A 68164-nucleotide genomic window follows, 5' to 3' on the forward strand; every position below is an offset into this window, starting at 1 on the left:
AATAGATGCTGCTCCTCCATTTTCCTCCGTAAAGGCTCTTGCAATTTACATGACCACCCAATAGTTTCCCAATGATCCTCATCAATACTTTCTGTTATCAATTAATATTTTTTTTACCAACCAGATGTTCAAATAATGGTATCTGTTTTTTTATTGTTGTTCAAGTACAGTTGTCTCCATTTTCCCGCCACCACTTTGTCTCGCTGCACCCACCCCACCTCCCACCCTCAGTCCTTCCCAGTATCTCATTTTTAAAACGTATTTTATTTATTTATTTTTAGGGAGGGGAAGGGAAGGAGAGGGAGAAAAACATCAATGTGTGGTTGCCTCTCATGCGCCCCCTACTGGTGACCTGGCCTGCAACCTGGCATGTGCCCTGACTGGGAAACAAATTGGCGACCCTTTGCTTTGCAGCTAGAGCTCAGTCCACCAAGCCACACCAGCCGGGGCTCATTTTTATTTTACATTTCCTCTGATTGTAGAAGGGAGTGAGGATTTTTTACTGCAACCCAGGCATGTGCCCTGACTGGGAACTGAACTCGCCACCCTTTGCTCCACGGGCCCGTGTTCAATCCGCTGAGCTACACCAGCCAGGGCTATACATATTTTTTTTTGAGATCTATACATATTAACATGGGAATATCTTCAAGGACTATAAGGTGATATATGCTTAAAGACTAAGCAAGTTACTGAAAGATATTACAGAATGATTCCAGATGGGCCAAAAAAGAAAAAAAAACCCACTTCTCCATATGTATGTGGGTTTCCACTCAGACTTTTACTATGTCTCCACGTGTTGTGTGCCAATATATGTTTACAAATGCATAGAAAATGTTTGAAGGATACACACCAAACTACTAACAGTGACTTCATCTGAAGAATAAATTTAAAGCTTCACGGCCTGGCTGGTGTGGCTCTGTGGATTGAGCACTGACCTTCAAATTAAATGGTGGCTGGTTCAATTCCCATTAAGGACACATGCCTGGGTTGTGGGCCCGGTCCCTAATAGGGGGTGCATGAGAGGCAACCACATATTGATGTATCTCTCCCTTCCTTCCTCTAATAAATAAAATCTTTCTTTGAAAAATGTAAGGCTTCAACTACTTTGTTTTCCACTGTATTCACTTCGTTAAGTTTTTGTTTTGTAAAGATGAAAGAAGCTCTCACACCAGAAAGTTGAATATTTAAGTGCCACACTGATGCAGACGATACTCAAATCTATCTTCCGTGCTTTTTCTCATGAATTCCATTTCTGCATTTATAATTTACTGCCTGCTAGCATTTTCACTTGTGTTTTGCCATCATCTCAAACTTGTATCTAAAATAAAATTATCAGGATATCCAAATAGTATTAGTTCTAGTTCATTTTCCAATTTCTATTAAAAGCATTAAGCTTTTTTTTTTTTTTTTTGGTGAGCGTTTTTGACATTTGTTTCATTGCTTTCATTTATTTATTATTTTTTAAAGATTTTATTTATTTATCTTTAGAGAGGAAGGGAAGGAGAGGAGAGAAATATCAACGTATGGTTGCCTCTCGTGAGTCCCCTGCTGGGAACTGGCCTGCAACCCAGGCATGTGCCCTGACTGGGAATCGAACCACAATTGTCTGGTTTGCAGGCCCGTGCTCAATCCACTGAGCTACACCAGCCAGGGCTGCTTTCATTTATTTTTTAAAATTTAATCTTTATTATATTTTTTCCCATTACCAATTAGTCCCCTAGCATTAGCCTTCTATCCATCACTTAAGGTTGAAGCCTTGAAGTCCTCATCTCATACCTTCCCCTATCACCAAAAAAAAGAAGTCTAAGGTATTTTTCTTCCTGTTAAATATCTTATATGTCTCTTTCCTATCTATTGTTTGCCACCCTAATTCAGACCTCTCGCTCAACAAATATTTATTGAGTATGTATTGTGTGTGTGCTGGTCAGTTTTAGGTATGGAAAATTGTGTGGAAAGACTTGTGGAATCAAGATTTGAAACTGGGAAGCTTGATGTTACAGCTTTGTCCTCCTAACTGTTCACACTATATTGCTTCTTATGTAAGGAAATCTCAGTTGATATGGGCTATGGAGAAATCAAACAGGGTGATGTGATAGGAACTGGGATAGTAGGTGCTGGCTTGGAGAACATGGTCAAAAAAGGCCTCTCTGAGAGGTGATTTTTGTGTGTGTGAAAGAACTGTTTCTCACTGTGGATTTTGCTAATTGCATATGCATAGGACAGTTCTGTATTTCCTGCAAATTGGCAACTGGATCTAGAGACAAGATCAAACTTGGCTTCCATCCCTTTAGTATGCCTATAGGACAGATGTAATGTTTGATGTCTCTCTTTTTGTCATCTTAGAGGCTGTTAATGCAGGGGTGTCACTCTGATTTTCACCAAGGGCCACATCAGCCTTGCAGTTGCCTTCAAAGGGCTGCATGTAATTTTAGGACTGTGTAAGTGTAACTACCCCTTAAATGTTAAGGAGTTGAAATTACATTTGGCCCTTTGAAGGAAACCATGAGGTTGATGCAGCTCCTGGTGAAAATGAGTTTGACACCACTGTGTTAATGTTTACCATCTACCATCTGTTTATCAAGGGTTGCAGAATGGTGACATTCTAATTTTACTATTATTTTTCTTCATTGGAATAGGTTTGTGAAAAGACATGTCTCTCGTCGTACTCTTTTGTTACCTAGTTCATCTAGGAAAGGCAGGATAAATGCTTGATTCTTTCCCTTTATTTTTACGTCTTAAAGATTTGATTTATTTACTATTAGAGAGGAAAGAGAGGAAGAGAAATATCAGTGTGTGAGAGAGATATATATATCCATTGGTTCACCTCACGTGCCCCCAACTGGGGACCTGACCCAAAACCCAGGCATGTGCCCTGATTGGGAATTGAACCGGCAACCTTACAGTTCACAAGTCGGCACCCAGTCCACTGAGTCACACCAGCCAGGGCTGATTCTCTCCCTTTATTGTGGAATTTTGAAGGTAATGAATTAGTTTTCTATCATGAGTGATGATATTTGAGCTGAGACAGGAATGACAAAAAGGAGCCAGATATTCAAAGACCTAGAGAAAGACTATCTCCAGGCAGTGGAATCGGATGGGACAGAGGCACTAAGGAAGGAGTGGGCTGCTTAAACCCAAAGAACACAGAACAGTAACATGGCCACATTACTTTTCATTCCTACCTGTGGAATTACCGCATTTTGCCTGGTATAATGCACTTCCATGTATAATACGCACTCACGATTTTGGCCCAAACTTTCAGAGAAAAAAAATCTTTCGTTTTAATTTTTTCATTCCATTTTCTATCTACTTATATTTAGAAACAAAACCAATGATCGTATTCCAGGGTATTATTTTGCATATGGATATTGTTATTGCTTTCTAGAGTTACACTGTTAACACATAAGCATAAAGAGAAAAACATTTATATAGATACGAACTTAGTATTACCCATGTATAATGCGCATCCTTATTTTTCCCTGAAAAATTTGGGCAGAACACTACACATTATACAGGGCAAAATATGGTATCCTGTTATAGACTGACCATGTCCCCCTAAAATTCTTATGTTGAAATCCTACCCCCAGGGTGATGGGATTAGGAGATGAGGCCTTCGGGAGGTAATTAGAACTGGATGAGGTCATGAATGGGATGGGTGCCCTTCTGGGCGTCAGGACAGAGCTCGCTTTCTCTGCTCTCCACCGGGCAGAGGGCGCCCTGATCTTGGACTTTCAGCCACCGGAACTGTAAGACATACATTTCTGTGTTTATAAACCACCCAGGCTATGGTACTTGGTTACGGCAGCCTGAATGAAGACATATCTCTTCAATCAGGGATGTCAAACTTATTTTCACTGGGGGCCACATCAGCCTCGTGGGTGCCTTCCAAGGGCTGAATGTAATTTCAACTCCTTAACAGTTAAGTAGTAGTTACATTTACACAGCCCTAAAATTATTTTGGCCCTTCAAAGACAACTTTGAGGATGATGTGGCCCCCTGGTGAAAATGAGTTTGACAGCCCTGTCTTAAATCCATCACTCTCCTCCACTCTTTCTGTCAGAGCAACTTAGTCTGGGGAGTTATACTGCACCCAAGCAGCTCTTACAACCTACAGAGTTAACTCCTTACTCACCAGAAGCTCACAACTCTGTATATGATTCTTTTGTAAAAAAAAAAAAAAAAACCCACAACTTTTTTTGAAGATTTTATTTATTTTTAGAAAGGGGAAGAGAGGGAGAGAAATGTCATTGTGTGGTTGCTTCTCATGTGTCCCCTACGAGGGACCTGGCCTGCAACCCAGGCATGTGCCCTGACTGGGAATCGAACCGGCGACCCTTTGATTCACAGGCCAGCGCTCAGTCCACCGAGCCACACCAGCCAGGGCCCTGTGTGTGATTCTTTTTTTGCTGGGAATGCATCTATAATTTTATAACAAGTGTCATTGGAAAATAAGATTCATTTATTAGAGGGAAGTGTGGTCGCCACCGAAGAGCACAGGCTTTGTGGTCAGACCTGAATTTGACTCCAACCTCTGACACTTAAGAGCTATTTGACCTACGGAAAATTATGTATCTTCCCTGAGCTTTAGATTCCTCATCTATCAAAAAAATGATAATGGCCCTGTCTGGTGTAGCTCAGTGGATTAAGAGCCAGCCTGTGAACCAAAGGGTCGCCTGTTTGATTCCCAGCGAGGGCCCACGCCTGGGTTGCAGGCCGGGTCCCTGGTGGGGGTTGTGCAAGAGTCAACCACACATTGATGTTTGTCTCCCTCTCTTTCCCCTTTCTAAAAATTAATAAATAACACCTTAAAATTATTTTAAAAGATAATAATGCTTTTAAAAACACTGTCATGAGTCCTGGCCAGTGTGGTTCAATTGGTGGGAGCGTTGTTCTATGAACTGAAAGGTTATGGGTTCAATTACCAGCAAGGGCACATGTTTGGGTTGCAGGTTTAGTCCCCAGTCTGGGTGTATGTGAGAGGCAACTGATCAATGTTTCTCACATCGATGTTTCTCTCCCACTCTCTTCCTCCCTTCCCACTATCTAAAATCAATAAGCATGTCCTCAAGTGAGGATAAAAAAGTACACTGTCATGAGATTTCATGAGAAGATATATATATATATATCAGGGAGAATAGAGAAACAATATATCTTTATCACAGTGCTTAAATTATAGTAAAAGCCCAACAAAGAGTAGTTTATATGTAATTTTTAAATGACGTTTACACCATGCCTCTAGCAGAAACTCCAGTTTCAGTGATGAATTCCACCTGCTTAAAACCTCAGTCATTGCTAAGGGCCATCCTGGAGCCATTTGAGAACATCCCAAACCTGAGGGCCCCACTGGGATCATAGAAGAGGAACTTGACACCATGCCCCTGTGGCCTAGCACAGTCCCTCTGACAAGCCTGATGGGAAACCAGCAAGGCCCTCGGTTGATCAATGAGATCTCACACCGATGTAACACTTTCCCAAACAACTTCTGTGTCTCTGATCACATCATCTCCAACCTCAGTGGGGTTTCTAGGTATTTTACCTTTCACTGCATCCAGACCAGTAATTATCTCCCAGGTACACCAGACTCAGTGCTACTGTCTCTGGGACCCCTGCCTGCACTGTCCTCTTTCCTTCTTCCCGCTCCCCAAGTCCCAGCACACTGCTAGAAGGAGAACCAGGCAGACCAGTGTGAATTCACACCGTCCAGTTTCAACATGGCCCTTGCCGCAGCTCAGCAACCCTTCTATTTGTCTCATACATCCCTGGCACTCTCCCTACAGGGGCTGTTCCAAGACCTTCCTCTTTCTCCTCAAACTACAAATTTCAATCTCCTCTCCTTCCGCAGACTTCATATTAGATACTCTCATCAGAATAACTGTCCCTCTTGCAACATATCAATAATAGCTTTCTCACTTCCAGGCCTGTCCTCGAGCCATGCAGTTCCTTTCCTGGGAAAGCGATCAATGATCTCTTATGTATCCTTTCAGAGAGGTTTTATGACTCTAACAAGAAAAAAATATGAAAATATGGAAAAGAGGGAACTTGTGCTGGGTATTCAAGATAAGTAGGCTTTGGATAGGTGGAGGGAAAGGGGATGATAGCCCAAGCAGAGAAAACATCCTGGGCAAAAGCACAGAGGTGGAAATGAGTAAGATATATTTAGAAAACAGGGTATAGCAAATAGAGTAATCCCCGGAGAAATACTCCCAGCTGCTGCCTGAAGTGCTACCTCTCCTTTTCTAGTTCTGACTTCAGCCTGATCATTCCTCCCCTGCCTGCCCTGCTCCACATACCAGCAGACTGGAAATCTGACACTACATGGCCCCTCACCCTCCTATCTTGCCTAGACTTCTGTTACTATTTATTGAGCTTTGACCCCCAACCATCTGTTTCAGTTCTGATAAAAGAGGTCCTAGCTCCTTCCTGAGTCACTCTCCGAGCCAGAAACCTTCCCTTTCTTGGGTCACATGGACAATTTGCTCACGTCACTGAAAACAGGACAAGAAATTTTTAAAAAGATGCATTGTACAGATGTTATTGATTTTACCAATATGTATGACAGAGGTCAAGGAAACAAGTAAACTATATAACGGAGATGTAATCAGCAAAAGCCAGACTGTGAAACTCTACTGAAAAATGATCCAATTCTCTCAACCAAAACTTCCAAGGAAAAGAAGAAATGAAGAAAAACCCTTAGTTTAAAAGTGACATATAATATGTATCCACCTATCACAATGCGTGGACTTTATTTGGAGACTGATTCAAACCAAAAAACCCCACAAAAACCAAAAACAAACAACATTTATGAAACTACTGGAAGCTGAAATACTTAGTATTTGATGAAATTAAGGGATTATTGCTTGTTAATTTTATATGTGCTAATAGTATTACGATTGTGACTTTTTAAAAAAGGATCCTTACCTTTTAAAGATACATCATGAAATATTTAGGTATGGAATGATATCATGTCTGAGATTTGCTCCAAACTACATGGGAGGGAGGACACGGAGGGAACAAGAATGCCCAAGCGTTGGTACTAGTTGAAGCGGAGTGGTATATGAGGATTCATTATATTATCTATCGTCTACTTTCGTACATGTTTGAAATTCTCCGTAAAAAAAAGTTTTAAGCCCTGGCTGGTGTAGCTCAGTGGATTGAGCTCAGGCTGTGAACCAAAGGGTCGGCAGTTTGATTCCCAGTCAGGGCACATGCCTGGGTTGCAGGCCTGGTCCCCAGTGCAGGCCATGTGAGAGGCAACCACACACTGATGTTTCTCTCCCTCTTTTTCTCCCTCCCTTCTCCTCTCTTTAAATAAATAAATAAAATCTTTAAAAAAAAAGTTTTAAGATGTTATTGAATTGCCAAGCATCTGCTGAAAGTGTGTGTGTGTTATTCTGAAAGAGTGGAATAGGAGGAGCTGGAATTTGAGAAGAGGAAGGTCTGGAACAGCCCCTGTGGGGAGAGTGCCAGGGATGTATGAGACAAATAGAAGGGTTGCTGAGCTGCGGCAAGGGCCATGTTGAAACTGGACGGTGTGAATTCACACTGGTCTGCCTGGTTCTCCTATTAAGAGACACAGAAGTTGTTTGGGAAAGTGTTACATTGGTGTGAGATCTCATTGATCAACCAAGGGCCTTGCTGGTTTCCCATCAGGCTTGTCAGAGGGACTGTGCTAGGCCACAGGGGCACAGTGTCAAGTTCCTCTTCTATGATCCCAGTGGGGCCCTCAGGTTTGGGATGTTCTCAAATGGCTCCAAGATGGCCCTTAGCAATGACTGAGGTTTTAAGCAGTAGTCTTGTGACCTCAAGCAAGCCATTTCCTTTTTCAAGCCTTGGTTTCCTCATTTATAAAAATCTGGGGGAAATGGCCCTGGCTGGTGTGGCTCAGTGGATTGAGCACCCACCTATGAATCAAAGGGTCGCTGGTTTGATTTCCAGTCAGGACACATGCCTGGGTTGCAGGCCAGGTCCCTAGTAGGGGGCACGTGAGAAGTAACCACACGTAGATATTTCTCTCCCTCTCTTCTCCTCTAAAAATAAAACCTAAAAAAATGGGACAAGTGTAATAGCATAATCAATAAAATATACTTAAAAAAAAAGAATAGCAAAATCTGACTGGCAAGAAAATGCTATTTTCTTACTGAAACACTAAAAATTGGATACTGGAGATGTGTCCCTCCTAAGAATAAAACACCCCAACTTTCCAAATAGTCTGTGGAGAAAGCTTTTGATGAAGAGAAAGGAGTGCTAGTACTAATAGCAAACACTTATATTGTACTTGCTATATGCCAGATGCTGTTCCAAATACGTGTTAGCTATTAGTACTATAATACTCAGTTCAGGGCTTCAAAGGAAAGATATGTCCTAGAGAGAAAAATGTGGGAGCCATTGGCATGTGGGTGATATTTCAAATCATGGGCATAGATGACAGTGTACAGAAGAGTTACATATAAGATAGAAAGCCTAGGAGCTGAGTCCTCAAGAACTTCATCACTGAATGGCCAGGTAGAAAAGGAGGAGCCTGGAAAGGAGACCAAAAGGAATGGCCAGAGATGGACAACCGAGAGGACAACCAAGGGGAGTGTTGGGTCACAGAAGCCAGTGTGTTTCAAGGAAGACACCATCCCGGGTGGCAGGTTTTTCTTGAGAGATCAAGCAAGGTGAGGACTAAAATTAAGTATCCATTGGATTCAGTGACTTGGTGGCCCATGGTGACTTGATAACCACAGATTGAGAGGGTTGGAAGACAGACTGCAATGTGTCGTGAAGGGATTAGGAGGAGGAAAATGGAAAAAGTAGTTATTTCAAGTTTAGTTATAAAGGAGAAAAGAGAGTTAAGTAGTAGGTAGAGAGGGAAATGGTGTTTGTAAGATTGGAGAGACCTGAACCAATTTAAATGCCAGTGAAAATACCCAACAAGAGGGAAAGGTTGAATATACAGGAAAGAGAAAAGATAACTAACAGTGCTAAGGTTTCTGGGAAGATGGGAGGGGATAGGATACAGAGCACCATAGGGAGAAATGAGAAGTATAAAAGGAGACAGGGACAGGATCTGTACTAATGTGAACAAATATAAAGATTTCATAGTGGGAAGTGGGGGATTAAATTAGATAATACAGCCCTGGCTGGTGTAGCTCAGTGGATTGAGTGCGGGGCTGTGAACCACACGATCACAGGTCGATTCCCAGTCAGGGCACATGCCTGGGTTGCAGGCCAGTTCCCGGCAGGGGACTCACAAGAGGCAACCACATATTGATGTTTCTCTCCTTCCCTTCCTCTCTAAAGATAAATAAAGAAAATGTAAAAAAAAAATAGATAATACGTGCAAAGCACTTAGCATGGTATTAGACAGGTGAGTTCGTATCAGAAATGGTAGCTATGGTTGTTGTTATCAATGTTATACGCCTGCTTGAAAATTTCTTATATTTTAAGGCTTTGAGTTATGTAAAATGAGCTAGTATACTGCTTTATCAATGCTATAAATTTGAAATTTCATATATGAAGTTTATATGCAACAAGCGTTACTTTGAACTTTCTGATTCCTCACCTCCATCCTCTCCTGAATTTCTGGGTAGCTGCTGGTCCCCTGATTTTGACAAGAAGATAGAAAAAAGTTGTACATTAAGATCAGTGCACTTTATGCCCCAGCCTGGGACTGCACCCGCAACCCTGGCATGTGCCCTGACTGGAATTCGAGCCAATGACCTTTCAGTTTGCAGGATGATGCCAAACCAACTAAGCCATGTGGGCCAGAAGTATGGTCAATTGATTTTCAACTATAGTGCCAAGACAATTCACTGGGGACAGAGGAGTTGTCCAAAAATGGTGCTGGGACAACTGGATATCAATATGCATAAATGTAAAGTTGGACCCTCTCCTTCGGACCACATACAAAAGTGAACTTCAGATGGGTCAAAGACCTAAATGTAAGAGCTAAAACTATAAAAGTCTTAGAAGAAAAAAAATAGGAGCAAATCTTCATGACCTTGGGTTAGGCAATGGTTTCTTGGATATGACATTAAAGTATAAGAAACCAAAGGAAAATTAGAGTCGCTGGACTTCCTGAAACACCATCAAGGAAGTAGAATAACAACACGCACGATGTGAGAAAATACGTATAAATCACATATCTGGCAAGAGACTCGTCTCCAAAATATATTTTAAAAACTCTTACAACTCAGTAAAAAGACAAATAACCCAATTAGCAAATGGGCAAAGGGTATGACATTTTTCCAAATTAAGAGACAAATTGCCAATAGGTAAATGTAAAGATGCTCAACATCATTACCCATCAGGGTAATGCAAATTAAAACCACAATGAGATTCTACTGTGCACTGACTAAGATGGATATAATAAAATAAAACAAATAACTGTTATGGAGGATGTGGAGAAATTGGAACCCTCTTCCACAGCTGGTGGGAATGTAGACTGGTGCAGTCTCTTTGGACACAGTTTGGCAGTTGCTCAAAAGGTTAGAGTTGCCATTTGACTCAGAAGTTATACTCCTAGGTATATACCCAAGAGAAATGAAAACATAGGTCCACATAAAAATGTCTATTGTACGTGGATGTTCAGAGCAGCATTACTCATGACAGCCAAAACGTGGGAAAAACCCAATGTCCTTCATCTGATGAATGGATAAACAAAATGTAGTATATCACACAGTGGGATATTATTTGTTCACAAAAAGGAGTGAAGTCCTGATACATGGTAAACAGGGTTGAACTTTGAAAATATTATTCTAAGAGGCCAGTCAAGAAAGAACAAATAGTATATGAGTGCATTCATATGAAATAGCCACGAGAGGTAAATCCATGGAGGCAGAAAGTAGATTAGTGAATTCCCAGGGCTATGAGTTTGAAGGGAAATTAGGAGCAACTGCTAACAGGTACAGGGTTTCTTTTGGAGTGATGAAAATGTTCTAAAATGGACTGTGGTCACACAGCTCTGAGTATGCTTAAACACACACACACACACACACACTGAATTTTACACTTTAAATGGGTGTTGTTCGGTATATGAACTGTATCTCAATAAAGCTGCAAAAAAAAAACTACTTCTTCCATGGAGCCTTCCCTTTCTACTTACAGTCCACATTAATCTCAATTCTCTCAGTTCCTACAGCTCTTAAAAACTGGACTGACTGCACCATCTAGCACTCAGTTTAACTACCTGATAATGTTTATTATCATTTCCTGTAACTTAGCCATGACTTGTCGGCCAGACTGTAATTTTCCTGAGAGGAATGAATAAGTCTTCTGTTTCTTAAATATCTCTAAACCACCTAACCCATAACTGGGTACATAGTAAGTACTCAGGAAATACCCAGTGGCTGTGAAGACTAGATCAAATGTTCATGTGTTTGTTTCTGCATGTGTGTGCCCAACACACACAGAAGTTGGGGGGAATGAATACAATTTTACATGGTGAGGTGAGAGAACGACACTATGTGAAACTGTAGAATACAAGATTTATTTAAGGGAAAAAACAGCATGGTTTGGATACTTTTGTTCTCCCCTCCTTCAACCTCCTGCTGCTCAATACCACATGGTCAACCATACCCTGGTCTCTGAGACCCTAAAGAGAGTCATTGAGGTCCTGTCCTGACACTTGACTGTCTGGTGTCCCTATTCCCCCATCGCTTCCTCCTCATCCTCCTCCTCTGTCCAGCTCAGATCATCTGAATCCTCAGATTCTTCCTCATCCATCTCTAACCCAACCCCTGCCTTGGCTTTCTCAGCTAGCGAGTCAGGGTGCTCCAGCTGGGCCCAGGATCCTGGGTCAGCCTTCACCAGGGAGATTTCAACCCGAGATGGCATCAAGGAGACAGAGCTCTGCTCCACGTTTATGACCTGAGGAAGAGGGAAAGGTAGAGGAACGGAGAAAAAAAAAAGAGAAAATGAGGAAATCAAAGGGATCGAGGTCAGGGTGGGATGGTGATAAATGACAGGGAGAAAAATCCAAATGTAAGGTGGGGAAAAAGATGGAGCAATAAGACAACATAGTAAAGGAGAGAGAGAAAGAAGAAAGGAAGGAAATGGAGAAAGAAAAGGGAGAGGAGAGGGAGAAAAAGAGGGAGGGAGAAGGTGAGAGAGAATTTCAAAGCAAATGAAGAGAAAACCTCCACTTTTTCCCACAGCAGCTCCTTTCCTGAAGACACCCTCTCTTCATTGCAGTCTGGCCCTTCTTTGCACCCCACCTGCCCCCCTCCTGTGGCCCCTTATCTTTACTTACCCCCCAGAGCTTCATCTGGGCTTGAAATACACGGTTACCATCAAAGACAATGTGGACATGAAGCTGAGAGAAAAGAATGACAGGGGTAGTGACGATGCCGGAAGGTCAAAATGAGTCATTATGACAACAAACCAGGCCACAGGCATGATCTACACATCCACAGGTCAGTCAGATAACCATGGCCTAACAGCTCTACCTTCCCGTCAGGGGACTGTGGAGCCCACATGTTAACCATACACAGCCACTCTGCCTGTAAGATTGTAATATCACCCAATTCACTAGCCTCCTCTCTGGCGTCAGACATTCCTCACCTCAGTTTGACTGGCCTTCACCCAGTTGAATGCAGGAAGTGGAATCTGGCCATACACAGTCACCACTACTAAGGAATCTGTCTGGTGCCAGTCGTGACGGCAAGATGCTGGTAGCTAAAGAGAAGATGTGAAATGCTGGTAAAAAATTAACTCTTAACCCAAGAGTTCTCACGGTTTGTGTGGAAAAGAGTCAGGGCCTTAGAAATATTAACACCACCTTATATTGCAAGGCTTCTAGGCTGCTGAGGGATAAGGAGCAGTATCTTATCTGCTCCATACAAAAGGGAGAAGATAGCGCGGCTATGAGGTACAGGGAGGAAAAATAATTTCTGCAATTGGATTCTAATCAAGAGTTCAGGAAAGTTGGAGCTTACCTGCTTTCCCCAGTCATGCCTACCAACTCTGCACCCTGGCTGTGCCAGGAATGCCCCAAAATCCAGGGTCTGGATGCCACAACAGCTCCAAGACTTCATCCTGAGATAGGAAGATAATTCACCTGAATCCCTTTCCCATCCCACAAGCCTTCACTCCTATCTTATGGTCAACATTGGGAGAAACCTTTCTGGCAGCCCACCCAGTACTCTCCCTCACCCCTCGTGGAATCGAGGTGCTCCTGGGTGGTAGGTACATGGAGTAGCATCACTCTCAGGGCCTTGGTAAACCTAAGATCAAAGAGAATAGAAAAACAATCAGGTCATTCTAAAGTGTACCCCACACGCCCTGGCTGGTATGTTTCAGTGGATTGAGCACCGGCCTGCGAACCAAAAGGTTGCCAGTTCGATTCCCGGTCGGGGCACATGCCTGGGTTGCGAGCCAGGTCCCCAGTAGGGGGTGTGTGAGAGGCAAACACACACTGATGTTTCTCTCCCTCTCTTTACCTCTCTAAAAATCAATAAAATCTTTTAAAACAGTATACCCCACACAACCTCATATATATCCCTGGTCATCCCTCAGCCACATGCTTGAGCCCCCACCAACTCTCACTCACGGCATCACATCCTGGGTTCTGGCAGCTGGAACCAGTCCGGATCAGACTACTGTCAATTCCTAGGCCAGGGAAACAGAGTCAGGAACCTATCCATTCCCTCCACCCAATTGCCACTTTCACTAAATTCCAGTCTCTGAGGCCTGTCCTACTAAGAACCCAGTTACCTGCTCCAGATTCATGGTCTAATTCCTTCTGTTCCAATGCCATTTCCAGGGCTTGGGATATATTTAGTGGAAGCAGCTTTGGAGGCGACTCTGACCTAAGGATAAGGGGGAGTGATTCAGTTCCGACTCATTAACCATGATTGACAGCTCCAACATTCCCCAGTACTAATGGAGTCAAAGAAGTCTGGTGAAAGTGGGGTTAGGGTTGGAGAGGTCGGGTAGCAGCCCCATTGCCAATTTTCCTCTGTGGCATCCCAAATCCCTGACCCTGAGGAAATCCCCAGGACTTTTCTTGCCCATCTACTCAGTTGCTTTAAATCTATTTCTCTGTAGAGCTGCACCATTTCCTCTTCCTCTAATTAACTGTGGACCTAATGAGGCTTTCTCTTCTGTTGTGCACACTATTTCCACAAAATTAACTAACTCTTCTCTGCAGCCTCTTGGCTGCCAATATTGCTACATCCTTTTCTTGATGTAAAGCTATTTTAGCCCTGGCCAGGTAGCTCAGTTGGTTGGAGCATCATTCCTAGAGGCTAAGGTTGCTGGTTCAATCCCCCGTCAAGGCACATACCAGAATCAACCAATGAACGCATCAATGGGTGGAACAACAAATCAATGTTTCTCTCTCTACCCCGTCCTGTCTCTCTCTAATCAATTTTTTAAATTAAAAAAAAACATTTTATTTATCTTTAGAGGGTAAGGGAAGGAGAAAGGGAGAGAAATATCAATGTATGGTTGCCTCTCGTGAGTCCCCGTGCTGGGAACTGGGCTGCAACCCAGGCATGTGCCCTGACTGGGAATTGAACTGTGATCCTTTGGTCAGCAGGCCCGCGCTCAATCCACTGAGCTACACCAGCCAGGTCTAATCAATTTTTTAAAAAACTATTTTAACCCTGGCTGGTGTAGTCCAATGGATTGAATGCTGGCCTGCAAACCAAAGAGTCGGTGGTTTGATTCCGTCAGGGCACATGCCTGGGTTGCGGGCCAAGTCCCCAGTAGCACGCACATGAGAAGCAACAGCACAATGATGTTTCTCTCCCTCTCTTTTCCCCTCCTTTCCCCTCTCTCTAAAAACAGAAATAAAATAAACTATTATAAAGCTCTTTTCCATAAAGAGAAGAATCAAGTCCTTCCCATCAGTCCCCCCTTGCATTGTAACTAAGTATGTGTTCATGAGGGGCCATGTGCTCTGTTAAAATAGCTATCCCATCACCCCAAACCGCCCCACAGCAAAGGACACTATTATTTCCGGACAGATTTCCCCCATGACATGAAATATACACCAAGTCCTGCCACCTGGTCCTCCTCACGTCTCCCTAGCTCCTAAACCCCAGTGACCCATTTGTAGTCAGTCCTAGAAAGCTCCATGAATGTAGCAAAAACCCTGGAACTTCCTCTTTACTTGGGTCTCTCTCGGAGCAAAGCCTCTGCTGATTTTGGAATCGCAGTCAGCGTTTGCTCCTGAAGTGAACTGCTTGCGCCAGGGCCCTCAGGTTGAGGGGCTTCAGGGAGCTTCTCAGCACAGTGTGGTCCAACAGTACAGCCCTAGTACACAGGATAAGGAGAGGAGGATTAGAGATAGAATCCTTCTATTAGGGGCAGAATCTTAAGGAAGAATTTACCTTGATGTTTAAGAACTCAGAGAAATCTACAGTTCGCTTCCGGCAGCAGGACCAACCCTGATAATGAGACCCAGCTCAGCTTAGATTCCTGGGTGCATTTCCTTTGGGAATGGCTCTTGCTATGCCCCCCTCACCTACACCTCACCTTAAGTGCATCGTGGAAGATTGGGATCCCAGTGTGATGGCAACAGGAATCTGTGGATACCAGTTTAAGGATCAAGGAAGGAAATGATACCAAATGTCACCTCTTACCTCTTCCCCAGGTTTACATGCTATGGGTTTTCCATATAATGTAAAAAAAACAACAATCAGTATAGATCAAAGACTACCCAGACCAGTTAAACTAGTGCAGGTATGCTAAATGTTTCTACTCCTTTAACAGACTGCCCACAGATGACCACTCCCCAGCACCCACAGAGGCCCCTGGCAAAACCAAGATTACTCACCAGGGAAGTTGGTACTGGGGTCAAAGTGCTGCCCACAGCCTTTGTTATGGCACAACAGAGACATGGAGGCGTTGATAAATTACTGAAAGGGTATTTCAAGGAGTCTGGCTGCCGAGTGGGGAACACCTCTTAGTCTGGAAGCTTTTAGCTGCCTGGAAGGGCCAGCTGTGTCTATCTTTAGTTCAGGAGGCGTACACCTCCTAACATGGGCAAGGGAACTTCAACTGGTCTTCCCAACCAATAGGAAAAAGCTCAGGAGCATTTTAGCTCTGAGGCTCAAGGAAAGGATCAGGCAGAGTAGGGCTTGGAACTTGGGTGAGGTCAGCGAACCACTGAGACCGTTTTAGATTTACCATGCCAATTCCAACCCTCTGACATACCAGCAGCTGCTCAGGAACAAATAGCAATTGAGACCCCTCCCAGCTCCATGAGGGCACCCCAGCCACCGGGCCCATTTTCTTCCTTTCAAACAGCTTCCCCCCCATCCGTATAACTTCTGTGTGCCACCGATAGCACCAATCTTTGTCACCCACTTCACCTACAGTATGCACCCAACCCCTGCCATGTTTGCCTAGATGGATACTTTATAAAACCTACTGCTCATCTCCTGAGACAGAACTCCCCTCCCTCCCTTCCCCTTCAAAAATAGCACAGAAGATTAAAAGGCTTAAAATGTATTTTAATAAGTTGATGCTGCATTACTGCTCCATTTTCCAGAAAAACTCCAGAGGTATCAGGGACAAATCAAACATGGTACACCAATTAAAAAAATGCACAGCATAACTACCTAAGATAGGCAAGGCTAAGAGCTACTGTCGAACATTCAGCATACAGCAACCCTGTTCCCAAGATTGTACTAGGCCTATCAAGAAAAGCTGTTATCGGCACATCAGACACAAAACCGCCATTCCTGGGTCGTCCCTACCCAAGAAGAATAAGGAGGCAAGTTAACACAAGATTTTTAAAAAGATATACTAAAATGAAAATGTCTAAGAGAAAATGTCTTCCTTAGGACACGAAGGGATAATATATGGGATATAACAGAACCGTATGTATGTTATCTGTGACCTCTGCGGACATTTGCCTGAATTCCCACCTGGGAGTGAATGGAGTGAGGAGGCTAAATTCATTGGGGGATGTTGGTGGGTTTTGTGGTATATGTGGCAGTGTCTCTGGGGTTGGGGAATTTAAGAATGAGAAAGCAAATACAACAGGATAAACAAAGAATGGAATGATCAAGATTAATGGGGGCTCTAACTGGATCCACATTGTCATTGTTCCCTCCCTCCCAGGCCCTCAATAATCGCATGAGGCTTCAGGAATGCACCACACAGATATGATTAAATGATATACCATACAGAATTCATTTGTTAAATATTGCCCTTCCCTTGCCCTCTGCCTCCAGCATACTCTCTAGATAGAGTAGTACAGGCAGGGAAGACCTAACTATTGGGAGGAATCCCTAACACTTCCAGGGTAGAATTCCGGCTAGTCCAAAAAGGGTCCTTCTTTTAAGGGTTTTGGGGAACTAGACAATGCAATTTTATTAGTAACGGCGACGTTTGTTTGGAGCAAATTCAGCTCCAGGAGCTGCACGGTTGAATGCAGGAGGGGTTCCACCAATTGCCCCTATTCCTTCCATTGTAGCAGCTTGGCCGAAGCGTTCGGTAGTTGGTGGGGTCTTAAAGGGAAAAAGAGTAACATTATGATATAACCTATGTCCTAAGCTTCCCACCCATGTGCAGCCCCTCCCTTGGAGGCCATCTCCACCCAATTTTTCAAGGCTCCTGATGCTGGGGGTGCCTAAGCCTGTTTAAAACTCTGTGGATAGATGTCCCTAAAAGAAAGGTTGCCTGGATTACAGACCCACCTACCCACCCACCCCACCTTTAACTTTCTAGCTCTATTCTTATTGGCTAAGCAGTAACCACACACTAAATTCCTAGGATGGGTAAGTTCTACCTACATTTTTTGTCCTGAACTAGGTACATGGACAAGGGCAGGCAACCACTATTCAAGCAACCTGAAACATACCCTGTTTTAACGTTTTTGACATGAGACCTAAAACTACCTCAGAATTATATGAACCATAAAGCCTTTTGCATTCACACCTATTTTATGCGATAATGCCTAGCCCTCACTGCCTTCTAGACAAGAACCTGTTCATCCTGGGAAGCAACAGAACAGTAAGATGGGCCTATCAGAGGCCTCTGCTTACTCTTAATGAAGTACAGTTTGAGATTGGGTTTGCTCAAGATTCAAAAATAAAGATCTTGAGGTTACATTTAATAGACAACGGTGGTTCTAAACACTGTTATCTACAGCAAAATTATGGCAGGCTCAGGGACTGTGGAGGCAAAGTCTTTTCTTCTCCTATCACCATTTAGAGTTACTCTAAGGCCCCGCATTTTATTACCAATCCCAAGGTTCCATCTGGCATCATAGTGGCAGGTCCTGGAGGAGCTGGGGTACCAGCCGGCACAGGAGCAGGGGGCATGGCGCCTCTGTTATTTATGCCCATAGCACCTAAAGCAGAGTAGCATGATCAGTATAGCAGACAGATATCATCAGTCTCTTTCTGTTCTAAAGGAAACAATTCAAGATCTTTGGGCTAAGACATATTACCCCCCCCAATGATGCTCCCAGAAATGTGAACTACTTAAATCTGGCCTATATGAGATAAGCTATATAGTTCATCAGATATGAGACAAAAATGGAAATCAGAGCCATTAACCTCCTGATTCCTTACCTCCCATAGCCATCTGGCCCATCCGTATCTCCTGCTCTCTCTAAAAAACAAAGAAACACGCTTTGTGTCTAAGACGGCACTCTACCTTGCATTCTACCACAATCCACTGAGGACCACACACTAGGGGAAGTAGACAAGAGTGATAACACACCCCAAGTGCACTGAGACCAAGCTGAGGAACACCAACAGTTCCTCCCAAGTTATGCAGTGAATTTCAATTCAAGACCAGCTAATAGGACACAAGTCAGAGCCTCCTCTTAGGTACAGGAGAGTTGAAAGGGGAAAGATGGCTGTTTTTTTCTACAATTCTAACGACAGCAGGGGACCCATCAAGGTTGCTACAGAACTGGATATATCCCGCCCTGCAGTCACTAAGTCTGAAATGCATACACTGGGCCCCATTCTGAATTCCCTATGGGGCGAAAAGATCTCTCCTTCAAACCTTACCTTTCTTTCCTGCGAATCCTTTCTAAAAGGAATTGCACAGACTGGAAAAATTTATCATAACCTGGTGTATTGTACAGCCCTAGTGGCAGATGATTCCTAGTGGCTTTGTCATATCATGACTGGCCTGGTACAGCACGGGCACAAAGAAGATATACCGCATCAGGGAAGGTTCCCTTGAATCCTTCCTGCTGCCTCCGCATCATTTCTTCCTGCTGCCTCCGCATCTCTTCTTCACGGCGCCTGCGCTCCTCTTCCTGCCTACACAAAGAATCGCCAAGGTATTTAAGCAGAGGTATTCCAGAACTTGAGCAGATAATAGGGGACTCAGCCAAAGGGATCAACAGCCCAGTGAAAATTATCATAGTTCTCTAACAAACTCAATGTTCCATGTGCCCAGCCCTAAAGCAGCCCAGATATGTCCCTTGGGGGAAAAAACTTGTCCTTTCCCAAAGGAGCCTCATGAGACCAGCATTCAGCTTCAGCTGCTTTCTCTTTGGGGTAGCCCTGAATAATTCCCAGAACAACAGGCAGCTGAAATATCTCCCTTCCAAAGGGAAAACTTCAGAAATGGCCAGAAATGTTTGCCAATATATTTACAAATGCGTGAAGTAGCATGGTGGTAGGAAGCATTAGTGAGACATTACCTTTTAGAGTTGTTGGAGAAAAGGGGGTGAGAAGGGTTACCTGAGCTCCAGTTGCTTTCGTTTTTGCACTTCTTGGTTGTGCAGCTCTTCCATCCTCCGAAGTTCTTCTTGACGCCTCATCAGATCTAGAAAAACAACATACCAATTGAGAGTACTCTTCATTCTCCTCATATGGGCCCAAAAATTTTCCATAATTAAAGATCTAGGAAGCAAAGGGGATATATAATCCCTGAGTGGCCATCCGAGGTATCCAGATTCCAAAAATAAAGCCAAACCTATTATTTCCTTTCTCCACAGAATCCAGTATTCTCTGCCACATCTCCAAGCTCATTTGCCTACCAAGATCAACAAAATATTTCAGAGAATAAAAGTAGAGGTTTAGGCCTTTCTCTACTGATTGATACAAAGAAACTCCGGAAATAAATTTATTTTGGTTCTTTTTCTAGTTTTAAGACTTATAGGCCTATACTCACCCTGCCTCATTAGCATGACCTGGTGCTCATGGCGAGCAGCCTCCATCTCCATCTCCAGTTTCTCACGAGCTTCCTTAATGTTGCGGTCCACTTGGTCCTGCTGCTGTTTCTCCATTTCAATAAGTGCCTTCCAGCGCATGGCATACTCATACTCAAAGGAGCCAGGCTGTGCAAATCTAGGTGGCTGCTCCCGCTCCCTAAAGACAAGGTTCCTGGGTTACTAAAACTCTGTCCAAGATTCTAACTATGCAAGGCATCTCTCCTGAGGGCCAAGATAATGACTGCCAGTGAAGGCTTATAGCAAAGGCCTGCTTCTTTAACACATTCTTTTACAAGCTTCCTTAAGAACAGATAAACACCTAACAGGGAATCTGTCAGGACTACATACTTGTGAAATTGCTGGTTCTTTATAACCAGCTTCTCTGGAAGTCCCTCTTCATCATCTAACTGGTCCATGGGCTCCACAGTCACAGGCCGAGGAAATCTGGGAGAAAACAAGATCGAATTATACCCTACACTAGGCTCCCTTTCTACATCTGCCACCGATACAATGAACTAGTTTTAGAGGTGAGGACTAGACAATTAACTTTTTGAAGGGATTTTATACCTAGTCCCAAGTAACCAATTTCTTTTAATAGCATTATGTGGAACCTGGGGTTGATAGGATCAAGTCAAGCTTCAGATCTGTGAATGCAGCCTTAAAAAAGATGTTCGAAGTAGGTAGATACAGTACTTAAGTGCAGCCTAAATATCTGGGTATCTGCAGAACTCCTGACAACTTGGAGTAAATACCAAGATGTTGCATGCACAAAACTACTTTCAGAATTATAAAACTTCAAAGGGATGATTTAATACTGATTACATGATGACCTGCTGAAGGACTGAAAAAGTTTACTTCTTAATCCTCACACTACTTGCGTTAATTTAAGATTGCACCGAAAACCCTACTAGAAAGCTGAATTAGTAGCAACAGTCTTTAAATGAACAAAGGAATAGGGTTCCTAAAGGCCAACTCCCCAGACCACACACACACACACAAAAGTGACTATCTAAGGTCTATTTCTGAAAATGACCCCTCACTCACGTAGTTAGCAGAAAGGAACCTTCACTGCATCTGTCCAGAGCTTTCCGAGCAGCTGGCTTCCCTGAGAATTCAACAATGCCTTTTCCAGAGGGCCTTCCTCGATCATCCACAATGACTACGGCCCTCTCCACCTGGCCGAACACAGAAAAGGCTTCCTCCAGCAGTTCGTTGGACACATACTGAGGAAGGTTTCTAACTGTAAGGGATGCACTATGGCAGGCAAAGCGCACACGCAGCTGCTTTCCACGGAGTGGCATGTTGTCCAGCTCCACTTTAGCAATCTCTGCCAGAGTTCTTGTTTCCTAGAAAGCAGAGGAAGTAAGAATAATTCAGTTTGAAAGAACAAATGCACAGGTGTCAAGAGTCTAAAGTAACACTGCTCAATACGAAATGCCTCAAAATAACAGGAGTTTGGCTACAAGTGTAATAACAAACATGGATCGAACTGGGAGAATGGAACTGTATGTTCCAGTTAACTCTTTGGTTAGCGTAAGTGCTCTGATGGCCTTGCAATAATCCAACTGGAAATCCTAAAAGTTAGGAACACTTACATGGCCATCAGTACCACAGGGTATTCTCCCAAGTGGTAACAGATCATGTGGACAATGACCAGCCTAAAACCTACCCTTACAATACAGTAGCTAGAATATTTAAATTTCAGCTAGCTATATACAAGTTACCAGAATCACTTATTTCCTCCAAGAGGCCTCTTTAGAACCACAGATCTTGATGGGACCCCCTTCACATCACTGAAGAGGAATCTGAGCCCCAGAGAACATGACTTGCCTATAGAGTCTTGAGTGGTAAATCTGGAAGGAATACTAGTTCTGACCACATCATGTTCCTCACTTAGAGAGACAAATAACGCCTAGAAAGGTGGCCCCCATACGCCCTACATATTTCCTAAATCAAATTATATTTTTTAAAAATAGGTCTATACTTAAAATAATTAAGACAATAAATTTTATAATATATGTATTTTAGCATAATTAAATTAAAAAATAAAGAAAACTGTCCCCTCATGGTTTTAAAGAGTCTTAAATGAGACAATACATATAGTAGAAGGGCTCTGGAAATAAATTATATAAGCTTTGACTATTACTAAAATAAAAACTTTTTCCCATTTTTCCTGGGAAAAAACCTCTAACATACTAAAGTATTTCTGAAGAGTAATAAATAGGAGAAGAGTATATATAAAACAAGATGAACTGTGAGTTGTTAATTCCTGATGCTGAGTGGTATGTGCAGATTCAATATACTATTCTACTTCTGTATGTTTAAAACTTCCTAATTAAAAAAGTTCCAAAGGGCCTACTTTAGCCCTAGTGTCTTAGGCAAATAAACCTATGTTATTCTTAAAACAAAATAAAAACCTATGAGGTTTTAAGAGACAATCTGAGAATTATTTACTGTCTAATTTTCCATACCCATCATTCCCCAGCTTTGCTCTATAAACCTAGTTGCTTACCAAGCGGATAAAGCCAAAGCCCTTATCCTTATGAATGAAGACTTCGCCTGCCTTCCCATATTTCTCAAATAGTTTCCTCATTTCCTCCTCAGTGATGTCAGGAGGAAGATTGCCCACAAAGAGCCGGCTACGCTGGGTGAAGGTCTTCTCTCCTGGTTTCCTAAAATTCTTCAGGTCAATAGTCAAACCTTCATCTGAGAGAAGACACATAGTCAATCAAAGATTGAGAGAAAGAGATTTACAGTCATTCTCAAAGAGCTACAACTACTGCTAGATTAGGAGACCTGGTTGCTATAGGAAAATGAAACACTATTTCCCATTGCAATCTACCCACTAACCACTTATCCTTAAACTGCACCTTAAGACTGTGAAAGCAGTATCAAGACATCTGGGGGGATGTCTCAAAAGCTCTACTGTGGGCCAGGACCCAACCTGGACTAAGTCATAGACAGACAATACAGGAGCTACTGGCCAAAGAGAAAACTATGCAAGTCAAGGAATTCATGTGAGAAGGGACAGATTTTTAAATGTAAAACATAACTGCTCCATTTCCCTATCTCACCAATCTTTATAACCTTATAGTTCCCATTTTCATACTTGGGGATAACAGAACGTAGAGAAATAAGTTAGAAAAGAGTATTCTTTGTAGAAATCAAGAGGGTCCAAAGTAGGTTCTAGTCTTAGAGGCATACCACAGGTGTTCAAAGTTTGCTGAACAACTGGGAACATACCTTTAAAGACTTTTCACCAATTAAAAATGGGCTGGCACAGGCCCTAGGCTCAAAGTGTAATAATTACTCAGTACTAGACTACTTCCCCATTAAGACTTAAAGACTTCTTCTATATGTTCCCTAACTACCAGTCATCTGATTACCTCAAAGAAACTAAGCTGAGGTAAAACACGCAGACATCTGTTTAGCAGTAAAATGTGTAAACACAGCAAAGCAACCTAAACTCAATTGCTATCCTATAACATGTCTGTTCCTTGGTTTCAGAGAATCAGCCCTTTTTCTATCTTAAGAAGTATTAAGAGGTAAACAGAGAAAAGAAAAAAAAAGCCAATTTAAAAAATAATCCCAAAAGACTAACCTAAAATCCAAGAACCCATTCCCAAGAGGGAACCTATCTCTACCCCGTTACTTAGCATGCACTCACTCTGGCTGCTGGCTTGTTGCCCATTTGCAGGTATTGGTGGTGGCGGTTGCTGCTGCTGTTGCTGTTGCTGCTGCTGTTGCTGCTGCTGCTGGTGGTGCTGCTGGTGGTGATGCTGATGATGCTTCCTTGGAGCATGGTTTTGCTTCTCCAAGTTAAAGGTTTTATTGCTCTGCATTTTTAAACCCTAAAAATAAAATATGAACTGTCAAATACATTCAGTGCTAGGAATGCAATCAGTCACCTTTACTACCCTGGCTTTTGCCAGACCCAAACAATTGGTTATTTTAAATAGTGTGGCAAAGGAGTACATTCAAAAATATAATATAAAAAACAACCAGGCATTAGCAGTTATGTGGCACATAGAAACTAGACAAGTACCAGACAAGAAGAGCTTGTACTAGGAATGACTTGTGGTATCTGCTCGTTCAATAATTTTACACATAATAGGGAACTACCTTCCTAAAAGAATCTACCCCCTAAAAATTGACCCTCTCATAATATTAATGCATATTAAAAAATATGACAATGGAAACAGATTCTGGTTGTCACAATGGCAAAAATTAGTAAGCCTTGTTCTTCTCTGGCACCTTACACAGTCCTAGCCTACACTAGATACTATGGAATGAGCAGCAGGAAAAGTATATATGGGCTGTAGAGTTAGACAGACTTAGGTTCCAAGCATGGTCCTAATACCAGTCCTGTACTACTTAGTAATAAATTATGTCTGCATCAGTTTCTTAAACTATTATAAAGAGTATAATAAATACCTACCTCTCGAAATGGCTATATCTACAAATAAATATGTGAAAACAGTAGTTCAACCACTCAGTAAATACTATTGCTAATCACAATAGAAAGATAAATGGTTACCAAAGCAATAAGAGCAACAAATAAGAAAATGAATATACAAACATAAAATATTAAATTCTGTCATTTAAAAATCAAAATAAGGTTAAAAAATAAATGAAGTCTCTGGCTGGTGTAGCTCAGTGGATTGAGCGCGGGCCTGAGAACCACACGATCATGGTTCAATTCCCAGTCAGGGCACATGCCTAGGTCGCAGGCTAGTTCCCAGCAGGGGACTCACGAGACAACCATACATTGATATTTCTCTCCTTCTCTCCTTCCCTTCCTCTCTAAATAAATAAAATCTTAAAAAAATATTTATATGTCAAATTATCACACACACACAAAAGAAAAGTCTTGGTGCAATTCAGACTGAATTCAAAAGTTGATTGTTTTAAACTGCAAGTTTTCTAACTGATCAGTTTAACAAACTGAGGACAGACTTCGGCATCCAAAGACAGTTTTTTAGTAAATGAAATAAAAGGGAAAAGTCAATTCTAAATCTTTACCCCTGAATACAAGACCCTGTAGTCAGAATCCAGCCAAAGAAAAGATACAGAAAATGATGTTTTTTTGTGAATACTGTGTTAACATGATTTCTTTAAAATAGTACAACTTATATTCCATAGATGCAATTATGAAATACTCTTTCCAAAAATTGTTTCATAACACAACAGGTAACAAGTGCTATCAAAATTAAGATGTTCATGTTCTTTAACTCAGATATTCCTAGAAATTTACCCTAAAAATGTAACTTTAAAATTTTAAGTCAAGGACACTTGGACAAATCCAAGGAGGGGGGCTGGGGGAGAGTGGTGGGGAGGAATAGGTTGACAACTGTACTTGAACAACAACAAAAAAAGCCCTGGCTGGTGTGACTCAGTGGATTGAGCGTGTGGGCTTGGGAACCAAAGGGTCATTGGTTCCATTCCCAGTCAGGGCACATGCTTGAGAGGCAACCACACATTGATATTTCTCTTCCTTTTTGTCTCCCTCTCCCTCTAAGAAAATTAAATAAATAATGAAATCTAAAAAAGAAAGTGTATTTTTAGACATTAGGGTAGAACTGTAATCTGTTCTTCAAAGGTATTTCTCAAAGTTATTTGCACAGTAAATTCTAAATGTTTATTCTATTTCTGGGTCTTAAGCGACATAGTATTGCAAAGTCGTAGACAATTTATTCCAGCATTTGAATTGTCAATACATAAACGGACTTAAATAAATTGAGTTAAAAAAAACCCCACATACATGAAATATCCACTCAATGGCCTTTATGGTAACAAAACAATAAAAATGACTTACATACCCAAAAAGTGGGGAAGAGTTTTTAATAAATTATGGTATAGCTATACAATGGAATGTTACACAGCATTAAAAAATTTAAAGACCATGCAAACATGAAAAAATATTGATGCTTTAAGAGGGAAAAGGTTTTTTTTTTTAAATGTATGAATGTAGACAAGTAACAAAAGGTAGGCGAAAATGACAAATGTCCTGCTTGTAGGTTTTTTTTTTTTACACTAACTTTTGTTACTAATTCATTCAACAAATAAATATTCACTGAGTGCCTATTTTGCTAAGGCAGTATTCTAGGTGCTTAGCGTACATCAATGAACAAAGCAAAGATTCTTACCTTCCGGGATCTTACCCTCTAGTGAGAGACAAAACAATATACATAATAATTCAATTACTTTAAGAGGTGTTACCGGAAGATAAAGAAAAACAGGGTGGTGGGCAAAGTGGATAGGGAGTGAGAGATAGAAGACAGTAATTTTAAATAGGAGCTGTAAGGTAAGCCCCACTGGAAAGTTGACATTTAAACCCAGACTTGGTCATTTATGTTACTTCATCAATTTTATGTTTCCCATTAATAAGCACTTATGACAAAATACTTACTTCTTTGTTATCTACAGACCTAGTACTAAAAAAGTCATTGTTAACATTCTGGTGTATACCCTTCCAGTCACTGATCTTTATGTATTTGTAAGTACTCAAAATAGGGTAGTATAAGAACTATTTTATAAATTTATATGACTATTACATAATACTTTTATAATTTCTTTTCTATTTTATGACAAATGACTGACAGTTTTCATGTCTCTAATCTTCTACATTGTTAATGGACTTGGTATTCAGCTGCCAACCAAGCTACTGCTGTGTTGGACACCTGAGTTGCTTCTAATTTCTCACCATTATAAACAATGCTCATGGCTAAACCTTGGGGCACACCCCTGAGCAAATATTCCTCTCGTGATTTCCATTTTTGCTTCTTTACCTTCCAAAACATACATTATCAGTTCAATGACTGTGATCATAATGCACCATTGTATATTCAGCTTTTCTTAATTTCTACAATGTCAACATAATTATAATTTTTAACAGCTACATAAAGCTCAATGGATTTACTAAACTATTGAACTACTCTCTACTATGAGACATTTAGGTTGTTTTCAACGTTTTCTTATCATAATGCTGCAGTAAATATCTTTGTGGTTGTAGCTTTCTGCTTAATTATTTCCTTAGGATAAAAACAGAGTAACTGAATCTGTGACTATTGCCACATAGTGAGTGCAACGTCGTTTTCTTAAACAGCTGTTTAAGAACTTTAACAACTTTAAATGCCATGAATAACAGTTTTACAGAAAATGGAATACCTTTTTAAAAACAGAAAATCATGATTTAAAAATAAAATACACACAAAAAATAATAACATGCAAAATTCAAGGTGTACGGCAGCAACAGTTGGAGGCAGGCTAACGTGGGCATTAGAATCAGATCTTTTCCTATTTCGGTCCCGGCTACTAAACACCTCTCCTTTCCCTAATGCCAAAGTGACCTATAACAGAAACTTGAATTATCTTCACAGTCAGTTTTTCAACTAGGTCTTCTTATCTCTGGCTAGAATCCAAGGAGCCTCTTACATCTTACCCACACCTCATCATTTCATTTCAAAAAGGCCATTTTAGGGGTGGGTTGGGTGGAGGGTAGCAAAAGGGAAAAAACTGGAAGTAATAGAACAAACAATAAAAAAAAAAAAAAAGAAAAGCCCTGGCTGGTGTAGCTCAGTGGATTGAGCATGGGCCTGTGAAGCAAAGGGTTGCTGGTTCGATTCCCAGTCAGGACACATGCCTGGGTTGCAGGCAAGGTCCCCATTAGGGGACACATGAGAGGCAACCACACATTGATGTTTCTCTCCCACTCTTTCTCCTTCCCTTCCTCTCTAAAAATAAATATATAAAATATTTTTAAAAACAAGAAGAAAAGAAAGGCCATTTTACAACTTCTTAGTAGGAATGACCTTCCTCTTTGAAAACAGAAGTGCTAGGATATTCTAAACCATTTAAGATTACTTCAAGGCAGGTTAGTTTTGAACTTAGAAAATACAGCCTGGTAGTTAAGAGGCTATGATAAATATCATAATATATGTTATTTATCAGCCATTATGTCAGGCACTGAGCTAAGTCTGAATTCTCACTTAGTACTCACAACTACTATACTTCTGAATAAGAAAAATGATGCCCATCCAAGGTCACACAGTATGATGGAGTAGAGAATGGAGAATCTCCTTCTCACCACTATACCACAAGCTTTGTAATCAAACTCACCTCAATTTCAGAGTCCAACGAACTTACTAGCCATGTCACCTACCTTCTGAGCCTCAGATTCCTCACCTGTAAGGTGGGGGTTAACAGTATCTAACTCACAGGGCTGGTTATTTTAAGGACTAAATGAGATCACGTACATAGCAGGGACTTGTTGGCTGCCACTGCCCTTATCTTTACACATGGTGGGTGCGTAAGTTAGACAAATGTCATCAATTACATTCTTCCCCCACTCTTCTGAATTCTAGCAAAAATCACTTGTATTACCAAATCCCTGACCTTGTGTTTTTAAGGTATTTCCATAATGTTAATCTTTATAATCCCTCCTTCAGTTTGTCCTTTCCCAGACACTCAATAGTGAACACTAAGCCATGTTGTATGAGATCACCTGCTTCTGATGATGACCACCAATATAACTTGGAAATAGGAGCAGAAATTTCTGAGTAATAAATTCACTGCCCCCTAACCATGGGACCTTTGAGAAGAGAACAAATATCAGCAGCAAAGATTTCTGTTAAAAGACAAACCTGGATGAAGGACTTGCTTGACAAAATATGTATTGTTGGTTTAGAAAGACTAGGGATACTGGGCACAAACGTTTAGGTACAGGACACCAAGTACTGTATCGCACACATCTAAAATCTAAATTAAATGTCCCCTTAATTTTCAGGATAAGGGTCAAATTTTTAAGTGGAAACAACAGGGAAAATCTGGTAAAAATCTACCAGACTAAGATGGGCTCGTGGTTATGAACCAGCCTTAAAGCTGTAGAATCCACTGATATGGTAAGGTCTTTTAAAAAAAATATCTAAGAGTTTCTTAGGACCTTCCATTTAATAACAAGTTGGGCAAAGACAGTATGTATAAATCTAGTTGGTGACCCCCTGCTAGTTATCAGATTAACCAAATTAAAATGCAAAACATAGAAAAATTTTAATTTACGACGAAAATGAAATTTTGTGTGTAACTCCTATGCAACGTATAGTAAAAAAACAATTCCCTTTGTAAAATTCTATTTAACCGAGCGTCCCATATTTTATCTTGCTACCCTACACCTACCTCAACCTAGATTTAAGATAGCAAAGTGCCTCCCGGTCATCTCTAATCTTGACTTCTGTTAAGAACACAAAGAAAGGTGTCACCTTACGGTAACCACTTCTCCAAGTAGAAAATACTCGATTTAAAAAAAAAATCCATAAAATTAAGTTTCATTTTTTAAAAGTGATGCCACACATGGGTCGAGTAGCTAGGCAACAAGACTTAAAAGCGGGGGCGGGGGGCGCACTCAGGAACCAGAGGACAAACGCAGCGGGATCCGCGCGAACAGATGAACTTCGCAGCTAAGAGTTTTGACAAAGAAACACCGCCCGGGGGGCTCAGTTGCTCGTTCGGAATTCCAGGCCTCGCGAGGCCGAGGGGAGGAGCGCCCGACAAAGCGCCTCCTCCTCCTTCTGCCCCCACTCCAGGGCTCTGGGATGATAGACCCCACACCCTCAGGCCCAGGGAACTTATTGACACGACTAATATTCGAGGCCACGTCGCACAAAAAAAACGCGGCGGGAGTCAGGTTTGAGTGCGATAAACCTCCGCGCGCAGGTGGACCGGTAAACGCGTGCGGCGGCGGGGACAAGGCCTCAAGGGGCCTCGGAACGATCCGCCAGCCTCCCTCCAAACCTAGCCTTGCCCCAGCCTCTTCCTTCAGTGCTTGTAGCAAGAAATCCTGCTCCTCTTTCAAAAGAGAAATAAGTCGTCCCCAAACTCACCCTCTACCGACTGTTCTTTCCTCAGAGTAACGGCGACGCTACACGGCCTCTACCGTCCCAAGAAAAGAGCGCGCGATGGCCGGAAACGAGACGACGGAGCTTGGTGCCTCCCCAGGGACACAAAGTGGCATTCTCGATTGGTTATGTAAACTGCCAATCAAGGTTCATCTTCAGAGGCGGAATCAGCTTTCCGCCATTTCTACGACCCTATTGGCTGTTGAATGCGAAAGACTTAGGTTCTGGTGAACGACAGATGGGGACAAAGAGCGAGACTCCGTACCTAATGCGCATGCGTTAGTTGCGTCCGCTAGAAGCCGAAAAGGAAGGGGGGAGGGGGATGGAGGCTCGGAAGGAGAGATGTAAACGGGCTAACGGAAAGACTGGAAGACCAAATGATGGGAGGGGGAGAGGAGAGGGGGGTAAAGAGGGAGAGAGAGGAAAATGGAATGAGAGGGAGAAGGGAGGAAAATGCGTGCTAGGCGTGCGCTGAGGATTCCTGCACTGCGCCTGTGCAAGAAGCAAGAGTAACAATGTCATTGTATTCGGTGTCATAGATCTAGCCTTTTCCTACTGAAAAAAAAAGGCCCCGCCATGTTTCTTTTTCACACTTCCTCATTAGGGCTAGCATTCTGACACTTCATACTTCATCAGATTTCTGGGTGCTTCGCCTGCTGCTAGGTCTGCCCATCGAGCCCAACTGAAATAATCATCACTATTGTTATGGTTATGGTTACAGTAAGGAGGGGAGGGGAGAAGGATTGATGCCCTATTCGCTGTGAATACACAGAATTGTAGCCAGGTACTTATTTCCATGGTAACCAGGAAACCCAGCAGTCCAAACGCCATTGTTCCCAAGATTTAGAGAGATTCAACAGGTGTCATCATTGCATGGGTACATCGTAAATCTCCAGGGTCAGTCTGTTCTCTACCCTGTAGGACACCAGTTTTCCAGCAACACCTAACTAGCCCTGTGGTTACTCAAGGGCTACGAGACTCAGCTGGTAGGTGTTTGTAGTTAATTCCCACTAATTAGCCAATTCACACTGAGGATTTCCGGGTGCCCCAATTGGCTCCACTTCATGTGTGGAAATAGTGAACCATACCTGTACTGTCCAATACAGCCTTCTGCGACGATAGAAATGTTCTGTGTCTGCTCTGTTCAATACAGTAGTTACCGGCCATATGCGACCATTGAGGGCTTAAGATAGGACTAGTGTGACTAAGGAACTGAATTGTTAATTCTATTTAATTTTTTTAAATTAAAAAATTATTTATATTTAGAGGGGAAGGGAAGGAGAGAGGGAGAGAAATATCAGTGTATGGTTGCCTCTTGTGTGTCTCCTGCTGGGAACTGGCCTGCAACCCAGGCATATGCCCTGACTGGGAACCGAACTGCAATCCTTTGGTTTGCAGGCCCGCACTCAATCCACTGAGCTACACCAGCCAAGGCAATTCTATTTCATTTTAATTAGCTAAAATTTAGTCATATATATAGCTAGTGGCTACAATAATTGGGCATACTATCTAGACCAGTGGTACCCGAACTTTTTGATATTAATAACACTTTTATTAGGAAAAAAATTTTACCTCTGTCTTTTCTGAAAAAGACATTTTTTTCCCTGCTCGTGAAAAAAAATCAAATAATACCCAATAGCATAAAGAGAAAAGTCTCTTTCTCTACTCATCCCAGTGGTTACAATTATGATTACTTTCTTGCATTTCTATTATCTATGTTTTTACTGTTCTGGTCAAACAGAAATGTTTATACTTCTTTATATACATAGGATTAAGGTACACATACTTTTCTGAGTCATAGCCTCACAGAAAAAAATACTTTACCTATCTTTCCATACAAAAACAGGAAGAGTTATAGGAACTTTTTAATGTTAAGTACCACATAATGGTTTTTAGTATCCGTTGTAGGGAAAATGACTAAAAAGGTACTATAGATTCAGAAGTGTACATATGTGTATCTCCTCAGGACAATAACGTAGGCAAAGAAATGTTAATGACAACAAATAATTTCAGTACTGTCAGCAAATAAAAGAACAATAGCATATTAGAGGTAGAGTGGTAACTCAAAGGAACGAGGTTTTGCTTGAATGGATCAGGAATGGCTTCACAGGAAAGAACACCTTTGAATTGGAATTGGGTCTTAACCTAGAAGTTGAATTCAGACCCGGAATTAGTGGGAATTAACTACAAAAACCTATCAGTTGAGCCTCCTAGCCCTTGAGTAACCAGAGGGCTAGTTAGGCATTACTGAAAAATGAAGGTGATTGCCTGATTGGTGTCCTACAGAATATAGAATCAGTCTGACCTGGAGATATACAATGTACCCATGGCAATGATGAGACCTGTTGAATCTCTGTAAATCTTGGGAACAATAGTGGCGTTTGGACTGCTGGTTTTCCTGGTTACCATGGAAATAAGTACCTGGCTACAATTCTATGTAATCACAGCGAATAGGGCATCAATCCTTTTCCCCTTCCCTCCCCTCCTTACTGTAACCATAACCACAACCATAACCATAGCGATGATTGTTTCAGTTGGGCTCCATGGGTAAACCTGGCAGCAGGCGAAGCACCCAGATATCTGTTGAAGTATGAAGTGTCAGAATGCAAGCCCTAATGAGGCAAACGGCCTGTGCTTTAGGTAACTTGTCATGGCTGAAGAGGTGGGAGGCTGAGTAATAGGAAATTAGGCTAGAGAGATAGGAGTAGGCCAAATCATTAAGGGCCTGTACCATACTTCTAAGTTTTTACTTGAATCTGTAGGTGATGGGGAGACATTGAGGGGTTTTAAAAAAGATAACATGTTGTCCTGATTATAACAGTAATCTAAAAGTGGTGTATGCTTTTTGAGGGAAAAACTTGAAAATAGACATAAGTATAAAAAGCATCAATCTCACTATGCAGAAATAACTTAACATTTTGGTATATTTTCTTCCAGATTATCACATATATGCACTTGTGTGTGTGTGTAGGGGGTTCATATATGTAGATACAGGTAGATACATAAAGAAACAGACTGAAAGACAGTGATAACATTTATTCTGTGTATGATGAGTTTGAACTTCAAACTCATGTATTTATGTCTAAAGCTGCTGTGAAATACTGCCGCAAACTCGGTGGCTTAAAACAGCAGAAATTTATTCTTTCATAGTTCTGGAAGCCAGACGTGTGAAATCAAAGTGTTGGCAGGGGTCATGATCCTCCACGAGGCTCTAGGGGAGACTGTTTCTTGTCTTTTCCAGCCTCTGGTGGATTTGGGCGGCATTCCTTGGCATACCGCCGCATCACGCCAATCTCTCTGTCTTCCTGGTCACGTGGCCTTTTTGTGTGTCAAATCTCCCTCTGCCTGTTTATTTTTTTTCTGTTACTAGGTCTTATTTTTATCACTTTTTATTGTTGTACAAATACAGTTGTCTCCATTTTCCCACCACCACTTTCTCCCACCCCACCCACCCCCACCCTCTATCCTACCCCCTTTGGCTTTGTCTGTGGGTCCTTTATACATGTTCCTTGATGATTCTTTCTCTTCTTTCCTGGTTATCTCCCTCCCCCTCCCCTCTGGTTACTGTCAGTTTGTTCTTTATTTCAGTGTCTCTGGTTCTATTTTGCTTGTTCGTTTTATAGATTAGGTTCCACTTATAGGTGAGATCACGTGGTATTTGTCTTTCACCACCTGGCTTACTTAGCATACTGCTCTCCAGTTCTATCCGTGCCGTTGTGAAGGGCAGGAGCTCCTTCTTTCTTTCTGCTGTGTAGTATTCCATTGCGTAAATGTACCACAGGTTTTTGATATACTGATTTACTGATGGGCACTTAGGTTGTTTCCAGCACTTGGCTATTATAAAATGCGCTGCTATGAACATTGGGGTGCATAGGTTCCTTTGAATTGGTGTTTCAGGATTCTTAGGGTATAGTCCCAGTGGTGGAATTACTGGGTCAAAAGGCAGTTCCATTTTTAGTTTTTTGAGGAAATTCCATACTATTTCCCACAGTGGCTGTACCAGTCTACATTCCACCAACAGTGTACTAGGGTTCCCTTTTCTCTACAGCCTCACTAGCAGTTTTTGTTTTGTTGATTTATGATGGCCATTCTGATGTATGAAGTGGAATCTTCCCTCTACCTCTCTCATAAGAACACTTGTCATTACATTTAGGGCCTATCTTGATAATCTCTCCATCTGAAGATTTTAACGTAATCATATCTGCAAAGTCCTACCTTTTTTTTCTTTTGCCATAAAAGGTTCATTTGCAGGCTCTAGGAATTAGGGCAGGGATATCTCTAGGGGTGCATTATTCAGTTTACCACAATCGCCCTGGCAACAGTGTGTAGCAACGATTGGAGGAGATAAGCGAGGAGATAGGGACATGTGTTAGAACACACAAATAATAATTTCAGGTGAAAGATGAAGAAGGCCTGAACTAAGAGAGTGGTTGTAGGGATGGAAAAGGAAACCAAATCTAAATATTTAGAAGGTAGGATCAAGGGGACATAATAACCAGTTAAATGTATGAGGGTAAGAAGTGGAAGATGACTAGAATGATACCCAAGGTTTTGTTTTGGGTGCCCAGTTGTGTCGTCGTGCCACTGACCAGGAAAGGAAACAGGACGCAGAGCACCACTGGGAGAAAGTCAATCAGTAGAGTTTTGGTCAAGTTGAGTTCAAGGTGAGAGGAGTCAGCTAAGCAACATAAGGGCCCAAGGGAGGCTCTGAGAAGTCATCGTTTTCTAACTCCTATCATTATCAGTCATACAATATGCATTGATTACTTTCAAGGTACTGAACATAATAATATGTGGTCTGTCAGTAGTAAGGTTGATTACTGTGTCCTCAATAAATTCCCAAACAACTAGATAAACAGGAAGCATCAAACAAGAAAAAGTGAATGGCTGTGATCAGTGTGGCTGAGCTGGTTGGGTGTTGTCCTGCAAAGCAAGAGGTCACTGGTTCAATTCCCCATCAGGGCATGAGCCTGGGTGGTGGGTTCAGTTCCTAGTCAGGGTGCATTTGAGAGGCATCTATGTCTCTCTCCCTCTCTTTCTTCTCCCCTTCCCCTCTCTCTAAAAATAAATAAATAAATAAAATTTATTTAAACAAAAAAAAGTGAATGGCCTACTGTGCCATTCACTTTAAAAGAACTGTTTAAAGAACTGTAAGTGGATGTCACTGATACTCAACATTGTACTAGAGGTTGTACCCAGGAAAATTGGCAAGAAAAAGAAATAACAGTTATACAAAATGGAAAGCAAGAATAAAACTATTTGCAGATGACATGATCTTGTATGTAGAAAATCCTAAGGAAACCACTAAAAAATGAGAACTAATAAACAAGTTAAGCAGAGTTTCAGGATACAAGATCAATATACAAAACTGAATTGCGCCCTGGCTGGTGTGGCTCAGTGGATTGAGTGTGAGTGAGACTATGAAGCAGAGGGTTGCTGTTTCAAGGGTCAAAGCACATGCCTGGGTTGCAGGCCAGTTCCCAGCAGGGGACTCATGAGAGGCAACCATACATTGATGTTTCTCTCCCTCTCTTTATCCTTCCCTTCCCCTCTGTCTAAAAATAAATAAAATCTTTTAAAAAATAAAAGAAAATATAAAGGTTATATTATAAAAAACTGAATTGCATTTCTGTGTATTTGCAATGAACAACTTGAAAGCTAAGGTGAGGAGCATTTACAATAATGTGAAAGAGAATAAAATGCTTAAGAACAAATTTAACAAAAGAAATCCAAAACGTATACACCTAAAACTACAAAATATTATTGAAAGAAATTCAAGATCTAAATAAATGGACTTTGATTAATCAGATAACAAGTGTTAACAGGATGTGGAGAAACTGGAACTCTGTTGATGGAAATATAAAACAGTGCAGCTAGCCCTGGCTGGTGTGCCTCAGTGGATTGAGTGGCAGCCTGTGAACCAAAGGGTCGCCAGTTTGATTCCCAGTCGGGCCACATGCCTCGGTTGTGGGCCAGGTCCCCAGTTGGAGGCACATGAGAAGCAACCACACATTGGTGTTTCTCTCCCTCTTTCTCCTCTCTCTAAAAATAAATTTAAAAATCTTAAAAAAAATAAAACGGTGCAGCTACTTTGGGAGACAGTCTTTAGAAGACAGTCTGGTAGTTAAACAGTTGTAAACATGAAGTTACCAGACCCTGGCTCAGTAGCTCTGTTGGTTAGAGCATTGTCCCAATATGCCAAAGTTGTGGGTCCATCTCCAATCAGGGCACATGCAAGACGCAACCAATGAATGCATAAATAAGTGGAACAACAAATCAATATTTCTCTGTCATCAGTGAAAAATAAACACAAAGGGGGGCGGTGGGCTGGGATGGCAGTAAAAGACAGAACACTGTACTTGAACAATAATTAAAAATTTTTAAAAAGAGTAAAAAAAATAAACACGAAGTTACCATATGACCCAGAAATTCCACTCTTCATTACCTATCGAAGAAAACTGAAAACTATGTCCACATAAAAATTCGTATATGTGAATGTTTATAGCAACATTATTCACAATAGCGAAAAAAGGTATATCAGCTAATGAATGGTTAAGCAAATAACGGTATATCCATACAATGGCATATTATTCAGCTGTAAAATGGAATGTAGTTTTGATCCATGCTACAGCATGGATGGGCCTTCAAAACATGATACTAAGAGCAGAAACTGTACTTGAACAACAATTAAAATAAAAAACAACAACAAGAAAACATTATGCTGAGTGAAAAAGGCCAGTCACAAAAGACCACATATTATGTGATTTCATTTATATGAAATGTCCAGAATAGGTGACTCTATGGAGACAGAAAGTGGAATAGTGCTTGCATAGACTGTGGGGGATGGGGAGATAGGAGAAGATAGCTAAAGTGTATGGGTTTCTTTTTTAAAACATTTTTACTTTATTAATTTTTAGACTGAGGGGACAGAGGGGAAGGGAGGGAGAAAGAGAGGGAGAAAAACATCCATGTGTGGTTGCCTCTCCTGCGCCCGCAGCTGGAGACCTGGCCTGCAACCCAGGCATGTGCCCTGACTGGGAATTAAACCAGCGACCCTTTGATTCACAGGCCAGTGCTCAGTCCACTGAGCCACACCAGACAGGGCTAGTTGACTTTCTGTGGAGTCAATCGAAAGATGTTGCCTTCAAAACTGGGAGAGATGTTTGGACAGGACAGAGTGAATGTTAGAGTGGAGAAGAGTCAGAATCAGAGTACTAAGTCAGACTTGCTGATAAGGATAAATAGGCGCCTTTTCACCTATCCTTCTTTTCACATTTCACTTATCCCACGTCTCACTTATCCTTCTTTTTAAAGATAAAGATGCCCTGCTTTTACCTGCCTGCTTTTGCTCTCCTCTTGCTTCCCTCTCCTTATTAAGCCCTATATTATAGAAGTACTGCTACAGTTTCATTTCACCAGGACTTTTCCCCTTTGTCTCTTTTATTCATCTGTCCATCTATTCATCCAATAAATATTCATTGACTATCTATCAGGGACTAGATGCTGGAGACAGAAATGAGTAAGAAGTGGTCCCCATTGTTGAGGAGCTCCCAGGCTAGCATTTTCCCAGTGTCTCCCCAAATGCATATTTCCCTTTTCTTCATTTCAGGGTATTTCAGAATGCTATAAAACATTAAATAAGAACCCATGTTTTGTAACTCCCCATTTGTACTGCTTTTTAATTTAAAGGTTTTATTATTTATGCTATTACAGTTGTCCCCATTTTTCCCACTTTGCCTCCCTCCACCCAGCCCATCCCACAGGAATCCCGATACTGTTGTCCCTGTCAGTTTGTGCTTCTTAATCCCTTCTCTTCTTTACTCAGCCCCCAATCCCCGCCTCCTGTCTGGCAACCATCAGCTTGCTCTCTGTGTCTATGAGCTTGTTTCTGTTTTGTTTGTTTATTTTGTGTTTGAGATTTCACATATATGGTATTTGTCTTTCTCTGTCTGACTAATTTCACTTAATACTCTCTAGTCATGGGGACGTAAAGTGCAGTATAGGGAATATAGTCAATAATATTGTAATAACTCTGTATGGTGTCAGGGGGGTACTAGACTTATCAGGGGGATCACTTTGCAAGTTATATAAGTGTCTAACCACTAGGCTGTGCACTTGAAACGAATATAATATTGAATGTCAAATGTAATTGAAAAATTGAAAAAATTACAAAAGAATCCATATCTTTCCAGAGTGAGTTTTAAAGGGTGAACCTTACTCTAATCAATGATTTCTGAATAGTAGCTCCATTTATTTGACCATGTTCTATGTAGACTTGCCTGTCATGAGAAAATGAAAGTTTGACATCCAGCAGTAATTAGTTAAATAAAGCATGGTGCATCCAAATGCTAGAACAATATACAACCACTGCAACTGTGTTGGAGAACATATTGTACAAGATATTTCCAAGTTTGTAAAAAATATGCAAGCAAGAAAAGACTGAAAGGATATACATCAGAAAGAGCAGTGGTTATGCCCTGACTGGCATGGCTCAGTGGGTTGGGAGTCATTCAGCAAAACATAAGGTTGCCAGTTCAATTCCCGGTCTGGGCTCATGATTGGGTTGCAGGCCAGGTCCCCCGTGAGGGGCACAAGAGAGGCAACCACACACAATGATGTTTCTCTCCCTCTCTTTTTCTCTCCCTTCCCCTGTCTAAAAATAGATAAAATATTTAAATAAAAAAAGAGCAGTGGTTATTTCCAAGTCTAATGGGTAGGATATAAGTGATTATTACTTTCTTCTTCAGATTTTCTATGGTTTCCAAAATTCTTACAATGAACATTCATTTATGTTTTTGTAATTAGAAAAAATATATATAAACCCTGGCTGGTGTGGCTCAGTGGATTGAGCGCAGGCCTGCGAACAAAAGGATCGTGGGTCGATTCCCAGTCAGGGCACATGCCTGGGTTGCAGGCCAGTTCCCAGCAGGGGACGCGTGAGAGGCAACCATAAATAAATAAAATCTTTAAAAAAGATTTTATTGATTTCTTTTTAGAGACAGGTCAATCGAAGGAGAAAGAGAGGGAGAGTAACAACAATGTGTAGTTGCCTCTCACGCGCCCCCTACTGGGGACCTGGCCCACAACCCAGGCATGTGCCCTAGGCTGGGAATGGAACCAGCAAATCTTTGGTTTGCAGGCCCATGCTCAATCCACTGAGCTACAACCAGCCAGGGCCAGGGGTGTTTTCTTAACTCTTTTTAAAGTACACCAGCCAGGGCCAGGGGTGTTTTCTTAACTCTTTTTAAAGATGAGAAAACTAAGACCTGGTGATTTGACAAGTGACTTGTCCAAAGTCAACTGGCTAAAAAGTGGGCAGAACCAAGATTAGCACCCTGGTTTATCTCTCCAGAACCCAGCCAGTTTTGTGCAACCACGCTGCTCGGAATTATTAATATACCATTAACCGCCCCTTACATGGTCTCACCTCAACTTGAAGCCAGGCATTCTCCATAATCAGAGTGGCCAAGGACCCAAGCACGTGTTGAGAAGGGTAGTCAATATACAAAAGAATGAGGTATTCCAACTATGAAGGAATAAATTGAAAACGCAAAGGGAGAAACGGGGACATAGAAATAAGCAGAAGGTGGGAGAGAGGTACACAGAATACCAGTTAAGATAAAGAGAAAGCTAATGGGAACATCTGCAGTCGTGTCAACAATAAAAATAAAGGAAAAAAAGATAAAGAGAAAGCTGAGTTTGGGAAGACTCTTGGTTTTATCTTTGTGTATAAGAAGAGAGCAAAGATAACCTCAAGGCCTTGTGGGGAGTTAGGAAGGATAAGGTTTCTGGGAAACTGAATGAGACAAGAGAGGATAAAACTCCCAGGACTGTAAGGCTAGGAAAGGCTTAGTGTGGGAAGGAAGAAAGGCCCACAGCAAAGGGGCAGGTTGGAGTAAGCACTGGACACCAAGCCTTCTTGTTCCTAAATCTGTTCCAGGACTCTGCTCTAGCAGGAGCCTCCCCTAGTACCTCAGATACTAAATGCTCTTCAGTCCATAGGCGTTGGAGGAGGAAACTGGGGTGTGGGGATTGTAAAGTGCTCAAACTACAATGGGGACTGAGAATGGATCCTGGCACACATTTTTTTTTAAGCCAGTAGGCCTAACGCTGGTGCCCCTTCCCCCCATCCCACTTTAGCCTCAACCTCAGCCACACCCACATGCTAAGGACCATCCAGGAGGGACGCGAGTGTGTGCCCGCGCGTGTGCCCGCGCGTGCGTGCTCGTGCCTAGGAGAGGCAGAGAGACAGAGACCAAGACAAAAAGAGACCCAGAGAGAGAGACAGAGAGAGAGAGATTACGCGCCAGGGAGAGTGTGTGTGTGTGTGTGGGGGGGGAAGAGATCGACTGGGACAGAAAGAAAGAGGGAGGGAGGGAGAGAGAGAAAGAGGCAGGGAGAGGCAGAGAGAAAGGAGGAAGGAGACCTACCAGCCTTGGTGAGGAAAACTACTGAAGAGATAACGCAGGGTGCCCCTGCAGGAAGACTCAGGGAGAAGATCCCAGAACTTACCCTAAGACCCTTGAGGGAGTGGGGGGTGTCTTTTGCAGGACCTGGTTTTGGAGTCGTCGGGCAGTAACGGTTACTGCAGAGGCGTTGTCACTGAGCCAGAGCCATTTAACCCGCCCTGGGTAGCTGGAGTGCAAGCTTAAGACACCCCACAACTATGACTCTCAGAATGGTTGGGGGGGGGGGCCTGAGGCTGCAGACAAGGGGAGGAGGGGCACATGAGGGCTGGGTCCCTGCCTCCCCCCACCCTCTGCTGTCACTCATTACCCCAACAGTCGCCCAGGGGGCGGGCCCCGGAGAGGTGGGGTTGGGGGAAGGGTAATCTTGGCAGGCGCTTGCTGCATGGCGTAGGTAGGGACTGTTGAGGGGGGCGGACGCCGGGGGGTAGAACACGAGTGGGAAGCGAAGGGAGACACGGGGAGGGGGAGGGGACCGGGAACCATTTGAATGAGAGGAGGGGATCACGGGTAGAGTGGGCTCCAGGAGGTAGGGCGGGCACGGGTGTGAGGGGGGAGGGCAGACTCTTGAGCCAGGTGAGGGAAGCAGGTGCGTAGATCTGTTTTTTGTAGGTTAGTGTACTCAGCCCCTCGGTGGGAAGGGGGTGCCGCCTTTCCCGGGGGCGGGCTTCAAAGCTCCAGAGCCTGTCTTTTCCTCTTCAACTAACGGGGCCCCGGGCGGGGGCTCAAGCTCCACCTCCAACAACTAGACTCCACTCCGCAATTTCCAGGCGGCCACTGGGCTGGGAGTCTCGCGCCGGGGGCCGGCGCTGTCTCGCGAGCCCCCACCCGGAGTCAGCCAATGGGGTTGGTTTCTGGCACCGCCCGCCCGCCTGGTGCAGAGCGCTCGGCACCGTGAGGAGCGCTGCCATTTAAAGGGGCCGCGACCCCTGTCCCGGCTGCTGGGGAGGGAGGTGGAGAAGGAGCGCGGGGCCGTCTGTGTCTGCAGTTCTAGGCTTATAGCCGTTACACTAACCCTGCCGCAGGTAGGGGTCGGGCCTCATCCAGCCGAACCGAACCTGCTGGCGGGATCTCGCAGTAGCCGGGAGAGGGGGGTCTAAGGAGAGATCGTAGCTCCAAAATGTCTTCCTGTAAATGCCTGAGGTGGGGGGTGGGCAACAGGAGAAGGAGGACTGAGGGAGCAATAGGAAAGGGTGACGGGGCTGAGGAAGTGGGCGACCCTGAAAGGTAACTGGGGGGAGGGGTTAGGGGAGGCAATTTGTGGGGGCGAGGGAAGGGCTGAGGGGACAGTGCAGCGCGGGGAGGGGGAGTGGGGCCAGACAGGGTGGGTAGAGACCGGGAAGCCGAGGGGGCGCCAGGAGCGAGCGGAGGGGGTAGAAACTGAGGCCGCGGGGGCGGGAAAGGCGCCTGGTGGCAAGGGCCCTAGGAGACTCTAATGGGGCGGTCAGCCCGAGTTGGGGGGGCCTAAAGATAGGGAGGGAGCGAAACTAGGAGTTGCAGTGGGGTGGTGGGGGCAGACGGGCGTGTAGAGCCCGCGACTGCCCGGTGAGTGTGGGCGCAGGGCCAGGGTGGGGAACGCCTCTCCCCACAGGGGGCGCTGTTTGGGGGGGGGAGGAGTGGTCGTTTGGACCAAAGCCTGTGGAAGTGCTTGTCGTTTGTGGTGGGGGCTGTTCACGAGAAATCCAAGTGAACGATGGGGTGTGTCCCAGAGCCTATATAAGAAGGAATTTTGGCGAAAGGCCGCCTCTTCTGCCCCTTCTTCTACCCCTAATCTACAGCCCATATCCAGCCTTCCTCATGGACCCCAGTGATTTCCCCAGCCCGTTTGACCCATTGACCCTGCCAGAGAAGCCCCTGGCTGGAGACCTTCCAGTAGACATGGAATTTGGAGAGGATCTGCTGGAATCCCAGACTGCCCCAACTCGAGGATGGGCCCCCCCTGGCCCTTCTCCATCCTCAGGAGCCCTGGACCTGCTTGATACCCCTGCTGGCCTGGAAAAAGACCCTGGAGTCCTGGATGGAGCCACTGAGCTGCTGGGGCTGGGGGGGCTGCTCTATAAAGCCCCCTCCCCTCCAGAGGTGGACCATGGTCCTGAGGAGACCCTTGCATGGGATGCAGATCAGACCCTAGAGCCTGGACCAGGGGGCCAGACCCCAGAGGTGGTGCCACCTGACCCAGGGACTGGGGCAAACTCCTCTTCACCTGAGGGGCTGCTAGAACCTCTGGCTCCAGATTCTCCAATAACCCTGCAGTCCCCACATATTGAAGAGGAGGAAACCACCTCCATAGCTACAGGGAGAAGGGGCTCCCCTGGGCAGGAGGAGGAGCTTCCCCAAGGGCAGCCACACAGCCCAAATGGCCCCCCCAGCCCTTCAGTGGGAGAGACTCTGGGGGATGGAATCAACAGTTCTCAGACCAAATCTGGGGGCCCTACCCCCCCTGCACACCCTTCCTTACCAGGTAGGTTGCCTACTCAGCTGGAGAATCAAGGCTAGAGAGAGGGCGGGGGTGAGGAGGGGCTGCTGTGGGTTTGGGGAAGAAGTGGGGAAGGAAGGCGAGGGTGGAGAGATAGGAGGGATGTGTATGCAGAAGGAGTTGGGGGTTTGGAAGGGAGAAGTGGGGGTGGTGAAGGAGATGAAGGGAGGTGGGAGTGGGGGAAGCTTAGCTGCTGTGGGGGGAGGAATGAGGGTGAGGTTTCAGGGGGTAGGTTAGTGGGTTTGGTGGAAGAGGTTCCTTTATTTTTTAACCCAGGTGGGCTTTTGGTACCAGGTCCTTCCTTCAAGATTTGAGGAGGACTCCAGGCTTCTTGGTTCTAAGATCTTTCCAGCTGTTTTGTTTTAAATGAGAGTGGGGGTTCTGGGTTTGATGAGTGATGACTAGGTTGTGGAGCCAGCCACAGCATCATGAATTCAGGGGAATGGTAGCAATGCAGGGCCTGGGATTGAGTCTCTGACTGGGGAGGGACAGCCTAGACTTGGGGAGGCTCTCATTCCTCCCCTCCCCCGCACCCCCCCCCCCGTTCTGCCCAGCAGTGTGCCTCTGCCAGGCCGTGACCAGGGTCTTAGCACTTATATAACCACCTGAGTCCCAGGGACGTACCCTGTCCCCTGCTATATACTACCTTTGGGGAATTGCATTGGTTTTTGTTGCAAAGCTAGACATTCTCAATGAAAGGTGTGTCACCTGTCTCCTCAACTCCCAGAGATTGGGACAGAAAGCTGGTGGGAAGGGTGGAATTTTTTTTTCCCCTTGGGGATTAGCTGCACCACCAATCTCCCCTTAGTGCAGAAGCTTGAGGTAACCCTGAGAGGGGCCCCAAGAAGCCACAGACACTCGAGTTTTCCCTTTCAGTTTTGAGTAAGTTCTTCCCCAGGAATGGAGGCGGAGGTTAGGCCAGGGAGGGGGTGTGAGGGCAGGCTGAAGATTCAGGCTGCTTTCTGCTTCCTTTGCAGGAGATGGCCTGACTGGGAAGGCGAGTGAGAAGCCGCCTGAGAGGGTGAGGGGGGAGGGGAGGGCAAGGAGTCTGGTTCCCCCTATAGCTCCGGGAAGGACAGACCCTTCATTTTCCCTCCCAGATGTTGTTCTGTGGAGGGGGTGTGTGAGGAGGGTTAGGAGGAGGGAGGGAGCTCTTGTGTCTCCTGCTTCTTAAAGCGACGTTCAGCCTCCTTTTCACCTCTCCTCCTACGGGCTGGGCCAAGGGTCCCTAGTCTCTCTTCCCCCTCCCACCTCTGGACCCCCCTAAAGGCTGTGCTAGTGCAGCTGGCCCTTCAGCCTGCCCCTGGTGTCAGCTTTCCTTCCCTCCCCATATTTCCAAGGTGCAGAAGAGAAGCGAGCGCGTTAGAAGAGTAGAACCTCCAAAACCTGAGGTTGTGGATTCCACTGAGAGCAGTGAGTAGGACCTGAGGAAGTGTGACCCAGTGGAATGAGTGGGAAGTGGCCACCATGGATCTCCTGGCTCCGTGCAGAGTGTGACGCGCCTCTTTCTGCTCTGGGTTGGCATGGGAACCAGGGGCAGTGGGGGAGATTGAAAACAAGAGCAGTGAGAATGGAGTTTCCTGTTTCAGCTCTGCCATCCCCGTCCTGAAGAATCTCCCCACTTAGAGCCCTCGCTGAGGGAGAGTGACACCAGTGGTTTGAGATACCAGTGTGATGGGGTGGGGGCAGGGAGAGTAAAGGTAAGAACTCAGGGGATCCCAGGAGCAGCAGAGCTACCTGTTGGTCAGGGATGGCCGGACGCCTGGTCCCAGAGCCTTTTCTCAAGGCCCCTCCCCCGCTCCCAGTTCCAGTGTCAGATGAGGATTCTGATGCCATGGTAGATGACCCCAATGATGAGGACTTTGTGCCATTCCGGCCTCGGCGCTCTCCTCGCATGTCCCTACGCTCCAGCGTGGCCCAAAGGGCCGGGCGCTCCTCGGTGGGCACCAAGATGACTTGCGCGCATTGCCGGACACCACTGCAGAAGGGGCAGACGGCCTACCAGCGCAAGGGGCTGCCTCAGCTCTTTTGCTCCTCATCCTGTCTCACCACTTTCTCCAAGAAGCCGTCGGGCAAAAAGACCTGTACCTTCTGCAAGAAGTACGTGAGGGCCCTGGAGTATGGGAGGGCAGGCACCAACCAGGCCGGGAATAAAGGGGGAGACAGACTACGTTTGGCAAGAGTCTAGTGGAACTGGGAGAGAGAGGCGAATTGGGGAGAGGGTCTGAGAGCATTCGGCTCTGTGGACGCTGATCCTGGGGGAGGGGTGGGAGCTGATGAAATGAGTGAACGTTCCAACCTGTCGCCACTTGCAGGGAAATCTGGAACACCAAGGACCTGGTTGTGGCGCAGACTGGTTCGGGAGGCTCCTTCCACGAGTTCTGCACGTCCGTCTGCCTCTCCCTGTATGAGGCCCAGCAGCAGCGCCCAATCCCCCAGTCTGGGGATCCTGCCGACGCCACTCGCTGCAGCATATGCCAGAAGACTGGAGAGGTGAGGAAGCTGGATGGGGGCTGATTTACAGAGCCTGGCCAGCCCTGGCCTGCCCCTGCCCTCCTGGGGCTGCAGGGGCCAGGCCCTGTGGAGGAGGGGAGTGGGGAGGAAAGGCAGCCATTGCGAGGGAGTGTATTCAAGGTTAGAGCGTCTCCAGGATGTGTGCAGCTGGCCTTCCTTGCTTCCCAGGACCTCACCATCAAGTCGGCAGCCTGAATGCGCAGGTTGGGGGGTCCCTGGGCACAGTGTTTGCTGTGAAGGTCTAGGGTGAGGTGGGGCGGGCTGTCCTCGCACCGGGGTGGGGTGGTGGTGACCAGGCCTCTGCTCAGGGTGTGTGTGTGTGTGTGTGGCAGGTCCAGCATGAGGTCAGCAATGGCAGCGTGGTGCACCGGCTCTGCAGCGATTCTTGCTTCTCCAAATTCCGGGCCAACAAGGGACTGAAAACCAACTGTTGTGACCAGTGCGGGGCCTACATCTACGCCAAGACCGGGAGCCCTGGCCCTGAGCTGCTCTTCCATGAGGGCCAACAAAAGCGGTTCTGCAACACAAGCTGCTTGGGGGCATACAAGAAGGTGGGGCCGAGGGAGTAGTGCGTTAGTGGGCTGTGGAAGGGGGTGCGGTTCCCGGGTGATAAATAAAGGTGCCCGATGGGTCGAGGGCTGGGAGGAATAAAACAAATAAAGGGGGCTTCAATTGTATCTGTTATGTTTTATTTTTTTCGAAGCTTGGCTGGTGGATACACAAGCCTTTGTTATATCATCATCTATGCTTTTTTTTGTATGCTTGAAATCTTTCATGTTTTCAAAATTGCAAAAATAAAGGTGAAGGGACAAATCCCGCCTCAGCCTCTCCTTCCCCATCCTCACAGAAAAACACACGTGTGTACCCCTGTGTCTGGTGCAAGACCCTGTGTAAGAACTTTGAGATGCTATCACATGTGGATCGTAATGGCAAGACGAGCTTGTTCTGTTCCCTCTGCTGCACCACCTCTTACAAAGTGAAGCAGGCAGGGCTCACTGGTAGGTGCAAAGCCCTCTTCTCTGAGACCCCTGCTGGCCTTCCTTCTACCCCTCCCATACTCCCCTCTTTTAAAGTAACCCCTGCTGCCCGACCTCAGCCCCAACCACATCTTCCCGTGGATTTCCTGTTCCATCTCTGCACTGCCTTACACTTTCTGTGTGCGACCCCCCCCCCCGTTTCTCTCTCTCTCTCTCTCTCTCCCCTTTTCTCTCTATGCCCCAGGCCCTCCCCGACCCTGCAGCTTCTGCCGCCGCAGCCTCTCTGACCCCTGTTACTACAACAAGGTTGATCGCACAGTCTACCAATTCTGCAGCCCCAGCTGCTGGACCAAGTTCCAGGTACTTCAGACCCTGGACCAGGGATAAAGGGTGTGGCACCATAGAGAGGGTATGAGAATTGGGGTAGATAGGCCTGGGCACAGCAAAGAATAAGCCTGACTGCCCCTCCCCACCACTATCACCACCACTGCCACCACACACCCCTCTCGCCCCTCCCTTACTTGTCTTCCTTCCCTCCAGCGCACAAGCCCTGAGGGGGGTATTCACCTGAGCTGTCACTACTGCCACAGCCTCTTCAGTGGCAAGCCTGAGGTCTTGGACTGGCAGGTAAGACCCCCACCCTGCCCACATGTTGCCACATGACCAGACACATCTGTGTGGAGGGGTCCTTCTGGCTTGACTCTCGCCTGGGCCAGATGCCACAGCACTCTCCTCCCTGCCCTGTGACCCCAACCCAGGACCAGGTATTCCAGTTCTGCTGCCGGGATTGCTGTGAGGACTTCAAGCGACTTCGGGGTGTGGTGTCCCAGTGTGAGCATTGCCGGCAGGAGAAGCTCCTGCATGAGAAGCTCCGATTCAGCGGGGTGGAGAAGAGCTTCTGCAGTGAAGGTAAGGAAACATGGAAGGAGCCAGAGGCCCTGGACCTTTGCTGCAGTGGAGACAATGGCAGAGGAGGAAGAATGCTCAGGATGCAGTCCTCGGGGCCGGGGCCTTGCACTCAGGATGCTGTGCCCTCATCCACCCTAAGGCTTCGGGCCCTGAGAGGCTGTGCGAGAGAGGTTTCAGGCGGACCACCTTGAAAAGGTGGGGGTGGGTCTCATGATCATGGAGGTCTCTGGGTCTCTGCACTCTTTCAGGCTGCGTGCTGCTGTACAAACAGGACTTCACTAAGAAGCTGGGATTGTGCTGTATCACTTGTACTTACTGCTCCCAGACCTGCCAGCGGGGAGTCACCGAGCAGCTGGATGGCAGCACCTGGGACTTCTGCAGTGAGGACTGTAAGAGCAAGTACCTGCTGTGGTACTGCAAGGTAAGGGGGATGGAAAGGGTGGAGAGGGTGGCAGGGAGCATGCGCTGGTGGGCCATGGTCAGATGTGGGCCGATCTCCAGGGAAGGGACTTCGGCTGACCCAGCCTCCAAGGGGAGCATCGTGGTTTATTTGGGGCAAAGGGTCCAGTGTGCGTGAGGTAGGCGGGTCTGATCTTTCTGTCGACGCCCTCAGGCTGCCCGGTGCCATGCCTGTAAGCGCCAGGGGAAGCTGCTGGAGACCATCCACTGGCGCGGGCAGATCCGTCATTTCTGCAACCAACAGTGTCTGCTGCGCTTCTACAGCCAGCAGAACCAACCCAACCTGGACACCCAGAGTGGGCCCGAGAGCCTCCTGAACAGTGAGTCCCTAGCAGGGGGCCTACTCTGTTAGTATTGGCCTGGATTCTCTGATCCTGGGCTTGGGTCCTCTCTTCCTCTTTGCTGTCATTTCATCCCTGGCCAGAGCTGTTGGTACTATGCAGGTACTAGGTGGGGGAGTCTTGTTTAAAGGTTTGCAGCCCTGGCTGGTGTAGCTCAGTGGATTGAGGACCAGCCTGAGAACCAAAGGGTCGCCGGTTTGATTCTCAGTCAGAGCACGTGTCTGGGTTGTTGACCAGGTTCCCATTTGGGGTGCGTGACCGGCAACCACACATTGATGTTTCTCTACCTCTCTTTCTCCCTCCCTTTTCTCTTCTCTAAAAATAAGTTAATAAAATCTTTTAGAAAATAAAGGTTTCCAGAGCTAGGGGATAGGTGCCCACCCAGGTAGGATGGGGCACGTTGGGGCCGCGGTTAGTGTTTGGCGGGAAGGAAGCATCAAGCACAAGCTCTGTCTTTAGTGAGACTGAAGATCGTTGTCATTTCAAGAATGTCACCCCAGCCCCGCTGCCACTCCAGGGGTACCAAACTCCCAAGGGTGATTCAATGGAAGAACTCAAATGATGGGTTATTGGGGAAACTTGATCTTTTTCAATGTCCGTGGCAGCCCAGGAGCAAAGGATCTTCTTAGCCACTGTTTCTGGGGCCCGGAGAAGACTAGACCTGGGGTGGTGAGGAGGACAGACTGTAGACTTCCCATTCCCATCGGATGTCCCTCTTAAGGAAGCTCACCTGAAATAGGCTGATGAAAACAGAGAGCCGGTTCCACGGAGGGAAACATTCATTTGTTTCGATGTGCAGGCCAGTCTTCTGAGTCGAAGCCCCAGGCACCCTCTCAAACCAAAGTGGAGAACAGCAATACGGTGAAGACCCTCGAGGAAAACAGGAATCTGGGCAAGGTCAGGGTAAGAGCCAGGGGGGAGGATGGTCCCAGAGGAGGGTCTAGCAGTTGGTGGTACTCACGTCCCTTTGTTTGCAGATCCCTGTGAAGATCCGGTTGGCTCCCAACACTTCTACCCCTCCTCCCCCCACACCGCCCCCGGCCACACCCCGCAAAAACAAAGCCGCCATGTGTAAGCCTCTGATGCAGAATCGAGGGGTCTCCTGCAAGGTGGAGATGAAGTCCAAAGGGAGTCAGACAGGTGAGCCAGGGTGCCCAGACACCACGGGCTGTGTTCTGTAGTCCTGGGCCTCTGGCCCTGTGCCTAGGAGTTAACAAGGGGGTGTTTCTTAGGTGGCTAAAGTGTCATGGATATGGTCCTCCCAGAATCACACAAGTGACTCTCCCTCTTTGATGCAAGAGCGGTTTTGTGACGCTGAGCACGTGTTGGTGCATTGGGGAGGACAGGCAAGCATCGGGTCCTGGGTCACGGGGGCTCTGAAAAGATCCTTTTCTCGTTGGCAGAAGAGTGGAAGCCACAGGTGATCGTGCTGCCCATCCCAGTGCCCATCTTTGTGCCAGTGCCTATGCATCTGTACTGCCAGAAAGTCCCGGTGCCTTTCTCCATGCCCATCCCGGTAAGTTTCCCTTCTGGGACTGCCCGCCCCTGCCCTTTCCTCTCGCCACCTGCCCCTCTCGCCTTCCTGTTTTGGTCTTGGCATTGAGCTGGGCCTCATGTGTCCAGGTGCCTGTGCCCATGTTCCTGCCCACTACCTTGGAGAGCACAGACAAGATCGTGGAGACCATTGAAGAACTGAAGGTGAAGATCCCTTCCAACCCCTTGGAGGCCGACATCCTGGCGATGGCAGAAATGATTGCAGAGGCTGAAGAGTTAGACAAGGCCTCATCTGACCTTTGTGGTATGCTGGGGACAGCGGCAATGAGGGAGTCAGGATTCTGCCAGTCTGTGTCTGACTAAGGGGGCAGAGAGGGGTGACTCCGGGACCTCGTGGGCTGGGGGAATAGTGGGATTCAGCCCCCAAAAGCCTGTGAGAGAGCCAGGTTGGAGCTGCAGTGATGAAGCCAACTTCTCTGCCTCCCAGATCTTGTGAGCAATCAGAGTGCAGAGGGACTTCTGGAAGACTGCGACCTGTTTGGGCCAGCTCGAGATGACGTCCTGGCCATGGCTGTCAAGATGGCCAATGTCTTGGATGAGCCCGGGCAAGACTTGGAGGCAGACTTCCCCAAGAGTGAGTAGCGTGCAAGGCGTGCCCACTGAATACAGTAGCATTTGTGCCATAAGGCGAGGAGTGTTTGTGGTGACCCCGAGCTTGCCACTGACAAGTGCTCCTTGTGACCCAGCGATAAAAGGCTCACATGGGGGAGTAGTGGCAGAGATACCGGGGCAGGTACATGATGGGACACTTGAGCCTTATTTTGTCTTAATTGTGGTAAAACACATAACATGACTTTTACTGTTTTGACCACATCGGAGCGTGCAGCTCAGTAGTGATTAGAGCTCTGTCACGCTTGTGAGTTTTGGTGTGTATGTGCCTCTGAGCATGTTTTGGGTCTGGCTTTGCCGGTTCCCACTGCGTGTGGTTGCAGCTGCCTGGGAGGCCCATTTCCAGTCAGGTGTGCAAGTGGCAGGGGTGGGGCAGGTGGTCTACAGGGCTGAGATCCTAAATGTCGGACTGATTCCTTTCCCCTCTAACAGATCCTTTGGACATTAACCCCAGCGTAGACTTCCTCTTTGACTGCGGCCTGGTAGGGCCCGAGGACGTGTCTACGGAACAAGACCTTCCCCGGACCATGAGGAAGGTGAGGGCTGGGGCCACTATATCCACCAAACCGGGATGGAGGCTCCCACAGGGGACGGGTGCTTTCAGAGCCAAGACAGCAGCTTTAGTCTGACCTCCCCTGACTGACCTCCTTTCCCCATTTCCGTGAGTAGGAAGGTACAGCTAAACTTTACTCTCTTCCCAGCTCCCGAAATCAGCAGAGCCCTTCCCGGGGCTCTGGCCTACGGAAGCTTGCTGCACTCTGACACCAGTCCCCCCCCCCCGCCCCCGTCCCCTGGTGGTAAACACTGTCCTGACTAGTTTTCATGGTGTCCCTGGCCATACCTCCGCCATCCACCCCTCCCTACTTTCTTCTCTCTAGGGTCAAAAGCGCCTGGTGCTTTCAGAAAGCTGTTCCCGGGACTCCATGAGCAGCCAGCCAAGCTGCACTGGACTCAACTATTCATATGGTGTCAACGCTTGGAAGTGCTGGGTGCAGTCGAAATACGCCAATGGGGAAACCAGCAAGGGCGATGAGCTGCGCTTTGGCCGTATGTACCCAGGGAAGGAAGGGCAGGGACAGGGGAGGAGGGGACGGGGTGGGGGAAGGGGAGCCAGGGTTGTGATTCAGCTGAAGATGTCTGAGAGTGATAAGGCTGTGATCACTTAAGGGTGTCCTGTGAACACAGGAAGGAGTTGTGGAATAAGGGCCGATGCTGTCTAGGTTTCCAGGCTTAGGGTTTTTTTGGTCCTCGGTGGTGTGTTTCTGGGCGGGACACGACTGAGGGGATGAAGGAGTTAGTGGTGGAGCTACATGAAAGTCTCTGTGTGAAGCTTTCGTAACCCTGTCCACCTCCACCACATATCACTGCAGCCAAACCTATGCGAATCAAAGAAGACATCCTGGCATGCTCAGCTGCTGAGCTCAACTACGGCCTGGCCCAGTTCGTGAAGGAAATCACTCGGCCCAACGGTGAACGATACGAACCTGACAGTATCTACTATCTGTGTCTCGGCATCCAACAGGTACGCCTTGCACACCACCTCACGTGCCGTCACTCTCAACACAGCAGCCTAGCAGGCAAGGTCCCACCGGCACCGATTCTGCCCCACTCCCTGTTCCTCATCCTGTGTGCCACCCTGAGCCGGCAGCCTTTCGTCCCCTCCTCCAGGCAGGACAACTTATGTCGCTGCTCCTCTGCAGTCAAAGCTGTGTGCCAGGACCCTTGGCTAAGGAGCAGTCTTCATTGCTCTCTTTCTGGGTCCCCCTTTTTTGAGAAAAGATACAGATATTTATTTGCTTTTAGATACAGGGAAGGGAGGGAGAAAGAGAGGGAGAGAAACATCAATGTGTGCTTGCCTCTCATGCACCCCTTCCTGGGGACCTGGCCCACCACCCAGGCATGTGCCCTGACTGGGAATCGAACTGGTGACCCCTTGCTTTGTAGGCCAGTACTCAATCCACTGAACCCCCCCGCCCCAGCCAGGGCTCTGGGTCCCCTTGGTAATCCTCAAACTCCTTCCAGGTGGGGAGGGATGGGGAGATCTGGGCTCCTTGGGTGGTGGGGCTACGTGTAGTTCTCACTGGGAGAGGTCAGCCGTGCACTGTTACCTGACAAAGGCTCTGGGCTTGTGGAGAACCAGCCATGACACATCTCCAAGCCTCCTCCTGCTCCTCCAGTGGGGCCTTGGCACCTCATGCTGGCAGGCGAACCTGGGGGAAAGTGCTCTGGGTCATGCAGTCAAGCAGCCGTTTCCCACCATCTCTGAGCTGCCAAGGTTGCCTTGCCCGAGGCCTTTGACATCACCGTCTTTTTTTTTTCCCCCTCTAGGGCCTAGACTCCAGCTTTATGTGTGTCTCTTTTTCCTCTTCTAGTACTTGCTGGAAAATAATCGAATGGTGAACATTTTCACGGATCTTTACTACCTGACTTTTGTTCAAGAACTCAACAAATCTCTGAGTACCTGGCAGCCCACGCTCCTCCCCAACAGTAAGGCACAGGGACTTTGCGACCCCCACACCCTTTCCTCCATTCTTCAGACACACTATCCCAAGAGTCCCCGGCCAGTCGGTCTGGCCACTCTTCACAACGGGTCCGAGGGCAGGAGCACGTGCCTGGGAGCCTCGAGGGTTAGAGCTGGAGGATGCAGAGCCCTTGTCCTCGCATATGAGGAGGGGGAATCCAGACTTGGGTCTGAACAAGTATTTCTGGGACCACAAAAGTTGGCCCAAGTTTGGGTGGTAATTGGAAAACAAAAGTTGTGGGGTTCCTTCAAATTTATATCTACCTGCCTGTGACCTCAGGGTGGCGAGGAAAGCTCCAAATGCAGATGGGAACGATATAAAAAAAAATCGAGTCCTACTGGGTGCCGGGGTTTCATACACAATGGTCACTTATTGAATGGAGGTGCTGGTGTGCGGGCAGATGTCTGGGCTCAGAAGTGGCCAGGCTTGGGGAGGGGCTTGCGCCTGACTGGCCTCTCCCGCTTCACCATTGCAGACACGGTGTTCTCCCGTGTGGAGGAAGAGCATCTCTGGGAGTGTAAGCAGCTGGGGGTCTACTCCCCCTTCGTCCTTCTCAACACCCTCATGTTCTTCAACACTAAGTTTTTTGGGCTGCAGACAGCGGAGGAACACATGCAGCTCTCCTTCACCAATGTGGTGCGGCAGTCCCGCAAGTGCACCACGCCCCGGGGCACCACCAAGGTGGTGAGCATACGCTACTATGCTCCCGTCCGCCAGAGGAAAGGGCGAGGTATGAGTCTGCCCCCTCCTTTCCTAGCCCCCCTTTGCTCTCCCCTCCCCTGTCCCACGCTAACTGCCAGGTTGGTCCTCTCCTTTGTCTCTTACTTTCCCTCTCCTTCCATTCCCGTGTTTGCAGAACAGGTAGAAATAGCCGGTCCTTCAGTCTGATGGGCAGTGGCTGTTGCATAAATAGGAGGTCACCCCAGCTGTCTGCTTCCCGCCTTTCCTCACTGCAAGGCGCTTTGGGAGGGGACAGGTGGGAAGCTGTTGGGCATGTTCCAGGATGTGGGAGAGAACTGACAGGGTGAAGGACAGTCTTTTCCGTAGTTCTTTGCTGTTGGGTGTAACAGGAACTGCACCTCAGTTTCCGTTCTGGCCTTGAAATCCTGACCCATCAGTTCCCAGGACCCCCTTCTCTGGAGTTGAGCCTCTACCTGGATTAGTGTCATCAGTGTACTGGGGGTTTGGGGCCATTGGGCTTTTCTCTATCGCAGAAGGCACCAGGCTCTATTCTGTCACTTTGTGTGTACAACTTCCGAGGTCACCTCTTCAGGATATCAACTTGGGGAAGATTTTTAAAGCCAGATTTTAACAGTGTGAATGTAGTGGGGGGATGGGATGCAGAGCAACACCCCCGGTTGGTATGGGAGACTGGGTGGCTCTTGGTGGCTCTTCTGTTGCCTTTAAGATTTTATTTATTTATTCTTTAGAGACAGGAAGGGAGGAAAGAGGGAGAAAGAGAGGGAGGGAAACATCAGTGTGTGGCTGCATCTCATGCATCCCCACCTGGGGACCTGGCCCACAACCCAGCCATGTGCCCTCACTGGGAATTGAACCAGCGACCCTTTGGTTCTCAGGCTGGCGCTCAATCCACTGAGCCACACCAGCCTGGGCTGTTGCCTTTATTTCTTTATGAGCCTCTATTGTGTGTGCTGAGGCCTTCCCACTGAGCCCTGAACTGTGCATTTAGAGTGGCTCGTCGAGGCTGTGCTTTTAGCCAGTCTGGCTCCTTTGCCTCCTCTACAGACATGGGTTCTGGGAAACGGAAGAGAGAAGACGAAGCTCCAATCTTAGAGCAGCGTGAGAACCGCATGAATCCCCTCCGCTGCCCTGTCAAGTTCTATGAATTCTATCTCTCAAAATGGTGAGTTGGCAGGTGTGCAGGGATGGCATTCGCATGGGGACCCCCGGGATCTACTTTGACTTGGTACTGACCTGTCCCACCCCCACCACCGTTACAGCCCTGAAAGCCTCCGGACTCGCAACGATGTGTTCTACTTGCAACCTGAGCGGTCCTGCATTGCCGAGTCGCCTCTCTGGTATTCTGTGATCCCCATGGACCGAAGCATGTTGGAGAGTATGCTCAATCGCATCCTGGCTGTGCGTGAGATTTATGAGGAGCTGGGGCGTACCGGGGATGAAGACCTGGACTGACCCCGCGTGCGCTCAGTATCCATCTTTCACACCAATGTCTGGCCTGTGACCACGTCCCCAGGGCGACTGGCCCAGGCACTCATGCTACTCATTCTGAAGGGCCAACACTGCCCTTTTCTACTCATCCATTCCCTGCCGTCCCTAGGAACCCCTGGCTTCTACCTTCTTCCATACCACTTGACAACCACAGGGCCCCAGTCGTCTGTACTCGGGGGCTGGACTCCCAGTGATAGGCAAAAACCAGTGAGGCCGTTTTCTTGATGCTTCAGAGTGGACCCCTTCTCCTGGGGCCAGACTCTGGATGGAGCGTTAATAGCTCTGGTGATCCTGTTGGCTTTGGGTTTCCCAACCCATCCCACATAGGTAAAGCCCCTCGTTCCTAGGTTTGGCCAGGGGAAGAACCCAGCTGCCTTTTCTGCCCTGTGCCCGCTCCCTTCTCTCCTCTTCCCCAGTACTGCGCTAAGGGGGCTCCTAGGAAAGACGTGAAAAGAAACTCGGAAAGTATGAGGGGGAACAGTAACCTAAAACATAGAGCCGAAACATTCTTCCCCTCCTGTGAGATAACTGCTTGTTGGAACCCCCTGGCCACTTCGTTCCCTGTCCCCACCCCTGCGAGCACCAACCCTCGGTGCAGCAGATCAGTTTCCAAATGCTTTCTTTTCTTCAAAGGCAGAGAATGACTAAGTACGGGGAGCAGACTGCTGTCCCCTTGGTTTATGTGTTTGTCTCTCTCTGCCATCCTAGGTTGGCATGAGCCATGTGTCAACGCGCTTAGCCCCCCTCTGTCTCTGCTTCCCCTTTAGTTCAATGGATGCAGTTCCCAAGGCAAAAAAACTACCTTCTGACTTGGGTTGGGGCTGGGTTCCCCACTCTCGTCCTTCCCCCATCATAAGAGCCAGGCCAAGTCTGGTGGGGAGGGCCCTGGGTCATGCAGGGTGGGGGTCTGTGGTTCAAGGATAGAGAGGAGCTGTGGGCCTGGGTCCTGCCTGCCCCCTGCTATCTACATGGGTCTTCTCTCTTCCCCATCTTGCCTTCGTAGTTTCAGAAAACTATTAGCGTCCGGCAAAGGGGGTGCCCAGTTCTTTTCCTGTTGGCTTTGCTGTTCCCCAGCCTCCTTTTTGTGTTTTTATAACTGTCACCAGTTTAGCCACTGTTTAAATTGTATATATTGTTCTGAGGTGCCTGGCCCGTCCCTTCAGTGAGCCATGCCCGCCCTTGTGTTGTAGTGAGAAGCTGTTGTCACGACTAACCTTCTGTCTCTGGAATTGTTTGTTTCAAATAAAGAGTTAAAAATTGTCTTCTGCCTCTCCTGGGGGAGGGAGAACAGTGTTTGCAGGGCGGAGGGGTATATGGGAGCCATTCTAAATGACTTCAGATCTCGTAAGACGTGAAGAAGTGAAATGTCCCACCTCCATTTGAGTCATTTTTTTTACCTACTTCACTGAATGAATCCATTAGGAATAGGGTCCCTTTTATAAAGTTTCTAGCCAGCTATGGGAAAAAAGTATTCCACAACTCTCTATTAAGGACCTACTGTGTTTAAGGACCTAGATTCAGAGAAGACAAAGATTAGACCATAGTACTACCTCCAGCAGGTTCCCACGCTAGAGGGGAGATGGGCTGATGCACCACCGGTCAGTTGTAAGAGGCAGAAAGAAATTCTCTAATCCTGTGGGAGAGCAGAGGATAAGGAACTCATTTTAAGATTATAGGGAGGGTACGTGCGAGTTCTCTGAGGGAGGTGGTGTTTGACCTGGGCCTCAGAGTCAGTGGAAGGGGGTGGGCGCCAGCAAAATCAAAGGCTGAGATTTTCCAACTAGGGAATTAGTTACAGGATCTGATATGTCGCTTTAGGGAGGAGATCCCTAGAACAATGTGAAGGACTAAAGGCTAAGAGATCAATGAAAGGAATGTGGCTGAGACAGGGTGGGGGCTTCAGTGGTGCCGTGGGGAAATGAATGGCTTCAGATGAGTCTCAGACATTTCACAAGTTGAGTCTGCAGGATCTAGGGGAGAGGAAGGAATTGTACCCAAAGCATGAATCCCATGTTTCCATTGGGAGAGAGATGCCTTTAACTTGGAAAACAGGCAGGGGTTTGTTTTTTGCTTTTGGGATTTTGTTTTGGTTTTGTTTTTTGGCTGGCAAGTGGGAAGAGGTTCATAACAAGTTGAGGGTTTGGTCATTTTGGGTTCAAGACTCCACTGAACCATCCATATGGTGGGCCGAGTGCCATGGCATAGCAGAAGGAACAGCCAGATCTGAGTTTTTGTTTTCCACTTTTAATTGTGTTTTTTTTGTTGCCATTCATCTTATCCCCTCTCTCACCTCCACCCACCTGCCTCACCCCCTGCAGTCACCACACTATTGTCCATGTCTATGAGTTCTTTCTCTGTTTGCATTTTTGCTTCATTCCCTCCACCCCCTAAGCACCGCTAGAGCGATCAGTCTTCTCTCCATCTGAGTCTTGTTAGTATTCTTGTTAGTTGATTTGGTTCATGAGATTCTGCATATAAGTGAGATCCTATGGTATTTGTCTTTCTCTGACTGGCTTATTTCACTTAGCATCATGTTCTTCAGGTCCAACCATACTGTTGCAAAGGGTAAAATTTTCTTCTTTTTTATTGAGTGTCTGAGTGGTATTCCAATGAGTAAATATCCCATAGTTGTTTTATCCACTCATGTACTGATGGACATTTGGGCTGCTTCCATATCTTGGGGATTGTAAATAACGCTGCAACGTTAACTTTTGATATTCACCTTGAACACCTGGTTGAGATGTGTTTGCCTCCACTGGAAAGGGCAATAGTTTCTTCTTTTATACAGCTGCATAGAATTCCATCATGTAAATGTACCACTGCTGTTGTATCCACTCATCCATTGATGGGCACTTGGGCTGCCTCCAGATCTTGGCAATTGTAAATAAGGCTGCAATGAACATAGGGGTGCAGATATTCTTTGGAATTAGTGTTTCAGGTTTCTTCGGATAAATTCCCAGGAAAACTTCAGTTTTTAATCCTAGCTCTGCCACTAAAACTTGGGCAAACCCGCCTCTTGCTGCCTCACCTAAAAATGCATCTATATTCTGCCCTGACTTTGTCACAGAATTGTCGAGAAGGTCAGATGAGAAAATACATATGAAAAGTGATATTACTGCTAGCTGTTACCATATGTACTAGGCAGTTAGAAATGTGAGCCTGAGACATAGAAGAGAGAGAAGGTATCTGTTTTTCCCACATTTATTGACATACAATTGATATATAACATTGCCTAAGTTTACACCATGTGGATTTGATACACGTGTTGGAAAATGATGACCGCCTAGTAACACTAGCTAACATCTCCATCCTCCTATCATATAATTACCATTTCTTTTTTTGCGGTGAGAACATTTTAGATCTACTTTCTTAGCAACTTTCCAGTATATAATACAGTATTGTTAACTATAGTCACCATGGTGTACATAAGCCCCCCAGAACTTATTCATCTTATAATTGTATGTTTGTGCCCTTTGATCAACACCTCCCGATTTAACCTATATTCCCCCCAGCCTCTGGAAACCACCATTTTACTCTCTGTTTCTATGAGTTCAGCTACTTTGGACGCCACGTATAAGTGAGATCACACAGTATTTGTCTTTTTCTGTCTGACTTCTTTCACTTACCATAGTGCATGAGGTGTCATTTTAGAAGTCTGCTGTAAAAAGCTCCTCACTGAAGCTTTGGGAGTGGACAAGATCTCTGAGTCAGGGAATAGAATGAAGGGAGAAGAAGACCAAAAAAAAGGGTATCTTGGAGAATATCTCCAGTTAACCAGAGAAAGGAAGTGAGAGGGAGAACCAGAGAAGGGGGAGAAGCCCCAAAGGTGCCAGAAGCCCAAGGCAGAATTGCCTGATTGAAAGCTGTCCTCATACCCCAGACCAAGATGAACTCTATGTTTTTATTTGTTTAAAGATTCTATTTCTTTATTTTTAGAGAGAAGGGAAGGGAGGGAGAAAGAGAGCGAAGGAAACATCAGTGTGCCAGAGATACATCCATTGGTTGCTCTTGCACGTCCCCAACTGGGGACCTGGCCCGCAGCAATGCAGGCATGTGCCCTGACTGGGCATTGAACCTGCGAGCATTCAGTCCACAGGCTGGCACTCAATCCACTGAGCCACGCCAGCCAGGGCAAGATGAAGTCTGTTAAATTTGCCTTCTCCCACTCCCATCCTCAAACTACCTGCTCTCCTACCTCCTTCCCCTGCTGAAACAGAAAAGGTTCTGATGTCATTTGTTCAACTAGATTTCTACCCCATGCCAAGCCTTGTGTTAGTCACTGGGGATGTAAAGATGAGTAAGAACTTGCAGTCTGCTCTTGAGAAGTCCCTAGTCTGATAGGGAAGACCAGGACTGGGACGGGGGCAGGGCAATCAAAACACCTAGGGTGCTAAATGTAAGGAGGTGCTCACTGCTGGGGTCGTGCAAGTACGGGGTCGCCATTTGCACAGCCTGAGAGTGAATGCCTCCTGAAATGTTGCACCTTTGGTGCCTTGATTGCCTTACCCTAGTCTTGACCCTGGGTAGGATGTGATTGTTACTCCTCTACCAGGAAAGCAAGATCACAGAGGTGACGTGGGAGCTGGGCTTTCATGAAGACTGGGCAGAGTTTGTCAGGCACAACAGAGGTACAGGGAGCAGTGTGCAGAAACGCGTGGAGGGACCTGAGAACATGGAGTGCCTTCAGGGAAGGGTGGTTGGACTGCAGAGGAGGTGGAGAGGGTTCAGTGAAAAGGGTAAGCAGTGGAGGGTGGTGTTGTGGGGAAAACAGGGATCAGGTTGTGAAAGGCATTGAATGCCACAGCAAACCTGTTAGGGGGACCAGCGATCTCAGTTTGCCCAGGGCCTTCCCAAGTTTAGCAGTGAAAACCCAGCGTCCTGGGAAAGCCCTCAGTCCTCGCCAAGTAGAGCAATCATGCTTTATTCTCAAAGCGATGGAAAGCCAGTAAAGGATTTTCACAATGACTTGGCAGGCTATGCTTCATGTTTTAAGGTGACTCTAGCATGTCTGGGTGAGGTGTGGGAGAATTGGGTGCTGAGGAAATCCAGAAGACTAGTTACAGAGACTCCGGGGAGCAGAAATATTCCGCGGTTTGCTTTCAGCACCTGGCAGACACAAGTTCCAGTTCCCCGGCTTGGCCCCTTCTTTCCTAGCTGTGTGGCCTGGACCAGTACTTAACCTATGTGGACCTATGTTCCCTCATCTTTCAATGGGGACAATAATGGTGCTTACCTCAACCAGTGGTGACAATTAAGAGAGCTACTGGTTATCCAGCACACAGCCAGCACTCAATAAACATTAGGTTTTCCAGTCAGAGAAAGACGAGTACCATATGATCTGAGTTGTTTGTGGAACTGAACGAACGAAATAAATGGAAGGATGAAATGGAAACAGAGTCATGGACACATGAAACAGACTGACAGCCGTCAGAGGGAGCGGGGTTGGGGGTGCTGGATGAAAGAAGGTGAAGGATTAGCCAAAGAACAGATATTCATAACTCATAGACACGGAGATCAGTGGTGATGGCCAGAGGGAAGGAGGGGTGGGGGATAGGTGGGAGTGGGCAAAAGGAGAGGGACAGGGCCATCTGTAGTGGTGTCAAAAGTTTAACAAACAAACCCCAAACATCAGCTTTTATTGTCCTCATTATCAGCAAGGCCTGAAGGAAGGCACGCAATGTGCTGAAAATTTGGAAGATTTGGAAGGCAGTGTTCCCAGGCCTTGCTTGCTGGCTTACTGATTATAGTTTAGTGGGAATGCATTTTAGTTGGCATACATTCTCCAAGGCACCTGCATTTCGAGACTTTTATCTCTAATGGTGCAATGAAAGGCTTTGTCTTTTGAAAGGAAGGTGGGGGAGGGGCAAGGGTCGAGGGTTGGAAAACCAGGCACATCTTTGAAAGCTGGTGAAAGTTGAGGAAGGAGCCTGCCATGCGCTCACACAGCACGGGGTGCTCTGGACGCAAGACAGCATCTCCAGAGATCTCTGCCTGGAGCAGGATCCAGACATTGTGCATCCCCAGAAAGCAAGGCAGTTTGGGGAGTGAAGGGCAGGCAGGGAGAGACAGTGATTCAGAACCCCTAGATCAAGACAAGCTTTTGAAACTTCCACTGTTTCTCACCCTTGACCTTAGGGATCCCCAAATGCAGTCTGTTTTTCAGAAGGTTACCATTTGAGATATTGTTTCAGAGTGAGCTTCTCCCGCCCCACCCCACCTGCACGCCCTGAAACACTCCCTAATGCCAGCACAGACTGGTTACTTTTGTATAGAGCACACAGCACAGATTGTGGCTTAGTGCAGGTCTATGTTTCAATTCTGGCTCTGCAGCTTTGGACTTATCACTTGTCCTCTCCGAACCTCCATTCCATTCTCTACAGGTGGGGGTGCAGCAACAGCTATCTTGCCACTACGGAATTTTGTATGTAAGTGCTTAATTTAGCACCAAATCTGGTCCATACTGTGTGCTCCATAAACAATCTCTTTTCCTTTCATCCACTGAAGTGATTTCTAAGTCTGATAATGAGGTTTCAGAGTATAGGATGATTTAAGACACAACTTTTGCATGAAAACTGCATTAAGAATTAAGAGGCCCTTCACAGCCATCCTGCCACATAGATACACAAATGTGGTCCTATGTATCGTGACAGATGTATGCAAACATTCAGACTTGCTTACCTTATGCGTGCACACAAGTGGCAATTGACAACCAAATAGTCGAGAAAGTGTGTTAATTACGTGAGGCAAAGAGTTCAGCTCAGTGTTGGAGAAAGGTGGTGACTAGCTGCAGGGTGACAAAGATAGGGAGATGAAGCCCTAATAGCACACACCTGCCCAGAACTTACCTTCCACTGAGCAATCCTCCAAGTGTTTCATATATAATTAGCACAGTTAATCCTCACTGCAGCCCCCGTGATGTCGGGACTACCATTGTCTTTGTATGACAGATGAGGTCAACGGAGGCAGAGTAGCTGAGGAACTGAAGTTGCACAGGTAGGCAGTGGACCATGCCCCTAATTGCTATACTACATGGACTTTTCAGAGAGACTTCAGCTGGAATGGAGAACCGTTGTCACCATCCTGTGTAAATTCCACTTTGTCCTCGAAGTCCACCATCAAATCACTGCTCTTTCTTCCATAGTGGACCATCAACCTTAATGCATCTGTTTGTGCGAAGGTCTGCCCTGAGCTGCATCTCCTGAAACCCTCCAGTCAGTCTATAATTCTAAGTACAGAATTACCTATAAGTCTGGAAAAGGGCATAGCTTTGGAGTCACAAGGGTTCCCACATGGGATAGCTGAGAGTTCAAACTGCTGTGCAAACTTCTATGCACAGTATATGAGACTCTTCACGAATGGGCCCTTGCCAGTCTCACCTAGTATGACCCTCCCCTCCCCCATTCTCTACTCTAGTCATGCTGAGCTCACACTTCTCTTTCATGATGCTGAACCTCCGCACGTGCCTGTAACCTCTCCCGACTGCCCTTATTCGATCAGGCTAAGCACCCCCTATCTCTTAAGGTTATGCAAATAATTACCAGGCAATTTGATAAGCACTCTAATCAACATACACTACAATGTACAGCAGAAATTCCAAAGGGGAGGGAGACTCATTTTTGCTGAGGGACTGCGGACCTAGGGTGGGGATGGGAGTGGCAGAGAGGAACAACTTGAAAGCTGCACACAGTAAATGACATTTGAGCTCAGTCTTGAAAGATTAGGAATCGGCCAGTCAAGGAAGGGGAAGGAAATGTGCAAATTATCTTTGGCTCCTTTACCTCCCCACAATCGGACATCAAGTCCTGTTGTAGATTCTACATCCAAAGTGCCTCTCACATCTGTCTTGTTTTATTCCTTGTGCCGCTGTCCTAGTCTTTTTTTTTTTGAAAAAAAATATTTCATTTATTTATTTTTAGAGAGAGAGGAAGGGAGGGAGAAAAAAAGGAAGAGAAACATCAGTGTGTGGTTGCCTCTTGGGGTCTCGAACGACCCCTACTGTGGACCTGGCCCGCACATGCCCTGGCCCGCATATGCCGACTGGGAATCGAACTAGCGACCCTTTGGTTCACAGGCTGGCACTCAATCCACTGAGCCACACCAGCCAGGGCTATTTGTTATTTTTTAAAATATTTTATTTATTTCTTTTTAGAGAGAGGGAGAGAAACACCAATGTGCAAGAGATACATCAATCCAATGCTCTCACACACCTCCTACTGGGGACCTGGCCTGCAACCCAGGGATGTGTCCTGACTGGGAATCAAACCAGTGAGCTTTCAGTCCACAGGTGGGCACTCAATCCACTGAGCCACACCAACCAGGACATTGTCCTGGTCTCACAGTCTTATTGGGCTATACAGAGCTGGTCATTCTGCGTTTTCTATTCCCTATTCCTAATCTACTTTCCTGTGTGGCTGCCGGGGAGTGAGCTCCGAAACCACAAATCTGGAACCAGCACTACCCCACTGAACACCCTTAACGGGCCCTGACTAGCGTGGCTCAGTGAGTTGAGTGCCATTGCATAAAGCAAAGCATCACCAGTTTGATTTTGGGTCAGGGCACATGCCTGGGTTGTGGGCCAGATCCCTGGTTGGGAGCATTCGAGAGATGGCCAACCAATATTTCTTTCCCTCTCTTTCTCCCTCCCTTCCCCTCTCTCTAAAAATAAATAAAATCTTAAAAAAAAAAAAACAACCCTGAATGGTTTCCACTACCTATGGGACAGTCTTAGGCCCTTATAATGACAATAAGGCCCACGATAAACTGGCCATAGTTTATCTTTCCCACCTTCACTCTAGCCATTCCACTCCTTAAACTCTCCATTGCAGATGAGTGGTCGAAATCTGAAGACAACATCACGCCCTTTCAGATACCATGTGTTTTTTGCCCAGTTTATTCTCCTTCCCTAGAATGGCCCAATTCTTTTTTCCACCTGACAGGTTCTGCCTGGACTAGTCCAGGGATCAAAGGAGGCCCAACTAGGTGGGTCTTTACAGCCCTTCCCTACCGTAGCTTAGGCCTCTCATTTAGGTAGCATGGAATCAGTAAATGGAACCAGCGTTCCCCTCTAGCTGCCACTGTGTGCACCCAGGCTATCTGATTGGACCTCTGAATCAGTTCATGGTTGCCATGCCAATTCTCTATGGATACTGCAGCCTGCTTTGAAATCCCATCTCAGCTGGCTGGGACCTTAACTACTTGCCTAGTTCAGCCTGTCTCTTCATCCAGGAGCTGACTCTGTCCCTCTGCTCCTAGCTCCTGATGGCTCTGCACACAGGTACCTCTGAAAGGCCATAAATGTCCCTGAAAGCACAAGTGCCATGTGCAAGCATGTGTTACAAATTCCTGTTAATATTAGGGTTTTTTTCTGACCCTTTTTCAGACCCCTAGAATATTGACTCTTAGAGGGTTGGTGTGTGCTCAAGAGAAGTTTGTAATGCCTGTTGGACTTTGCTGTTTGACTGTCGGCTGTTCCCTTGGGGGAGGCAACCCTATTATTGCAAGTTCTTTCCACTAGCTCCAACCTAGCTGAACCAGCCTCCCTCCTTTCTGGTTTGTTGCAAGTTTTAGCATGCCTTGAGGCCGTGGTCTTTATTGCTTCTGATGCTATCTTACCTTCGTTTCCAGTTTCTAACCAGCTTCTGTGCAGCCTCCTTTGATTTCTCGGTGAGAGAGGTGGAAAGGTTCCTTCCCACCCTGTATTGCAGATAAGAAAACCAAGACTCAGTGTAACTATAATGTGCCTGAGGGGACAGAGCTAATAAACGAAGACTCAGGTGTCCAGATTCCAATGTCCTCTTCACTATCCCCGTCACTCAATACTTTGCCTACTGGGTGGTGGGGGATTAAGCCCCACTTGCCTCCTGGTTTAAGAGTAAGTGTCCTTTGGACTGAAACCCCCATCCGGGTAGCTTTATTGTCCTCCCACTGCCCCCTGGAGAGGAAAGCCCTGATCTGGAGTTGGAGCCTCTTTCCAAAGGGGATTTAGAGAATCTTTTGAAAAGAAAGATTTCTGGAGTGATGGTGGGTTTAGCATTTCTCAGTGTGGACAGGGCATGAAGTCCCTCTGTGGAACCAGGGTGGAATTATTTTTCAAACAGACATTTCTTTTGGTGTGAAGATTTTATTTATTTTTGGAGAGGGAAGGGGAAGGAGAAAGAGGGAGAGAAACAGAAGTGTGTGGTTGCCTCTTGTTCACCCCCTACTGGGGACCTGGCCTGCAACCCAGGCATGTGCCCTGACTGGGAATCAAAGTGGTGACCCTTTGTTTTGCAGGGATGTGCTCAATCTACTGAGCCACACCAGCCAGAGCCCAGGGTGGAATTTTTAAATAAGAAAAACTTTCTCTTGATGGCCTTTTAAAAATATATATTTTATTGATTATGCTATTACAGTTGTCCCATTTCCATCCCCCATTCATTCCCCTCCACCCTGCACACCGTCTCCCACCCACATTCCCCCCTTTAGTTTTTGTCCATGTGTCACAAGTTCTTTAGATTCTATATTTCCCCTACTATTCTTGCCCTCCCCCTGTCTATTTTCTACCTACCATCTATGCTACTTCTTCTCTGTACCTTCTCCCCCCTTCTCCTTCTCCCACTCCCCTGTTGCTAACCCTCCATGTGATCTTCATACCTATGGTTTGCTCCTGATCTAGCTGTCCTCTTAGTTTGCTTTTGTTTTAGGTGTGGTTGTTAATAACTGTGAGTTTGCTGTCCTTTCACTGTTCATCTTTTTGATCTTCTTTTTCTTAGAGAAGTCCCTTTAACATTTCATATAATAAGGGCTTGGTGATGATGAACTCCTTGAACTTGACCTTCTCTGAGAAGTGCTTTATCTGCCCTTCCATTCTAAATGAAAGCTTTGCTGGATAGAGCAATCTTGGATGTAGGTCCTTGTCTTTCATGACTTGGAATACTTCTTTCCAGCCCCTTCTTGCCTATAAGGTCTCTTTTGAGAAATCCGCTGACAGTCTGATGGAAAGTCCTTTGTAGGATGGCCTTTTTGACCAAGCAGAGGTGCTCTGCACCTGTTGTGTTGTGTTGTGTTGTGGGTGGGAACAGGATGGGTTTTAAGAGGAACAAGCATCTCTCCCACCACAAGGGGGTATGAACCTCTCCTCTACCAGGGTACAATGCCAGTGTCCAAGGAGCAAGGAAATTTCTGGCAAGAAAGGAATGTATTTCTTTTAAGAGAGGGTGAAGCCCTCTCTCAGATTGCTGAATGTGGGGGAAAGGACTACTAACTCTCTCTTTTCTTTTTTTTTATTTAAAGTTTTTTAAAGATTTTTATTTATTTATTTTTAGATAAGGTGGAATGGAGGGAGAAAGTGAGGGAGAGAAACATCAACATGTATGTGGTTGCCTCTCACATGCCTCCAATCAGGCACCTGGCCCACAACCCAGGCCTATGCCCTGACTGGGAATCAAACAGGTAACTCTGGTTTTCAGGCTGGTCTTCAATCCACTGAGTGACACCAGCCAGGGCTCTCTTTTCTTTTTTAAAGGAGGAACAGCCTCCAGTGAGGAAACCTTCCGTGGTCTCTGTAGGAAGGAGAGACTGTTTCTAGAACAGAGCGTGATCAGATGTTCTCTTCCTTTCTACGCTTCCCACGTGGAGTCAGCACCCTCTGAGAGGGAGTGGCAAACCATTATTTATTTTTTCCTGCTAGGAGGTAGGAAAGCTGACAAGAGAAATTTGCTGTGGGGAAACTTTTACTCTGAGGGGCCACAGGTGAGGCTGGGGAAGACTTTGCAGAATCCCTGAGGCACACCGTGTTTAAGGGAGCTTAGAGATGTGTGAGGCCAGCCCTATTTGCTCACAAGGAAACTGAGGCATGGGCAAGGCAATTCCTTGCTAAGAAGTGAAAGCAGCAGGACTAGAACCCAGATTTGTCAAGTCCTAGCCTGGGGCTTTTCCCAGCACAGCTGCCCTGCTGCTTCAGAGAGCGATGCGGTTAAGGAGACTGTTGCTATGCTATGTTTGACCTGTCGTGGGCACGTCTCTGGGGTGGGCGGCATTGCTCCCTATGGGGAAGGAACTGAGGAGGGGGGCAGAATTAGGGGCTAGGTCCAGATAAAAGGGGTCAAGGTCACTGCACAATTGGATTGGTGGCTTGCAGGGCATTTAGACTGCCTAGAATGCTGAATTTCAGGCAACGGAGGGGACTATTTCTCCCAGGAGTGCAGAGGAGGGAGCTTCACCAAGATACCGAGGAAATGTGTGCTGCTGTCCACGACCTGCAAAGTTTATTGTTTCCTGTTTCTCCAGAGGGAGTTGTCATTTTCATCTTTTCAAAATCAGACGAGGGGGCCCAAGGGAACTTCCTGAGGTGACGTTAATGTTTTCTGATATATTATGGTCACATTTACAAAACTGTACACAATTACCAAAACTCAATATGCTGTGTAGTTAAAATGGATACAAAATAAATAAACTCAGAGTAAGGGAGTGACTTAGACCCCAACAAAGCTGTTATCGAAAAAAACAGAAAAGCAAACCCCCAACAAGTCAAAACAACTGAACCCAGGAGAGAACAGCTCAAGGTCTGGTTTTGCAGGCCAGGAGGGCGGTGGCTCCGTATTTGCAACTTTGACTTCCCAAATCCCTGCATCTTTAGCCCACTCCTTTCTTGATTGGCAACAGCCAAGGCCAGCTTGCCCGGGGGAGGTCAGAAGTTGCGGGAGAAAGAACTGGACAAACACACAAACCACCTCTTCATTTCCTGTAAAATCCTGTTTAATGTGTAACATTTCAGGCAGAGAGAGGCCTTGGGGAGTAGAGGCAGAGGCAGCCCAGCCCAACCCCCCACTCCAATTTATCTGCCTGCTTCTTTCTCCCTCCCTAACTCCTCCACCCCAGACTCGTCCTCTTTTTCCTTGAGGCCGCAAGCACTGCTCCTCCTTTTCTTGCTACCCTCCCTTCTCCACCCACAGGCCCAGAGCACCCTCCCTGCACCGCACTTGCTTGATTCCCTCTCCACTGATGTGACTCCAGAAATAGGATATCTGACAGCACAGGGTTAAGATTAGTTTCATCATTGGAGATGCTGTCAGAGCATCCTATGTCTTGTCCCCAGTGGTCCCAGGGAGATGGAGAGGGAAGAGGAAGAAGAACGGACCACAAGAGCTGCCCACACCCC

General features: G+C 46.1%; 4 protein-coding genes across 9 annotated transcripts in view; 1 reads left to right on the forward strand and 3 right to left on the reverse strand.

The window, feature by feature from the left end:
• Positions 1 to 11448: 11448 nt before the first annotated feature.
• Positions 11449 to 16060, reverse strand: ITGB1BP2 (integrin subunit beta 1 binding protein 2). 2 transcript variants are annotated; one of them, XM_037126722.2, is made up of 11 exons: positions 15764 to 16060; positions 15463 to 15512; positions 15318 to 15374; positions 15098 to 15240; positions 13696 to 13790; positions 13532 to 13590; positions 13135 to 13205; positions 12918 to 13017; positions 12544 to 12657; positions 12233 to 12295; positions 11449 to 11850 (listed from the first exon to the last, which is right to left on the reverse strand). In XM_037126722.2, exons 1-11 carry the CDS (start codon positions 15825 to 15827, stop codon positions 11626 to 11628), a joined length of 1041 nt encoding a protein of 346 aa, XP_036982617.1. In that variant the 5' UTR covers positions 15828 to 16060; the 3' UTR covers positions 11449 to 11625. The 2 variants fall into 2 exon arrangements, with proteins under 2 accessions (XP_036982617.1, XP_053512612.1); XM_053656637.1 differs by lacking the exon at positions 15318 to 15374 and having other exon boundaries at positions 15764 to 16059.
• A 361-nt stretch (positions 16061 to 16421) lies between these two features.
• Positions 16422 to 30094, reverse strand: NONO (non-POU domain containing octamer binding). Its single transcript, XM_037126711.2, has 11 exons — positions 29995 to 30094; positions 23784 to 23967; positions 22629 to 22822; positions 21161 to 21462; positions 20465 to 20560; positions 20077 to 20273; positions 19644 to 19728; positions 19115 to 19217; positions 18513 to 18552; positions 18180 to 18289; positions 16422 to 17444 (listed from the first exon to the last, which is right to left on the reverse strand). Exons 2-11 carry the CDS (start codon positions 23956 to 23958, stop codon positions 17310 to 17312), a joined length of 1437 nt encoding a protein of 478 aa, XP_036982606.1. The 5' UTR covers positions 23959 to 23967; positions 29995 to 30094; the 3' UTR covers positions 16422 to 17309.
• A 10727-nt stretch (positions 30095 to 40821) lies between these two features.
• ZMYM3 (zinc finger MYM-type containing 3) lies at positions 40822 to 56286 on the forward strand. 5 transcript variants are annotated; one of them, XM_037126706.2, is made up of 25 exons: positions 40822 to 40869; positions 42254 to 42936; positions 43929 to 43972; positions 44292 to 44364; positions 44757 to 45051; positions 45267 to 45444; positions 45798 to 46016; positions 46313 to 46463; positions 46687 to 46802; positions 46983 to 47069; positions 47201 to 47351; positions 47600 to 47772; positions 47965 to 48130; positions 48951 to 49054; positions 49129 to 49291; positions 49555 to 49667; positions 49775 to 49949; positions 50133 to 50279; positions 50747 to 50850; positions 51193 to 51361; positions 51685 to 51836; positions 52687 to 52801; positions 53312 to 53566; positions 54583 to 54700; positions 54798 to 56286. In XM_037126706.2, the coding sequence occupies exons 2-25, from the start codon at positions 42273 to 42275 to the stop codon at positions 54988 to 54990; spliced, it is 4125 nt and encodes a 1374-aa protein (XP_036982601.2). In that variant the 5' UTR covers positions 40822 to 40869; positions 42254 to 42272; the 3' UTR covers positions 54991 to 56286. The 5 variants fall into 5 exon arrangements, with proteins under 5 accessions (XP_036982601.2, XP_036982600.2, XP_036982603.2 ...); XM_037126705.2 differs by lacking the exon at positions 40822 to 40869 and adding an exon at positions 41343 to 41500; XM_037126708.2 differs by lacking the exon at positions 40822 to 40869 and adding an exon at positions 41343 to 41500 and having other exon boundaries at positions 44298 to 44364.
• Positions 56287 to 67720: 11434 nt separating this feature from the next.
• GJB1 (gap junction protein beta 1) overlaps positions 67721 to 68164 on the reverse strand; it is a 7200-nt gene continuing 6756 nt past the window's right edge. Inside the window, exon 2 of the mRNA XM_037126717.2 lies at positions 67721 to 68164. This exon is cut by the window's right edge and continues 1083 nt beyond it. The gene's annotated coding sequence lies outside the window, so the exon portion shown is untranslated.

The sequence above is a fragment of the Artibeus jamaicensis genome, unplaced genomic scaffold, assembly GCF_021234435.1.
Source record: "Artibeus jamaicensis isolate MK-2021 breed Jamaican fruit bat unplaced genomic scaffold, CSHL_Jam_final scaffold_2375, whole genome shotgun sequence".
In the NCBI taxonomy this organism is placed as follows: domain Eukaryota; kingdom Metazoa; phylum Chordata; class Mammalia; order Chiroptera; family Phyllostomidae; genus Artibeus; species Artibeus jamaicensis.

Bases quoted from the DNA above. Each gene is read 5' to 3' on its own strand.
- ITGB1BP2 (XM_037126722.2), bottom strand. From the start codon at position 15,827: ATGTCTCTGTTGTGCCATAACAAAGGCTGTGGGCAGCACTTTGACCCC. The intron at 15,375-15,462 runs GTGAGGTGTAGG...TCTCATTATCAG, and splicing joins TCTTCCACGATGCACTTAAG to GGTTGGTCCTGCTGCCGGAA. The intron at 13,591-13,695 runs GTAACTGGGTTC...TCCCTGGCCTAG, and splicing joins AGACCATGAATCTGGAGCAG to GAATTGACAGTAGTCTGATC.
- NONO (XM_037126711.2), bottom strand. From the start codon at position 23,958: ATGCAGAGCAATAAAACCTTTAACTTGGAGAAGCAAAACCATGCTCCA. The intron at 21,463-22,628 runs GTAAGCAACTAG...TCTGCTTTCTAG, and splicing joins GCTTTGGCTTTATCCGCTTG to GAAACAAGAACTCTGGCAGA. The intron at 19,729-20,076 runs GTGAGTATAGGC...TTGTTTTTCTAG, and splicing joins GGTCATGCTAATGAGGCAGG to ATCTGATGAGGCGTCAAGAA.
- ZMYM3 (XM_037126706.2), top strand. From the start codon at position 42,273: ATGGACCCCAGTGATTTCCCCAGCCCGTTTGACCCATTGACCCTGCCA. The intron at 46,017-46,312 runs GTGGGGCCGAGG...CCATCCTCACAG, and splicing joins GCTTGGGGGCATACAAGAAG to AAAAACACACGTGTGTACCC. The intron at 47,352-47,599 runs GTAAGGAAACAT...GCACTCTTTCAG, and splicing joins GAAGAGCTTCTGCAGTGAAG to GCTGCGTGCTGCTGTACAAA.